The sequence below is a fragment of the Manis pentadactyla genome, chromosome 1 (genome assembly GCF_030020395.1).
Source record: "Manis pentadactyla isolate mManPen7 chromosome 1, mManPen7.hap1, whole genome shotgun sequence".
Classification (NCBI taxonomy): Eukaryota; Metazoa; Chordata; class Mammalia; order Pholidota; family Manidae; genus Manis; species Manis pentadactyla.
Window position 1 is genome coordinate 16,512,850 of NC_080019.1, and position 51,715 is coordinate 16,564,564.

At 41.2% G+C, this 51,715-nt stretch overlaps 1 protein-coding gene across 2 annotated transcripts; it reads right to left on the reverse strand.

Moving 5' to 3' along the window:
- Window positions 1-21,306: 21,306 nt before the first annotated feature.
- Window positions 21,307-46,373, reverse strand: MSMO1 (methylsterol monooxygenase 1). Of its 2 annotated transcripts, none has more exons than XM_036888928.2 (6): window positions 46,297-46,373; window positions 42,783-43,068; window positions 26,195-26,343; window positions 25,129-25,255; window positions 23,749-23,903; window positions 21,307-22,325 (listed from the first exon to the last, which is right to left on the reverse strand). In XM_036888928.2, the coding sequence occupies exons 2-6, from the start codon at window positions 43,035-43,037 to the stop codon at window positions 22,130-22,132; spliced, it is 882 nt and encodes a 293-aa protein (XP_036744823.2). In that variant the 5' UTR covers window positions 43,038-43,068; window positions 46,297-46,373; the 3' UTR covers window positions 21,307-22,129. The 2 variants fall into 2 exon arrangements, with proteins under 2 accessions (XP_036744823.2, XP_036744824.2); XM_036888929.2 differs by having other exon boundaries at window positions 46,244-46,319.
- Window positions 46,374-51,715: the final 5,342 nt, after the last annotated feature.

A 51,715-nucleotide genomic window follows, 5' to 3' on the forward strand; every position in this document is an offset into this window, starting at 1 on the left:
TAAAAGTCAAATTCCATCTCTCATTAGACAAAAGTCACAAAGGATGGTTGGTTTTCTCTTTAGCTCTAAGATGCTGGTCATGTTATAGATTTTTAAATTGTTATAAATTAATAAATCTTATAGATAAATAAGATCTTTAATAATGGGGCAAGTCAAATCACCCAGGAATCTATGATGGCAACTCTAAATATTACACAGATGCACACATCAATATACTAGTCTTTCATTATAATCAATAATTATAACTATTTAGATATTTAATGTTCTTGTCAAGGTCTTGACCCCTGCTCCCCTCACCCCAACAAAAGCCCTGATTTTCTCCCCATCTGCTTCATCTCAGAAATGGCCTAATCATCTGTTTAATATAATTTCATTTATACACCGATTTTCCCCTTTTCTCCATGCCCTTCATCAGCAATCTACTTATTCTACGTTCAACAATAGGTGGAATCCATCCGTCCTTGCCATGGCCACTGCCACAATCCCAGTCTAACCAACTTCCCTTGCATGGGCCATGGCGATCCCCTCCTAACCCATCTCCCTGCTTCTACACCTGTCCACCTAGAATTTGTCATTCACACAGTAGCCCATTTTCAAAATGTAAATCAAATTATCACTCCCCTGCTAAAAACTTGCCGCAGCCTTCCAAGGTACTTGGAGCAAACTCCCAGTCTCCTGCCTGGGGCGTCAGAGCCCCACGGAGCCTGCCTGCTGCCGGCCGCCAGAAGGCACTGTCCAGCGCGCCGCCCGTCCACCTCCTTCATCGCACTCATCACAAAGTGATGCTTCTTCGCTGTGCTGCTGTCTTCTTCCTCTGGAAGGTAAGCATCTAGAGGGAGGTTTCTACATCTAACCCATAAAAGAGATTCAATAATACTTGTTGAAAAACTGAGGCATATGTCCCAACATTTTTAAGTCCAAAAGAACTTTATGAATTTTAAATTTTAATTATTTTAAGGAAATAACCAATCTCTACCTCCAAAAAAAGAATATCATTCCCAATTTAATACCTAAAATATTTGAACTAAGCACTGTATTAATTATTGGCTTTACTCTTCCACCCTCTTCCCACATTTTACAATCAAGAGGACTGAAGTTTAGAGACGTTCAATAATTTGTACAAGTTCGTATAAACAGGAAGTGATGAAGTGAGGTTGGAGGAGAAACAGCATAATTTCCACAGTATATCATATGATTTTCAATTCATTCACTCAACAAACTTTTATTAAAAACCTACTATATGCCACGTACTCTGTAATTACTTGGTGGGATGCGGTCTGTGAGGAATACAAAACTGATTAACCTGTAGTTCCTGCCAAAGAGGACCTCAGAGTTCACTCCCCAGTGCAGAGACACGATTGCCTGGTCCAGGGATAAACATGTTCTCTGGCTAGAACCAATCACCATACACAGGACACATTATTTCAAATGAGATTTAGCAGAATTGAAGTCTGGGAAAAACACATGCTTTGAAGAAATGATTTGCTGAGTATTTTAAACACTTTGAAAATAATATACAATCAATATCCAATAATTAGATTGATTAAGTAATTAATTCACAGTTGAGAACACAGCACACCCAGCTTCTTGGGAACCCACTTGTGGCAGGAAGCCTTACCAAACACACTGAGTCGTTAAGTCTTCCTCAGGTAAAGATTAGGTTCAGCTGCCACATCACTCAGAACCGTTTCAGGAGGATTCTCCCAGGCTTCAGTGTTTGGGAAGTGTTTGTTCTCTTTGGTCCCTTGCTTCAACAAATGAATATTCTGATTCCTTGACTTTGGTTACATTTTACTAAACACGTGTGCAACTGCACAGGGCTCCCCCTTTAGGAGAAGCCCTCAGATCTATTAACTCTTTAAAGAGAAGCCCCAAGTCCCTCAGTCATGCCCCAGAGTGTAGGAATCAGGCTGAGACATTAAAGAGATTAAAGAAGGTGGGAGTTTGCACACCAAGGTAAAGTGAACTAAACAGACATAGGACTCTGAGTTCCTGCTCAAGGTCATAGATAAATTCTTGTCTTGTGTATCCTTGAGATGTTTGATGGGGATTTGGAGCCCCACCGTATGGGCCACCTGCTGACCACAAACAAATACGCAGACCCCAGGCTGGGGGGAGCCAAAGGTTGGTAAAAAGACTCCTGCCACAGCCCCCTGTCACTTCACCACTAACCATCAGGAGATGGACACCAGCTGATCACCAACCAGGCAACCTCCTCCCATTTTTGCCTTAAACCCTGCTTGTGGGCCCAGGCAAGTCCAGGACCTTGGGCATTAGCCAGCGGCTCCCCTTGCCTGGCGCCCTGCAGTAATCCCTCCCTCCTCCGCTACAGCCCATGAGTGTTTGCTTCGCTGCACCGGGGGCCAGCCGACCTCCCGCCGGTTAGGTACCACTTGCAGAAGCCCTGACAGCCCAGCCGCTGCCCCTGCTCTAGTCTAGGTCTTCCTCGGAACCAATCTCTTATCTCGCCGTGTTGCTCAGGCTGCTGCCCTCTGCTGTCTCCTGAACCCCGAGCCCTCCACCCGGGGGTCTGTGGCTCGGGCGCAGTGGCTGGACAGCAGCCGAAGGTGCCCGAAGGGTACCTGGAACTGATGGGATCACGCAGGAGGGGAAAAGCAAGCGGGTCCGTCACAGGTGCTCAGGGAACGAGCCACCTGGCCAGCTTCCCGCCTCTCGCGCGCCTCCGGGCGGGCGGGCCGCCTTCGGAAGGCAGCAGACGTGGATGCAGAGCTGGGCGTCCCTCCCAGCCTCCCATTCTGTCCCGCCTTCTTTGCCGGCTAACTTCTCTCACCACTCAGGTCTCCAGTCAGACGTTACTTCCTACGGAAACCTTCCCGAGAGCCTCCGCCGCTCCGTCATCCCAAAGTGCCCTAGCCTCCTTTCTCAGAGCTTTTCAATGATAACTTCTCAAATCGACTATAATCTACCTTATCAATGTTGTGAGAACAGGAATGTGTCTTTCATGCCCCCTAGTGATCCTAGTGCCTGGCAGAATTTGATACATAATTGAAACAAGTGAATATTTATTGGCTGAATGAATATAAAAATTCTTAAGATCAAGCTGCTTTCTCAGTTGACACATGATATTTGGCCATTTGGGGCCAGCCTCAACATCCAAAACGAACTCCTGGAAATCTGCATTCATTAAGCTGCCAGGGCTTCCATGACTGCAGGAAGGAGCTCATGGTCACGGGTGTCCCAGGCCCCCCAGAGAAGGATGCGGGCAGACCTGAGCAGGAGCCCGTCACCACCGCCCACACCTGCCGGTTCCACTGGAAATGCCCCTGGAAACCAAAGGGACCAGGCTCCGCTGACTTTGTAGCCCTCAGTAGGTGAACTAGTCCAGACTTGTTTTGTCCCAACTATAATAAACTGAATTCAAAATAGCGTAAAATGAGAAGGAAGGAGGGAGGAGGAAGTGGAGGAGGAAACGTTAATTCACCCAAGTAGAGCTGGCCGTTGCAGGACTCCACCAGCGTCAGGAATCTGTCTATCCGACCACCTGCTGGCTTCACCCTCTGTTAGCTTCCTTCTGTCCCATGAGAGGGGCTTCTGCTGGGATTCCTGTGGAGCTCTCAGCGTTCTTGCAATGTCCGTACATAAAATCCCAAACAACGACCGTGGGATCAGCCCGGAAGACTTGGGCCAGTGGCTATTGGCAAGTTAATCACTGGAGACTCCTTAATGCACCTTCTTATGCTACACTTGTGCTTTAAATCATTATCTAAGTAAAGGTCACGATCTTTTGACTTATTTCTAACTTGCTCCTTGTTTCTGGAACAGAACCACTTTCCCTGGGCCATACCTGGGCCATACCTGGGCCAGAATACCTGGGCCATACCTGGGCCATACCTGGGCCATACCAGAACCATACCTGGGCCAGAATTAGTCTTAATCATTGTCAAGTTCTCAGTCTGGAACTCGTAGGGCCATTAACAGTTAAGCTGTTTGGCATGTATATTGCCCATCTTGAAAGGGAATTTCTTAACTGTGAAGTCTCAGGACAGTTGCTGTCTGCTGATTGTCCCCAGGACACTGAGCTAATGTGTTAAGAGACAATCCCTAGTCAATCTTCACAGTCTTGTGTATGAAATTCTAATACGTAATGCAAGCTTAGTGCTGTAACTAAGGGACAGTGGGAGGCTGCTTTGGACTAAATGGTAAAAATAAACAAGTAGAATGAACAAAAAACCATCCACTTTGGTAAACTGAACTGTTTGGGGAAGAGCAACCTGGCCAGCTAGTTCCAGAGTTATTTTGTGTTTTCAGTCTAGCATAGCTCTCCTCACAGTGGGAAAATCACTTTCATTTTTGAGGTGTTTTAAGAGATGCTATAAAATAAAATGATTCATTCAGACTAAAATAAGAGAAATGGATAAAAAGGCTAATAAACATAATTTCAATGTAAAATTTCCAGTTGTACAGAAAACAAAATTTTTAAGTCTTGTTCTTAAAAAATCTAAGTTATAGTGCTGTGAATGAATAGCTATTTTAAGTTTAAAAGTGCACTAGGGATTTATATTGGTTCACTTTAATTTATTGAGTATATCCACCACTTTTTATAGAAAAATATTTGCAAAAGCTGTGCATATCAGTTGGTATGCACATGAGAAAACCATCATTTCCAATGAAAAAGGTAAGTACTGGTTCCAAATTTTGTTTCTTCGACAGTCCTTCTGAAAAATATTAGTCAATTAATCCAGAAAATCAAACTTTAGTTGCCTTCTTTAATTTGAAGCTTTTTGTTGCTGTTATTTCCATTATGTGTTGAGCATTTTGCTGATAATTTTTTATAACTAACTGATCCTTAAAATCTTGCAAAGTAAGCATTAATATTCTCATTTTACAGACAAGGAAACAGAAGTTTGGTTAAGTGATCTGTCCAAGGTCACATGAACAGGCCACATGGGAAACTGATTCTCATCTACTTTGAGGTCTGTGTAGTTCCTGGGCCCTTTCCTGGGGGCCTCATGGCTTCCAGCAAATTACTGCTGCCAGTCACCCCAGGAAGCTACATGGAGCAGTGGATTAACTCTCCATTGTCCCAGACCAAAGGCCTTTCTCATGTCTTCTATTGTACAAAGGATATTCAAGTCTATCTAGGTGGATAATTAAATTATTATTTTTAAGGTCACTGGGAGAGCACTCCTTTTTTTGAAATAAAATGCTTAGCAAGGAGGAAGAGGCAGAAGATGGCGGCGTGAGTAGAGCAGCGGAAATCTCCTCCCAAAACCACATATATCTATGAAAATATAACAAAGACAACCCTTCCTAGAATAAAGACCAGAGGACACAGGACAATATCCAGACCACATCCGCACCTGAGAGAACCCAGCGCCTCGCGAAGGGGGTAAGATACAAGCCCCGGCCCCGCGGGAGCCGAGCGCCCCTCCCCCCAGCTCCCGGCGGGAGAAGAGCAGGCAGAGCGGGAGGGAGACGGAGCCCAGGGCTGCCGAGCACCCAGCCCCAGCCATCCGGGCCAGAGTGCAGGGCGCTCGATACTAGGAAAACAGGGCAGCAAGAACAGTGAGCAGGCACTGGAGGCTGGGCGACAGAGGGCATAAGAAAAGAGCGCGACCATTTTTTTTTGGTTTTTGCTGTTTTGTTGTGGCGAGCGCTTTTTGGAAGTCTTAAAGGGATAGGCACCCCAATACTAAGGAAACAGGGCAGAAAGACCGGTGAGCAGAGGCCTGAGGCTGGCACCGCAGAATAAAGAAAAACGAACGACCACCTTTTTTTTTTTTTTTTTTTTTTAATTAAAAAAATTTTTTTTTCTTTTTTTTTTGGTGGGCGTTGTTTTGTTTTGGCGGGTGCCTTTTGGAAGTCTTAAAGGGGCAGGGCGGGTCACTTAATCCAGAGGTAGGGAATCCGGGATCTCTGGGCACCCTAACCCCTGGGCTGCAGGGAGCAGGGAGGCCCCTTACGGAGATAAATAGCCTCCCAGCCGCTCCTGCTCCAACGCGACTCCACCACTTTGGAGAAGCTGCCCGAGCCAGGCCACGCCCACAGCAACAGCGGAGATTAACTCCATAGCAGCCGGGCAGGAAGCAGAAGCCCTGTCTGCGCGCAGCTGCACAGCACAAGCCACTAGAGGCCGCTGTTCTCCCAGGAGAGGAGGGCCACAAACGAACAAGAAAGGAAGTCCTTCCAGCCGTCACTCGTCCCAGTTCTGCAGACTATTCCTATCACCATGAAAAGGCAAAGCTACAAGCAGACAAAGATCACAGAGACAACACCAGAGAAGGAGACAGACCTAACCAGTCTCCCTGAAAAAGAATTCAAAATAAGAATCATAAACATGCTGACAGAGATGCAGAGAAATACACAAGAGAAATGGGATGAAGTCCGGAAGGAGATCACAGATGCCAGAAAGGAGATCGCAGAAATGAAACAAACTCTGGAAGGGTTTATAAGCAGAATGGATAGAATGCAAGAGACCATTGATGGAATTGAAATCAGAGAACAGGAACGCATAGAAGCTGACATAGAGAGAGACAAAAGGATCTCCAGGAATGAAACAATATTAAGAGAACTGTGTGACCAATCCAAAAGGAAAAATATCCGTATTATAGGGGTCCCAGAAGAAGAAGAGAGAGGAAAAGAGATGGAAAGTATCTTAGAAGAAATAATTGCTGAAAACTTCCCCACACTGGGGGAGGAAGTAATCGAACAGACCACGGAAATACACAGAACCCCCAACAGAAAGGATCCAAGAAGGGCAACACCAAGACACATAATACTTAAAATGGCAAAGATCAAGGACAAGGAAAGAGTGTTAAAGGCAGCTAGAGAGAAAAAGGTCACCTATAAAGGGAAACCCATCAGGCTAACGTCAGATTTCTCAACAGAAACCCTACAGGCCAGAAGAGAATGGCATGATATATTTAATACAATGAAACAGAAGGGCCTTGAACCAAGGATACTGTATCCAGCACGACTATCATTCAAATATGACGGTGGGATTAAACAATTCCCAGACAAACAAAAGCTGAGGGAATTTGCTTTCCACAAACCACCTCTACAGAACATCTTACAGGGACTGCTCTAGATGGGAGCACTCCTAGAAAGAGCACAGCACAAAACACCCAACATATGAAGAATGGAGGAGGAGGAACAAGAAGGGAGAGAAGAAAAGAATCTCCAGACAGTGTATATAACAGCTCAATAAGCGAGCTAAGTTAGGCAGTAAGATACTAAAGAGGCTAACCTTGAACCTTTGGTAACCACGAATTTAAAGCCTGCAATGGCAATAAGTACATATGTTTCAATAGTCACCCTAAATGTTAATGGGTTGAATGCACCAATCAAAAGACACAGAGTAACAGAATGGATAAAAAAGCAAGACCCATCTATATGCTGCTTACAAGAAACTCACCTCAAACCCAAAGACATGTACAGACTAAAAGTCAAGGGATGGAAAAACATATTTCAAGCAAACAACAGTTAGAAGAAAGCAGGGGTTGCAGTACTAATATCAGACAAAACAGACTTCAAAACAAAGAAAGTAACAAGAGATAAAGAAGGACACTACATAATGATAAAGGGCTCAGTCAAACAAGAGGATATAACCATTCTAAATATATATGCACCCAACACAGGAGCACCAGCATATGTGAAACAAATACTAACAGAACTACAGGGGGATATAGACTGCAATGCATTCATTCTAGGAGACTTCAACACACCACTCACCCCAAAGGATAGATCCACTGGGCAGAAAATAAGTAAGGACACGGAAGCACTGAACAACACAGTAGAGCAGATGGACCTAATAGACATCTATAGAACTCTACATCCAAAAGCAGCGGGATATACATTCTCCTCAAGTGCACATGGAACATTCTCCAGAATAGACCACATACTAGGACACAAAAAGAGCCTCAGAAAATTCCAAAAGATTGAAATCCTACCAACCAACTTTTCAGACCACAAAGGCATTAAACTAGAAATAAATTGTACAAAGAAAGCAAAGAGAGAGACGGGCAGAAGATGGCGGCGTGAGTAGAGCAGCGGAAATCTCCTCCCAAAACCACATATATCTATGAAAATATAACAAAGACAACCCTTCCTAGAATAAAGACCAGAGGACACAGGACAATATCCAGACCACATCCGCACCTGAGAGAACCCAGCGCCTCGCGAAGGGGGTAAGATACAAGCCCCGGCCCCGCGGGAGCCGAGCGCCCCTCCCCCCAGCTCCCGGCGGGAGAAGAGCAGGCAGAGCGGGAGGGAGACGGAGCCCAGGGCTGCCGAACACCCAGCCCCAGCCATCCGGGCCAGAGTGCAGGGCGCTCGATACTAGGAAAACAGGGCAGCAAGAACAGTGAGCAGGCACTGGAGGCTGGGCGACTGAGGGCATAAGAAAAGCGCGCGACAATTTTTTTTTTTTTCCTTTTTTGCTGTTTTGTTTTGGCGAGCGCTTTTTGGGAGTTTTAAAGGGATAGGGACCCCAATACTAGGGAAACAGGGCAGAAAGATCGGTGAGCAGAGGCCTGAGGCTGGCACCGGAGAATAAAGAAAAACGAACGACCAACTTTTTTTTTTTTTTTAATTAAAAACTTTTTTTTTTTTTTATTAAAAAAAATTTTTTTTTTCTTTTTTTTTGGTGGGCGTTGTTTTGTTTTAGCGGGTGTTTTTGGAAGTCTTAAAGGGGAAGGGCGGGTCACTTAATCCAGAGGTAGGGAATCCGGGATCTCTGGGCACCCTAATCCCTGGGATGCAGGGAGCAGGGAGGCCCCTTACGGAGATAAATAGCCTCCCAGCAGCTCCTGCTCCAACGCGACTCCACCATTTTGGAGTAGCTGCCCGATCCAGGCCACGCCCACAGCAACAGCGGAGATTAACTCCATAGCAGCCGGGCAGGAAGCAGAAGCCCTGTCTGCGCGCAGCTGCGCAGCACAAGCCACTAGAGGCCGCTGTTCTCCCAGGAGAGGAGGGCCACAAACCAACAAGAAAGGAAGTCCTTCCAGCCGTCACTCGTCCCAGTTCTGCAGACTATTCAGAGAAATACGCAAGAGAAATGGGATGAAGTCCGGAAGGAGATCGCAGATGCCAGAAAGGAGATAGCAGAAATGAAACAAACTCTGGAAGGGTTTATAAGCAGAATGGATAGAATGCAAGAGGCCATTGATGGAATTGAAATCAGAGAACAGTAACGCATAGAAGCTGACAGAGAGAGAGACAAAAGGATCTCCAGGAATGAAACAATATTAAGAGAACTGTGTGACCAATCCAAAAGGAACAATATCCGTATTATAGGGGTCCCAGAAGAAGAAGAGAGAGGAAAAGAGATGGAAAGTAGCTTAGAAGAAATAATTGCTGAAAACTTCCCCACACTGGGGGAGGAAGTAATCGAACAGACCACGGAAATACACAGAACCCCCAACAGAAAGGATCCAAGAAGGGCAACACCAAGACACATAATAATTAAAATGGCAAAGATCAAGGACAAGGAAAGAGTGTTAAAGGCAGCTAGAGAGAAAAAGATCACCTATAAAGGGAAACCCATCAGGCTAACGTCAGATTTCTCAACAGAAACCCTACAGGCCAGAAGAGAATGGCATGATATATTTAATACAATGAAACAGAAGGGCCTTGAACCAAGGATACTGTATCCAGCATGACTATCATTCAAATATGATGGTGGGATTAAACAATTCCCAGACAAACAAAAGCTGAGGGAATTTGCTTTCCACAAACCACCCCTACAGAACATCTTACAGGGACTGCTCTAGACGGGAGCACTCCTAGAAAGAGCACAGCACAAAACACCCAACATATGAAGAATGGAGGAGGAGGAACAAGAAGGGAGAGAAGAAAAGAATCTCCAGATAGTGTATATAACAGCTCAATAAGCGAGCTAAGTTAGGCAGTAAGATACTAAAGAGGCTAACCTTGAACCTTTGGTAACCATGAATTTAAAGCCTGCAATGGCAATAAGTACATATGTTTCAATAGTCACCCTAAATGTTAATGGGTTGAATGCACCAATCAAAAGACACAGAGTAACAGAATGGATAAAAAAGCAAGACCCATCTATATGCTGCTTACAAGAAACTCACCTCAAACCCAAAGACATGTACAGACTAAAAGTCAAGGGATGGAAAAACATATTTCAAGCAAACAACAGTGAGAAGAAAGCAGGGGTTGCAGTACTAATATCAGACAAAATAGACTTCAAAACAAAGAAAGTAACAAGAGATAAAGAAGGACACTACATAATGATAAAGGGCTCAGTCAAACAAGAGGATATAACCATTCTAAATATATATGCACCCAACACAGGAGCACCAGCATATGTGAAACAAATACTAACAGAACTAAAGGGGGATATAGACTGCAATGCATTCATTCTAGGAGACTTCAACACACCACTCACCCCAAAGGATAGATCCACTGGGCAGAAAATAAGTAAGGACACGGAAGCACTGAACAACACAGTAGAGCAGATGGACCTAATAGACATCTATAGAACTCTGCATCCAAAAGCAGCGGGATATACATTCTTCTCAAGTGCACATGGAACATTCTCCAGAATAGACCACATACTAGGCCACAAAAAGAGCCTCAGAAAATTCCAAAAGATTGAAATCCTACCAACCAACTTTTCAGACCACAAAGGCATAAAACTAGAAATAAACTGTACAAAGAAAGCAAAGAGGCTCACAAACACATGGAGGCTTAACAACACGCTCCTAAATAATCAATGGATCAATGACCAAATCAAAATGGAGATAAAGCAATATATGGAAACAAATGACAACAACAACACTAAGCCCCAACTTCTGTGGGACACAGCAAAAGCAGTCTTAAGAGGAAAGTATATAGCAATCCAAGCATATTTAAAAAAGGAAGAGCAATCCCAAATGAATGGTCTAATGTCACAATTATCGAAATTGGAAAAAGAAGAACAGATGAGGCCTAAGGTCAGCAGAAGGAGAGACATAATAAAGATCAGAGAAGAAATAAATAAAATTGAGAAGAATAAAACAATAGCAAAAATCAATGAAACCAAGAGCTGGTTCTTCGAGAAAATAAACAAAATAGATAAGCCTCTAGCCAGACTTATTAAGAAGAAAAGAGAGTCAACACAAATCAACAGTATCAGAAACGAGAAAGGAAAAATCACGACGGACCCCACGGAAATGCAAAGAATTATTGGAGAATACTATGAAAACCTATATGCTAACAAGCTGGGAAACCTAGGAGAAATGGACAACTTCCTAGAAAAATATAACCTTCCAAGATTGACCCAGGAAGAAACAGAAAATCTAAACAGACCAATTACCAGCAACGAAATTGAAGCGGTAATCAAAAAACTACCAAAGAACAAAACCCCCGGGCCAGATGGATTTACCTCGGAATTTTATCACACATACAGGGAAGACATAATACCCATTCTCCTTAAAGTTTTCCAAAAAATAGAGGAGGAGGGGATACTCCCAAACTCATTCTATGAAGCTAACATCACCCTAATACCAAAACAAGGCAAAGACCCCACCAAAAAAGAAATCTACAGACCAATATCCCTGATGAACGTAGATGCAAAAATACTCAACAAAATATTAGCAAACCGAATTCAAAAATACATCAAAAGGATCATACACCATGACCAAGTGGGATTCATCCCAGGGATGCAAGGATGGTACAACATTCGAAAATCCATCAACATCATCCACCACATCAACAAAAAGAAAGACAAAAACCACAGGATCATCTCCATAGATGCTGAAAAAGCATTTGACAAAGTTCAACATCCCTTCATGTTAAAAACTCTCAGCAAAATGGGAATAGAGGGCAAGTACCTCAACATAATAAAGGCCATCTATGATAAACCCACAGCCAACATTATACTGAACAGCGAGAAGCTGAAAGCATTTCCGCTGAGATCGGGAACTAGACAGGGATGCCCACTCTCTCCACTGTTATTTAACATAGTACTGGAGGTCCTAGCCACGGCAATCAGACAAAATAAAGAAATACAAGGAATCCAGACTGGTAAAGAAGAAGTTAAACTGTCACTATTTGCAGATGACATGATACTGTACATAAAAAACCCTAAAGACTCCACCCCAAAACTACTAGAACTGATATCGGAATACAGCAAAGTTGCAGGATACAAAATCAACACACAGAAATCTGTGGCTTTCCTATATACTAACAACGAACCAACAGAAATAGAAATCAGGAAAACAACTCCATTCACAATTGCATCCAAAAAAATAAAATACCTAGGAATAAACCTAACCAAAGAAGTGAAAGACTTATACTCTGAAAACTACAAGTCACTCTTAAGAGAAATTAAAGGGGACACTAACAGATGGAAACTCATCCCATGCTCGTGGCTAGGAAGAATTAATATCGTTAAAATGGCCATCCTGCCCAAAGCAATATACAGATTTGATGCAATCCCTATGAAACTACCAGCAACATTCTTCAATGAACTGGAACAAATAATTCAAAAATTCATATGGAACCACCAAAGACCCCGAATAGCCAAAGCAATCCTGAGAAAGAAGAATAAAGTAGGGGGGATCTCACTCCCCAACTTCAAGCTCTACTATAAAGCCATAGTAATCAAGACAATTTGGTACTGGCACAAGAGCAGAGCCACAGACCAATGGAACAGACTAGAGAATCCAGACATTAACCCAGACATATATGGTCAATTAATATTTGATAAAGGAGCCATGGACATACAATGGCGAAATGACACTCTCTTCAACAGGTGGTGCTGGCAAAACTGGACAGCTACATGTAGGAGAATGAAACTGGACCATTGTCTAACCCCATATACAAAAGTAAACTCAAAATGGATCAAAGACCTGAATGTAAGCCATGAAACCATTAAACTCTTGGAAGAAAACATAGGCGAAAACCTCTTAGACATAAACATGAGTGACCTCTTCTTGAACATATCTCCCCGGGCAAGGAAAACAACAGCAAAAATGAGTAAGTGGGACTATATTAAGCTGAAAAGCTTCTGTACAGCAAAAGACACCATCAATAGAACAAAAAGGATCCCTACAGTATGGGAGAATATATTTGAAAATGACACATCCGATAAAGGCTTGACGTCCAGAATATATAAGGAGCTCACACGCCTCAACAAACAAAAAACAAATAACCCAATTAAAAAATGGGCAGAGGAACTGAACAGACAGTTCTCCAAAAAAGAAATACAGATGGCCAACAGACACATGAAAAGATGCTCCACATCGCTAATTATCAGAGAAATGCAAATTAAAACTACAATGAGGTATCACCTCACACCAGTAAGGATGGCTGCCATCCAAAAGACAAACAACAACAAATGTTGGCGAGGCTGTGGAGAAAGGGGAACCCTCCTACACTGCTGGTGGGAATGTAAGTTAGTTCAACCATTGTGGAAAGCAGTATGGAGGTATATCAAAATGCTCAAAACAGACTTACCATTTGACCCAGGAATTGCACTCCTAGGAATTTACCCTAAGAACGCAGCAATCAAGTTTGAGAAAGACAGATGCACCCCTATGTTTATTGCAGCACTATTTACAATAGCCAAGAATTGGAAGCAACCTAAATGTCCATCAATAGATGAATGGATAAAGAAGAGGTGGTACATATACACAATGGAATACTACTCAGCCATAAGAAAAGGGCAAATCCAATCATTTGCAGCAACATGGATGGAGGTGGAGGGTATTATGCTCAGTGAAACAAGCCAAGCGGAGAAAGAGAAATACCAAATGATTTCACTTATCTGTGGAATATAAGAACAAAGGAAAAACGGAAGGAACAAAACAGCAGCAGAATCACAGAACTCAAGAATGGACTAACAGGTACCAAAGGGAAAGGGACTGGGGAGGATGGGTGGGTAGGGAGGGATAAGGGGGGGAGAAGTAGGGGGGTAAGATTAACATACATGGGGGGGTAGGAGAAAAGGGAGGGCTGTAAAACACAGAGAAGGCAAGTAGTGATTCTACAACATTTTGCTATGCTGATGGACAGTGACTGTAAAGGGGTTTATAGGGGAGACCTGGTATAGGGGAGAGCCTAGTAAACATAATATTCGTCATGTAAGTGTAGATTAGTGATACCAAAAACAAAGCAAAAAAAAAAAAAAAAGGGCAGTTCCTGTGTGGTAACCTCCAATGAGTTCTACACAAGGGTATAAAGGGCATATAAAAGTGTAGGCAAAGGGTCTGTTTGTGTTTATACAGAGGATCAAAGCCTAATTGGGCTACCCTGAAAATGAACTAAGATACGATATGAAAAAGAACTTCCAACATCTGCACTCTCTGGAAGACTCATGCCAGAAGATGATCATCAAAAAACCCCAACAAAGATCCACGCACTGCTACAGCAGTAGATGCACTCATCCCACCAGTTCCTGGACTTGCCATGGGAATGAGGAAGGAGATATCTAAGCTGGCCTGTGCATACAGTAAAACAACAAATTTGACTGGATCTATACTGTTGGAACTCAACCAAGAATTTGGAGAAGTGCAAATTGTAGCGCTCCAAACTCTTACAACTACAGACTATTTACTGTTAAAAGAACATATGGCATGTGAACAGTCCCCAGGAATGGGTTGTTTTAATTTGTCTGATTTCTCTCAGACTGTTCAAGTTCAGTTGGACAATATCCACCATGTCATAGATAAGTTTGCACAAATGCCTAAGGTGCCTTAATGGTTTTCTTGGTTTCACTGGAGATGGCTGGTAATTACAGATATGCTTTGGTTATGTAACTATACTCCTATTATGTTAATGTGTGTGCGCAATTTAAGTAGTAGCTTAAAACCTATATACGCTGCAGTTACTCTACAAGAAGATATGTCAAAGAAATAATCAATCTTCCCATGTTTTCTTTCGCCTGCTACTTCTATAGCTTTTCTTCTTCCTTCCTAATTACAACCCTTAAATAGAATTCGTGCCTCATATCAAATTTACCGAGTATCATAACTCCTCCAAGTGGTAAAGATACCTCAAGACAAATGCTGGGCATAGAAGCCACAGGGCATAAATATGCAAAGAAGTAAAAAGCTAACCTTTTCAAACAATAAGGCTTCCCTCTCACTTACCAACTCTACATTTCCCTGTATGGCCCCGGAAGATGACTGGTTAGCCAGAGACGGGTAAGATTCCTCAAGGGAGGAACAACCTAAGACAGGCACAGTCGCAGGGGGGCCATCAGGTGAGAAATTGGGGATCAACAGAGGTGAGGCTTAGAACCTCACCCCCCCTGTTCTGAGAGAAATCTTCTGCATACGTGGATGTTTTATTGCCCTGGTCTAGCTTGGATTATCACATAGTCTACAGGCACACACCTGATCATCTACATGTGCTCTCTTACAACACTAAACTATGTTTTCTACCTTTATCTTGTATCTACCTACCACTTCAGCATTTTATTAAAAATAGTAATAATAAAGAGAAATGTGGTATCCACATATAAATCAAGTATAAAAACCAAATGAGTATTCATATTTGAACTGTTTAGAGTTCATAACGCATGAGCAAAACCGAAAGTTTCTGTGATGACTCCCCTTGTACTGTTCACTATGTAACTTATTCATTATGTAAGAATTTGTTCTACATGTAAGAACTTGTTTGTTATGCCTCAGAAGATTGGAGACTGACAAAAATTAGGCTTGGGGTGGATTAATGATTGTGCATTGAGCATTGACTCCCCTATACAGAATTTTATTGTCGTTAACAACCATTTGATCAATAAATATGAGAGATGCCCTCACAAAAAAAAAAAAAAAAAAGGACAGACTTCCAATGGTAAAATAAATAAGTAACCGGGATGTAATGTATAGCATAAGGAATATAGTCAACATATTGTAACAGCTTGGTAGGGTGATAGCTGGAGCCTAGAATTATGTATATAAATGTTCTACCACTGTGTTGTACACTTGAAACTAATGTAATGTAATACTGTGCGTCAACTACCCTTCAATAAAAAATAATTATTTTAAAAAAAAAAATGCTTAGCAAGGGCCTGAGCTGGAAGACTCCCACCAGCACCCTCAGACACACCCATGAACACTCAGCACTTCCAGGACACTGAGTCTGCCAAACCCAAAGGCTTTAGCAGCTGAACTCATGATACTTGGACACACAGGTGCTGTGTTTAATCCCTTTTTTACTGGGGAAAGTGAACTCAACATTTTGGGGGTGTGGTATATCTCTGCCTTCCTAATTCTTCTTCATCATCTGCTAGGGAGGCTGTGTCTCTCAGTAGAATGGCAGGAAAAGTGGATTCAACAGAAAGGAAGAAACACCTGTTGCAGCAGATGGCAAGCCTCCCTAGGCCTCACCTTCACTGCTGAACATACCTGGGCTCCAGAGAACCTTGGAACAGGTGGCACCCATGGAGCTCCCCAGTTTTATGCATGTATATACATGTGTATGTATTTAGGATGACTTCAAATGCTATGCTGAGACGATTTTAATTGAATAACTGACATACAATATTGTATTGGTTTCAGATACACTTATATACATTACCAATGCTCATCACTTGATCAATCTAGTTATCATCTGTCACCATACAAAGTTGTTACAATATTACTGACTGTATTCCCTATGCTGTATATTACATCCTGTGTTTTATTTACAACTGGAAGATTGTCACTCTTTATCTCCTTCACTTATTTCACTCCCTGCCCAGCAACCACCGGTGTATTCTCTGTTTATGAATCTGTTTCTGCTTTGTTTTGTTTGTTAATTTGTTTTGTATTTTTAGATTCCACATGTAAGTCAAATCACACAGTATTTGTCTTTCTCTGACTTATTTCACTTAATGTCATTAAGGTCCATCTGTGTTGTGCAAATGGCAAGATTTCAGTATTTTTTATGGCTGAGTAATAGTCCATTGTGTATATGTATCACATCTTTTTATCCACTCATTTATCCATGGACACTTAGTTTGCTTCCATGTCTTGGTTGTTGGAAATAATGCTGCAATGAACATAGAGGTGCAAATATCTTTTCAAATTAGTGTCTTCGTTTTCTTCAGATAAATACTTAGAAGTGGAATTGCTGGGTCATATGGTATTTCTATTTTTAGTTTTAGGAGGAACCTCCATATTGCTTTCCATAGTGGCTGCACCAATTTATATTCCCAACATTGCAGGAGAGATCCCTTTTCTCCACATCATCACCAACACTTGTTATTTCTTGTCTTTTGGATGGTGGCTATTCTAACTGGTGTAAGGTGATATCTCATTATGGTTTTGATTTGCATTTCCCTGATGATTAGTGACATGGAGCATCTTTTCATGTGCCTGTATGTCTTCTTTGGAAAACTGTCTATTCAGGCCATCTGCCCACTTTTTTAATTGGATTTTTTTGTTTTCTTAGTGTTGAGTCATATGAGTTCTTTATATACTTTGGAATATTAGCCCCTTATCAGATATACCATTTACTATTTGTTGTTATTACTTAAGACTTTCTGAATTATTAAAATCACAGCATAATTGAAATCCTATATTAAGATGCTGTTACAATGTTTTCCCCTTTGTTTCATCCACAGACATTTCTTAAACTCTTACCAAATACAAGTCATCACACCAGGTACAGAGGACACAGGGGGAAAATAGAGTGAAGAGAAAAATCTCAGCTCTGCAATCATCTTCACCACCCACGACCGGCATGCCTTTGAGCATATCAATAACCCTCACTGAGCCTGAATCTTCAGGCTGAGATTAACATGAGCAAAGATACAGAACAAGAACACATTGTTTAACATAAGATATCTTCAGCTAAAAAGAGGCAGCCATACAGAATAGTGTGTGCCAAGGAATGCGAGAAGTGTTAATGAACTTGGAGTGAGGGGAGAGGTGAGCTGCCATGTGAAGCAGGAATAAGGTCTTAGTCAGCAGGTGGGGGTCCAGGGGTGAGGCTTAAGCCAGGTCCTTAAAAGAAAGGTAGGTCCAGGCCTATTTAAAGAAGGAAGAACAATCCCAAATGAATACTCTAAAGTCACAATTATTGAAACTAGAAAAAGAAGAACAAATGAGGCCCAAAGTCAGCAGAAGGAGGGACATAATAAAGATCAGAGAAGAAATAAGTAAAATTGAGAAGAATAAAACAATAGGAAAAAAATCAATGAAATCAAGAGCTGGTTCTTTGAGAAAATAAACAAAATAGATAAGCCCCTAGCCAGACTTATTAAGAGAAAAAGAGAATATACACACATAAACAGAATCAGAAATGAGAAAGGAAAAATCACGACGGACCCCACAGAAATACAAAGAATTATTAGAGAATACTATGAGAATCTATATGCTAACAAGCTGGAAAACCCAGAAGAAATGGACAACTTCCTAGAAAAATACAACCTTCCAAGACTGACCAAGGAAGAAACAGAAAATCTTAACAGACCAATTACCAGCAATGAAATTGAATCAGTCATCAAAAAACTACCCAAGAACAAAACACACGGGCCAGATAGATTCACCGCGGAATTTAATCAGACATATAGAGAAGACATAATACCCATTCTCCTTAAAGTTTTCCCAAAAAATAGAAGAGGAGGGAATACTTCCAAACTCATTCTATGAAGCCAGCATCACTCTAATACCAAAACCAGGCAAAGACCCCACCAAAAAAGAAAATTACAGACCAATATCCCTGATGAACATAGATGCAAAAATACTCAACAAAATATTAGCAAACTGAATTCAAAAACACATCAAGATCATACACCATGATCAAGTGGGATTCATCTCAGGGATGCAAGGATGGTACAACATTTGAAAATCCATCAACATCATCCACCACACCAACAAAAAAAATGACAAAAACTACATGATCATCTCCACAGATGCTGAAAAAGCATTCAACAAAATTCAACATCCATCCATGATAAGAACTCTTATAACAAAATGGGTATAGAGGGCAAGTACCTCAACATAATAAAGGACATATATGACAAACCCACAGACAACATCATACTTAACAGCAAGAAGCTGAAAGCTTTTCCTCTGAGATCGGGAACAAGACAGGAATGCCCACTCTCCCCACTGTTATTCAACATAGTACTGGAGGTCCTAGCCACAGCAATCAGACAAAACAAAGAAATACAAGGCAACCAGATTGGTAAAGAAGTCAAACTGTCACTATTTGCAAATGACATAATATTGTACATAAAGCTAAAGACTCCACTCCAAAACTACTAGAACTAAAATTGGAATTCAGCAAAGTTGCAGGATACAAAATTAACACACAGAAATCTGTGGTTTTCCTATACACTAACAATGAACTAATAGAAAGAGAAATCAGGAAAACAATTCCATTCACAATAGCATCAAAAAGAATAAAATACCTAGAAATAAACCTAACCAATGAAGTGAAAGACCTATACCCTGAAAACTACAAGACACTCTTAAGAGAAATTAAAGAGGACACTAACAAGTGGAAACTCATCCCAAGCTCCTGGCTAGGAAGAATTAATATTGTCAAAATGGCCATCCTGCCCAAAGCAATATACAGATTTGATGCAATCCCTATCAAATTACCAACAGCATTTTTCAATGAACTGGAACAAATAGTTCAAAATTCATATGGAAACACCAAAGACCCTGAATAGCCAAAGCAATCCTGAGAAGGAAAAATAAAGTGGGGGGGATCTCACTCCCCAACTTCAAGCTCTACTACAAAACCACAGTAATCAAGATAATTTGGTACTGGCACAAGAACAGAGCCACAGACAAGTGGAACAGAATAGAGACTCCAAACATTAACCCAAACATATATGGTCAATTAATATTCGATAAAGGAGCCATGGACATACAATGGGGAAATGACAGTCTCTTCAACAGAGGGTGCTGGCAAAACTGGACAGCTACATGTAACAGAATGAAACTGGATCACTGTCTAACCCCATACACGAGTAAATTCGAAATGGATCAAAGACCTGAATGTACATCATGAATCCAGACAGAAGTAACAGCTAACGTTCAGTGCATATAGCAACACTCACTTCACATGGATTATCTCCTTAATCCTCACAAAGCTCCCTGTGAACTGTTATTATCCTCATTTCTTTGATGGGGAAATAGGTTTAGAGGAAGAGGGGAAAGGCTTTCCAGGAAGTGAGCCAGTTACCGGAGCAGAGGGTTGAGACTGCTGCCATGGCACCCACAGCCGTCTCTTCTTTTAAACAGGTCATTTTAAACGTCTGGCCAGTAAATTATATTACAATCTATTTGTACTAAGGAGTCTTACTACTTTCTGCAAGGAGAACATTTTTTCTGTGTTAGAACATTTTCCCAACGATCTCTCTTAAAAGTCTGTATGTAGTGATAAGGGGATATTTTGGGAAGCATTCTGAGACTTTATAGAAGATACAAGTCTCCAATGTAGTGAACACAGTAGCTGCAAGCAAGACTTGACATCAAAAGACCAGCCCTGTGATTTCAAGTAATTAACCCCTCAAACAATCCCCTCAGACAGCCTTTACTCAAGACTTAAATGAGATCATGCATTAAAAGCCTGGAGCGTATTCAGGGTACACAGTAAGTGCTCAGTAGTTAGCTGGCAAGTGAACTAGAAGGCACCAAATTGGCACCACTTCCAACAGTAGGTCTCACCTCCCTAAGCACTGAAAGGGAGTCAGTTTTATTGCTGATGGAGGTGTCTGTGCATCCCATGAATATTAGGGTGAAAGGCAGAGAATGAAGAATTCCATAGCTATCTTAAGTAATCAGCACAAATACAGCCCCAAAGTCACTATTTCAGAACTAAAGCTAACATAGTTATTATACCCACACCCATAGGTGGGGAGAAGTGGGAAGGGGGGAAGAAAAGGGTCCTGTGAGCCAAGTGCAAGTTAGGAATATGGTCTTGCCAAATATTCTCCATTTTAACTTTCTGAATCCTTACTGGAACCCATTTACCATGTTATGTTTTCCAAAAAAAAAGGAAAAACTACCAGAAATTGGCTCCTTATAATAAAAAATAACAATTTGGTACTACTATATGCTAACTATCAACTCCTGACTTGAATTAGAATCTAGATACCTAAGATTACTAAGCCCTAAAAAGTTTAGCTCTATTCTTGCATCTGTACAGAAAACATTTTCTAAGCAAAGAGCTGCTTCAAAATCCTCTACTTTATTAGGTCAAAGGAACCTCCCACAAAGATAGCCTGATAAATACATGTTGAAACTACAATTTAGCAAATGAAGCATTTAGATAGCTTCAGCTAAAAAAATATAATTATTCCTTTTATTACAAAACTTAATAAAATTTCTGCTTTTCCTAACATAAATAAAAGGTGACAGCTGCCATTCAAAATTAGAAACCAGATAATCACAAGAAATCACATTTATTTCAATAGCTCAAAGTGCAAATACAGCAAGTCAGTTCACAAAGTTTCAAGATACAGCTTTAAGTATAATGAAAACTTGATTTACAAAAAGGGATGGGTAAATAGCAGAAAAAACCCTCAATTTTTAAAAAAAATTCAACGAACCTCAAAACCTTTAGACTAAAATATGCCACTTAAATTCAGAAATGCCTAATTATAAATGCCAGTAGTACCTTGCAGTCGGAAAGGACTTCCCCAAGAAGAGAACCACCCCCGATTTGAGCGCTCAAGAGACAGCAGATGCTCTTGGTGATGCTATTCCTTGTTTGGCTGCTCCCATCACACTGCATTTATTAGCTGATGGGGCTCAACTGGTGATATTTTTCATTTTTAGGCAAATTCTAAAGCACATCTAAACTTCAATCTGAGGCCAACAACCTAAGAATTTTTGAAATAGTCACTATATATCTAAGAGACTTAAAGACCAATTTCACTCAACCGCAGGCCTATGGTATTACTGAGGAAAGACAGATTAATACTTCCGCCATTATTTAAAACCTTTTTGTAGAGGTTAGAGACATGGCCTTTTTAAAACTTCCTCATGAAATTTGTATTTAAGTATATATTTACTTATTTCTACATGTAGAGAACTTGTACATAAAGTAGAAAAAGTTCCTACTAGGAAGATAATTAAAGGTTGTTAATGTTCTTTTTAATCACTTAGCAGCCAAGACACATATTTATTTCTGCTCTGCAGAAGCAATGTTAGCTACTAGCTTCAATTCAGGAAATTGTGTTATCTTCAGGAATGTTTATATGAGATATTTATTCAGTCTTTTTCTCGATCTTCTTCATTTTTTCATTATAGGCAATAAATTGAGAGTCTGTTCCAAAAATTCTATCCCACCATGTAAATGTTGAAGCATAGTTTCCGATGAAGTTCATGTGGTGGAAATCATGATGCCGGGAGCCGGCGTAGAAAGGGATGAGATTCAAAGGGTTGAGAGGAATATCATAACCACTGAAATGAGAACAGCCAGTCATTAAGGAAATAAATACACTTCAAATAACTGATATTTTCACTGATAGTAATATGCTCATTAGCTAATTCAAGTAACACTCCACCTTACCTAAGTCACTTTATTTCTGATGTGTTTACAAAAGACAAAAACTCACAGAAAATGGTGCATATTCTAGAATGCACTTTAAGGAAATTTTTATAAAAATTTGAAAGATCCATGGAAATTAGTATTATACATCAGGGAAGAATTTTAGTAATGAACCTTTAGATATAGATTTTCAAAAATTATTTTTCTCTTCTTTTCTATTTTAGAGGAGCTTTCTAACCAGTTTGCAATACCCATAATACTACATGTCCTTTAGGAAAAGTAATATGAAAATATCAAGCATTAATAAGGTTAAACCTGAGAATCACTATGTAGCAACTTCTTTTACAGTAACCTCCTTTACTTCTAACTACAAATCTAAAACCTGATATCCACACTTACACCAAACCAAATCACTCTAATGTCTCACCTGAAAGGAGGGAGGAAAGGATAAGGAGACATCATTTACAACTTATCTATAGAAAAATGTTCTCTGCCTAGAACATAAGCATTAACTTTGCTACTGCAGTGTCTTAAAAATAATTATTGGAATTTGATATTCTGCTTTCATGGGTATAGTAGTTAAGTCCCAAATCAAAATGTAATAAATAAATAAATATATATATATATATGATAATTTTAAAATAATGAAATATTAGTATATTAAGCATTTTATAATTTAAAAGTCATTAAATAGAATATTTAACCATAAAATGCCTTCCAATCAACAGAAAGCAAGCATGAGAAATATATATATATATTACAAGCAGTTTTGGGCAAGGACCAGAAATACTTATTCAGTAAAAGCTAAATGTTTCAGTACTTTTTCAACTAAGTGTTAATTAAGTCTAGGTTCATTACAGAAGGATAAAATAATTGCTGGTCCTGAACTGCTGGTATTCAATCAAATTTTTAGCACACAAAAATATTTTCATTTGAACAATATTGCAGGAAGACGTAAGTGAGGCATGAAACTCAAACACCATAAAGAAAATGACTGATAGATTTTACTACAAGAAAATTAAAAACTTCAGTACTGAGAATAGGGGCCCTTTGGGAGGCAGTGCTGCAGTACTTATGAACATATGATTTCATTTGACCGAATAATACATGAATATATTCTCACTGTAAAAATGACAATAGCTGTTGACAAGGATGTTAATATAAAAAACCTATTATTTGAACTTTTATCCGATGATTATGCTCTCATTTTAAAAAAAATAATAACATTAACAAGGCTATTAGTCTCTGAGAAATAAAGATAATCCTGTGACCATGAAGATAAAGGTATTTTATGATTTTATGACACCTTATACCTGAAAAGAAACCATAGCTCACCTATGGACATCAATAGTTTCTATCAAACGAACGGTCACCCATGCCCAAAGAAGAATTACATGATTGCATAACACCACAATTCCAATGAAAAATCCAGTTCCAAGAATTAGGGTTTCCAGGGGATGTGAGTATTCAGCTTCCATTCCAAATGGAGCCTAAAAGAGATAAGAACTCCTTAGCATATTGTGATGGTTTAGTTTATGAGTCGGCTTGGCTAGGCTATGGTGTTCAACTGTTTGGTCAAACACTAGTCTGGATGCTGCTGTAAGTGAATGTTTTATATGAGACTATCATTTAAATCAATAGACTTTGAGTAAAGGAGACCTTTCATAATGCAGGTAGGGTTCATCCAATCAGTTGAAGGTCTTAAAAACAAAAACTCAGGTTCCCTGAAGAAAATGGAATTCTCAAGACCACAACACAGACATCTTGCCTGGGCCTCCAGACCTTTTGCCCTGTTGCCAAGACTGCATGAGCTCTTGCCTGAATTCCATATGATCTGCCCTACAGATTCCAGATCTGCCACTTCCCAACCCCCAAAGTTGCATGAGCCAATTACTTAAAATAAATGTGTGTGTGTGTGTGTGTCCTACTGAATCTGTTTCTCTGGAGAACCCTAACACACATATTCTAATTTATATATGTATATAGTTTTATAAAACGATTAACTGTTTCAATATATAGTAGTATATCTAGCCACACATATATAACACTAATTCTCAAAAAAATATTTTTGTTCCTATCAAACATCAAAAGATCTAGCAATGTCCTGAATAAAACCTTAATAACTGTCTTTGATGGTTTAAGATAAAGGCATTAAATAAGTAACTTGAACCCTAATTTTGGTTTATGCATCTGAATTTGCTCTGTCAAGAAATGGATGCTTGATTTAGCATAGGATGCAATCAGGATCAATGAAGAACAAACTGACCTAACAAGTTTGGCAGAGCTGTACTCAAGCAGTTCTGATAAAAATCACTGTTTTTCTGGGAGTCAGCAATGCAGTGGAAATGTGTTGAAACTAAGTGGTTATTATTTTTGAAGTTTAAAGGTCTGCTGTTTTAGAGTTGAATTTAAATGACACTAACATCACTATGGCATCTATCAAACTGCCACATATCGAACTGTGTCAGAATAGTGTTATAGGCCCCAAAATGAGAATCTGAACTATTTCTTGACTTTTCTTTCAGTCTCAAGTATCCATGACATTAAGATACTAAAGAAACTTTTTAGAACTTTCTCTGGTGTGTGTGTGTGTGTGTGTGTGTGTGTGTGTGTGTGTTAACAATCATGCCAAAGGTATTTTTGAAAGCTCCAGAGATCTAAAAAAAAATTTGCCTCTAATGGAAAAAAAAAGTTTTAAATATAATTCTGACATACCTGAAACTCATGATGAACTTTATGGATATATTTATATATTCTTTTGTGGTGTAAGAGCCTATGCAAGAAATAGTGCCAGGAATCCTCGATCACTGCACAGCCAAAGCATCTGGCCAAGAGCGTATACCTTTAAGATGAAAATACTACACTCAGTATAAAATAACTTTTACTTGAACAATCTAGACTTCTACCTGGGGTCACTTCCTGAGACACTACCTAAAACCAAATAGCCACTCACTAGCTTGATCTAGCTGGATATACTGATCAGCAAATTCTTAAAACTGCCAGATGCAAGAGAGCTATCTACAATGATGCCACTCAAAGAAGGTTTAAACATATAAGCCACTAAAGCAATTTGAATTCTTTTTTTAAAAACTCACAGGTATAAACTCAGAGTTATGAAACAAACTTCAAAACTGCTAGGAAAAGAGTAATATTGATGAACGACTTTGCTAAGATTAAACAATAGCAAAACCATCAGTTTTCCACCAAAGAGAAAGGACATAATGCAGTAGAGAAAAAATATTTTATATAAAATGAACACACACAGAAACTCTTCTTTATGTTGACTACACATTATATAGGAAAAGTATGTGTTTATACATTGGCATATCTGTATCAGGTTATGTCAGGAATAGATAGTTATGTCAAATAATACAAATATTATTTGAACACAAATATTTCTGCTCTGTTAATAGACATCTGTGTCTAGATGGAAATGATTTTTATAAACTATTCACAAGCTATTCTCTCATTTACTCTGTTCATTTTAGACTTCACATATACTTTCTCTACTTAGTATGAGCATGTGTGTCTGTACACATTCGTATCAAGGATACTATAGAAACACCAATACAAGGAGCTCACCTCCCAATAAAATGGCCCATGAAAATATAGAAAGAGATAAAAATGTGGACATTTCAAGTTTCTAGTATGGGTCACTTTTCCATATTATTTACATCCAAAGTTTAGAACAAATAAACATTAACCAAACAAAAAAAGAAGACAAACATTAAGGATATTTTAATAAACCATGACTGAGTATAAAAATCAAATCTTTACATACCATCTTGGCATTCTTTCCCAATCATAAGGAATACTGAAATACTCTGTAAAATAGTAAATTCCACAAATCAAAGGAAACTGGATGCAAAAGTGATTAAAGAGAAGTACTTTAAAACATTTCCATTGGTTTTCCCATGTTTCCGGTATATCCTATGGAGAAAAATCACAATACTGTCAATGGTTTGACCTAAAAACTAGAAGTGAACTCAATTTTTTTCTCAAATGTTTATATAAGACCTTCATTCTGTTACATGATTAATTCTATGGTATGTGAATTCCATGTTACCAGCTAGTATGTTACATTAACTAAGGGCCAGGACATCCTCTTCTTCTAAATGCTTGACAACTATCAGTACACTTTAAATAGGTGAAGAAATGGCTAACAGGCAAACCCAAGCATAATAGTTCTCAAACAAACCAAAGAAGCACTCTAGAATGAGTAATTCTCCAGTCTTTGCTGCACACAGAACATTCACTTCTTTAAACCGGAATTTCAAAGAAGCGTGTAACACTAAGAATACAGTTGGGTTCTCCCAACAGCTGCAGCAGCCGTGCATGCAGCATTGGAAGTCTTTATTATATAGGTAAGTCAATGCTTCCAGCCATGCAGTGGGAGTCACTCCTAGAAATGAGTGCATTTTTGTTCATATAGGATGACGGTATTCTTCACAGATGTCCAGTGGTTCCTCAAGAATCGAGCGCTACTCCCCACAGATGATGAAGTTTACAGATTAAAGTCAAATGAGAAAAGTGAGATTAATGTAGTGACATGTTCATAAGACTTCTTCAGGATGTTGACTTGCTTAGTAAGCCAGATGAAAAAAAATGAAATGTATTCAATTGAAAAGGCTGCACTTAGATAAGAAAAAGTGCTTTTGGTTTTACAGAAGATGGTGATAATAAACAGCAGTTACTGCTTTGTTTTAAATGTCCTAACTTAAAACTTCACAATTCTGCCAGTGAAGCTTTTTTAACTGAACTGTAATACCCCAGGCATGGAAAACACTGGTCCCCAGCAGAAGCCCAAAAGGTCAACCACCTGGCCCAGGGTCATACAAGCAGTGATGAGCAGAAGTTGGACTAACCAAAACCTAGGTCTCCAGTCCCATTCTTGAAATTCTTTAAGTGTTCTTCCCTGATAAAAAAAAAGTGATCAGTCTACAGAGCCAGGGTCCAATCTCAGAGTTTCCACAAACCAGTTAATTACCTCTGTGATGCTCATACTGTTTCCTCAATAAAATGAAAGGCTTAGACAAGACAATTTATAACTTTTTGTATGTGAACTTGAACATTATCTGACCCCCAACTCCTCCTCTGTGACTGGGAATAAAAGAAATGGAAGATTCCGATGGGGCCACAAAGGCATTATTTCCCACAGAAACTTGCTTACAGACTTTTAATATCGTGGCTAGAATCTGACACCCATATAGCTGTAGCAGTAGCACAAAAACTAATCAACCACAACTAATAAAATCATGCTATACTGTTTAATGTGTATACAAATTAGTTTAAAAATAGTTAATCACAAACTCATACCTGGTGGAATAGCAGAGTTTACTATAATCTATATATAACTGCACCTTAATAGGAAAGGACATCACTATAAAATAATTTTTTTAGTATATACATCCTTGAGAAAAATTTCTAGAGAATTATGAGAACATATGACATTTTATAAAGATACTCGAGAAAAAAAGATGGTGGCATGAGAAGGTGGAAATCTCCCAAAACCACATATATTATGCAAATACAACTATTCCTAAAAGAGTGACCAGAAATAAGATTACACCAGCCGGTCTACATCTGAAAGAGAACATCTCATGGAAAAGGGCAAAGTAAAAAAGCCAAAACCCAGCGGGACCCTAGCACTCCCCCCACCCCAGCTCATGGGCGGGTGGAAGAGAATCAGAGCGTGGAGGAAGCCGAAGCCCAGGACTGCTAAATACCCAGTCCTAGAAATCTACTCCGGGAGCACAAACCCACATTGCATGGTACTCTGCAGGTTAGAGGGCATGAAAGCCAAAGTCAGAGACTGAGACTGTCAACAGGTTGCACAACCAGCTGCTTTGGGACAAAAGAAAGGTGGGCACTTTGAAAGACTTCCCAATAGTGAGAAGGCTGTTAAAGGGGCAAGGGTTTAGGAGATGGAACAGGTGGACAAAATCGTCCTGGCACACTCAGCCCAGCAGGTTGGGAATGTTCAGGAGCTTCAGGTGTTCCATTCCCCTGGCTGGCAATGCAGTCTAAGGCCCCTCACCGAGATAAGCAGCCTGCCACTTCTTCCTCCCCACAGGCACCTGTGCACAAACCTGCTGTCCCCACCATTGCTCCAAACCATCTGGAGAGCAGCCCCACCTACAGCAACTACACAGCTTAATGCAGAGGCTTCTCCCTGAGCAGACTCACCAGCCCTGACAGCGGAGGCAGGCACTGCAGCCGAGAAGCAGTTAAGGGCTTTGTCCTCCTAGCAGGCCCCAGTGCCCCTCGCCTGCAACCACCACCATCACTACAGGCAACTGAGGGCAGCCCTGCTCAAGGCAGCTTAGGGGATTAACCCAGAGGCCATTCCCTGAGCATGGCTCACTGGACCAGACAGCAGAGATAGACATTGCAGCCGAGAAAGAGGAAAGGGCTTGCTCTTTAGGGTAGGCACTGGCACCACTCGCCTGCGACCAGAGTCATCACTCCAGGATTATGAAATGGCAAAAGAACCTTGTTCAATCCAAAATCCCTCAAACACCAGAAAGAGAGTTCCATGACTGAAATCACCAATCTTCCTAAAAAAGAACTCAAAATAAAAGTCATAAGCATGCTAATGGAGATACAGAAAAATATCCAATAGCTAAGGGATGAATTCACGAGGGACACAGACACCTTAAATATACAGTAGCTGAAATGAAACACAATGGAGGGATTTAAAAGCAGATTAGACAAGGTAGAGGAGACAGTAAATGGAATAGAAATTAGAGAACAGGAATAAAAAGGTTAGGCAGAGAGAGAAAAATGGACCTCTAGAAATGTAAGAATATTAAGAGAACTGTGTGAACAATCCAAATGGAACAATATTCATATTATAGGGGTACCAGAAGAAGAAGAAGAGAGAAAAAGGGAATGTGTCTTTGAAGAAATAATTGCTGAAAACTTTCCCCAATCTGGCCATGGAAGTGTACAGATCTCCCAACACAAGGGATTCTAGAAAGACAACACCAAGACATATAATAATTAAAATGGCAAAGATGAAGGACACTGACAGAGTATTAAAAGCAGCCAGAGAGAGAAAAAAGATAACATACAAAGGAAAACCCATCAGGCTATCATCAGATTTCTCAGCAGAAACCTAGGGAGTGGCATGATATATTCAGGGCCTGAAACCAAGAATACGCTACCCAGCAAGATTATCATTTAAATTTGAAGGAGGGATTAAACAATTCTCAGATAAGCAAAAGTTGAGGGAATTTTCCTCAGACAAACTATCTTTACAGTGTATTTAAAGGTACTGATTTAGATGGAAGTCCTCCTAAGGCTAAATAGCTGTCACCAAAGAAAATAAAACCACAGTAAAGGTAGTAAATCAATTAAATACTAACCAAATACAAAACTAAATCAGCTACCCAAAAAGTCAGGGAAGGGATACACAAAGAGCACAGACTATGACAACTAACATGTAAAGAGTGGAAGAGGAAGAAAAAGAAGGGAAAAAAAAAAAAAGAATATACAGATTGTTATAATAGTGTAATAAGTGAGCTAAGTTAGACTGTTAGATAGTAAAGAAGCTGCCCTTGAACCTTCGGTAACCATGAATCCAAAGCCCGCAATGGCAATACGTACCTATCTATTAATAATCATCACCCTAAATGTAAATGGACTGAATGCACCAATCAAAAGACAGAGTTACAGAATGGATAAAAAAGCAAGACCCATCTACATGCTGCCTATAAGAGACTCACTTCAAACCCAAAGACATACATGGACTAAAAGTGAAGGAATGGAAAAAGATATTTCATGCAACTAATAGGGAGAAAAAAGCAGGAGTTGCAATATTGTATCAGATAAAATGGACTTTAAAACAAAGAAATTAACAAGAGACAAAGAAGGGTATTATGTAATGATAAAGGGGTCACTCCAACAAGAGGATACAACCATTATAAGTATCTATGAACACAACATAGGACCACCCAAACATGTACAAACACTAACAGAATTAAAGGGGGAAATAGAATGCAGTGAATTCATTTTAGGAGGCTTCAACACACCACTCACTCCAAAGGACTAATCAACCAGATAGCAAATAAGGAGACAGAGGCACTGAACAACACATTAGAACAGATGGACCTAACAGAAATTTACAGAACACTTCAACCAAAAGCAACAGGATACACATTCTTCTCGAGTGCACATGGAACATTTTCCAGAATGGTCACATACTAGGCCACAAAAAGAGCCTCAGCAAATTCAAAAAGACTGAAATTGTACTTCTCAGATCACAAAGGTATAAAACTACAAATAAATTGTACAAAGAAAAAAAGGCTCACAAACACGTGGAGGCTTAACAACATGCTCCTAAATAATTGGGATCAATGACCAAATTAAAACAAAGATCAAGGAATATATGGAGACTAATGACAAAAACAGCAAAACACCCCAATTTCTGTGGGACGTAGCAAAGGCAGTTCTAAGAGGAAAGTATATAGCAACTCAGGCCTATTTGAAGAAGGAAGAACAATCCCAAATGAACAGACTAAATTCACAATTATTGAAAAAAGAACCAAGAAGCCCCAAAGTCAGTAGAAGGAGGGACATAATAAAGATCAGAGAATAAATAAATAAAATTGAGAAGAATAAAACAAAAGAAAGAATCATCAATGAAAGCAGGAGCTGGTTCTTTGAGAAAATAAACAAAATAGATAAACCCCTAGCCAGACTTATCAAGAAAAAAACAGTCTACACACATAAACAGAATCAGAAATAAGAAAGGAAAAATCACTATGGACACAATTGAAATATAAAGAATTATAAGAGAATACTATGAAAAATTATATGCTAACAAACTGGATAACCTAGAAGAAATGGGCAACTTTCTAGAAAAATACAACCTTCCAAGACTGACCCAGGAAGAAACAGAAAATCTGAACACACCAATTGCCAGAAATGAAATTGAATCAATAATCAAAAACTACCCAAGAACTTTTAAAACCCCTGTACCAGATGGCTTCACTGCTGAATTTCATCAAACATTTAGAGAAGACCTAATACCCATTCTTCTTAAAGTTTTCCAGAAAATAGAAGAGGAGGGAATACTTCCAAACTCATTCTATGAAGCCAGCATCACTCTAATATCAAAACAAGGAAAAGACACCACAAAAAAGAAAACTACAGACCAATATCCCTGATGAACACAGATGCAAAAATACTCAAAATATTAGCAAAACAAATTCAAAAATACATCAAGAAGATCATACACCATGATCAAGTGGGATTCATCTCAGGGATGCAAGGATGGTACAACATTTGAAAATCCATCAACATCATCCACCACACCAACAAAAAGAATGACAAAAACTACATGATCACCTCCAAAGATGCTGAAAAAGCATTCGACAAAATTCAACATCCATTCATGATAAAAACTCTCAAAAAATGGGTATAGAGGGCAAGTACCTCAACATAATAAAGGCCATAAATGACAAACCCACAGCCAACATCATACTTAACAGTGAAAAGCTGATAGTTTTTTCTCTAAGACTGGGAACAAGACAAGGAAACCCACTCTCCCCAGTTTTATTCAGTAGAGTACTGGAGGTCCTAGCCATGGCAGTAAAACAAAACAAAGAAATACAAGGAATCCAGATTGGTAAGGAAGAAGTTAAACTGTCACTGTTTGCAGATGATATGATATTGTACATAAAAATCCCTAAAGAATCCACTCCAAAACCACTAGAACTAATATCTGAATTCAGCAAAGTTGTAGGATACAAAATTAACACACAGAAATCTGTTGGTTTCCTATACACTAACAATGAACAAGCAGAGAGAGAAATTAGGAGGACAATTCCATTCACAATTGCATCAAAAAGAATAAAATACCTAGAAATAAACCTAACCAAGGAGGTAAAAGACCTATACCCAGAAAACCACACTCTTAAGATAAATTAGAGAGGACACTAATAAATGGAAATACATTTCATGCTCTTGGGTAGGAAGAATTAATATTGTCAAAATGGCCATCCTGCCTAAAGCAATCTACAGATTCAAAGCTATCCTTATCAAAATACCAACAGCATTCTTCAATGAACTAGAACAAATAGTTTAAAAATTCATATGGAACCACAAAAGACCCCGAATAGCCAAAGCAATGCTGAGAAGGAAGAATAAAACAGGGAAGATTACTCTCCCCAACTTCAAGCTCTACTACAAAGTCACAGTAATCAAAGACAATTTGGTACTGGCACAAAAACAGACCCATATATCAATGGAACAGAATAGAGAGCCCTGATATAAACCCAAATATATACAGCCAATTCATATATGATAAAGGAGCCATGGACATACAACAGGGAAATGACAGCCTCTTCAACAGCTGGTGTTGGCAAAACTGGACAGCTACATGTAAGAGAAAGAAACTGGATTACTATGTAATTCTGTACAAAAAGTAAACTCAAAATAGATCAAATATCTGAATGTAAGTCATGAACACATAAAACTCTTAGAAGAAAACATAGGCAAAACTCTCTTGAATATAAACATGAACAACTTTTTCATGAACATATCTCCTTGAGCAAGGGAAACAAAAGCAAAAATGAACAAGTGGGACTACATCAAACTAAAAAGCTTCTATACAGCAAAGTACATCATCAGTAGAACAAAAAGACATCCTACCGTATGAGAGAATATATTTGTAAATGATATATCTGATAAGGAGCTGACTTCTAAAATATATAAAGAGCTCACATGCCTCAACAAACAAAAAGCAAATAATCCAATTTAAAAAGGGGCAGAGGATCTGAACAGACACTTCTCCAAAGAAAAAATTCAGATGGCCAACAGACACATGAAAAGATGCTCCACATTGCTAATCATCAGAGAAATGCAAATTAAAACTACAATGAGATATCACCTCACACCAGTAAGGATTGCCATCATTGAAAAGACAAACAACAAATGTTGGCGAGGTTGTAGAGAAAGGGGAACCCTCCTACACTGCTCGTGGGAATGTAAACTACTTCAACCATTGTGGAAAGCAGTATGGAGGTTCCTCAGAATGTGTCCTTAATGTAGGGTAACAGTACACTCTCCTTCGGGCAACATCCCTTTTCAATTTCCTCCTTGGGCGTAGAGTCTTCCTAGTCACTTGACCCAGCAGCCCAGTGCCTCAGAGAGGGTAAGGTTAGTACCTCCTTAAATAAAGTCAGACTCACTGGGAGGGGCAAGAAAACTCCCAGGCTGCTGAGAACACAAGCACAGTGGGTACAAATTAACCTCCACAGATCACCTCTCTCAAGATTCGACTTTCTACCAAGACTATGTGCCTTTGAGTTTTAGCTGGGCATGCATTTATAGAAGGGTAAACAACAAGTATTAGAAACAATCATGGATTACCAAGTGCTGGTAAGTCATCTCTTAAGAAGCCAGTCCTGCCTCCTGCATGGGAAACCATCTACCTCATCAGTGTCCACGTTAGTAGAGGTCACTGTTTTCCCTATGTTCAGAACTGAGATGAGGCACTATGTCTATCTCAACACTTTGTCATGCATAGCAGGTCTCAAGAAATTAGTGCTCTGAAACTAATATATAGAAGCTAGGAGCATTATCACTTCCTTTCTGGGATGACATGAATGTGCAGAACTACCACCATATATTTAGAGAAAAAGCAAAACTTTCCTGATCAAGGTCTTAGGATATTAACATACACAAATCCCCCTAATTTTCCTTTCCAACTGGTTTAAAGACTAAAATTTATAAACCCAAATTTGACTAATATCACATGTACCTTAAAGCAAAATTTAGCAAATAGTTCTTAAAATACCACCAAGAATAACCTAGAGCTATGCTGTCCAGTATGATAGCAACTAGCAATATGTCACTATTGAACACCTTAAATATAGCTTGTCTAAATTGAGATGGGCTAAAATTACTGTAAAATATACACCAGATTTCAAGGACTTACTATGAGGGTAAGAACATAAAATATCTCATAAAATACTCTTCAATTCTGATTGCTTGTCAAAAGAAAAATAGTTTAGATTGTGTTAAATAAAATACATTAAAATTAATTTCCGGAGGGAGCCAAGATGGCAGCGTGAGTAAAGCAGCGGAAATCTCCTCCGAAAACCACATATATCTATGAAAATATAACAAAGACAACTCTTCCTAGAATAGAGACCAGAGGACACAGGACAACATCCAGACCACATCCGCACCTGAGAGAACCCAGCGCCTCATAAAGGGGGTAAGATACAAGCCCCGGCCCCGCGGGAGCCGAGCACCCCTCAACCCAGCTCCCGGTGGGAGAAGAATAGGCAGAGCGGGAGGGAGACGGAGCCCAGGACTGCCGAACACCCAGCCCCCGCCATCCGGGCCAGAGTGCAGGGCGCTTGATACTAGGAAAACAGGGCAGCAAGAACAGTGAGCGGGCACTGGAGGCCTGGCGCCGGAGGACATAAGAAAACTGAGCGGCCATTTTGTTTTGTTTTGTTTTTCTGTTTTGTTTTGGCGAGCGCTTCTTGGAAGTCTTAAAGGGATAGGGACCCCAATACTAGGGAAACAGGGCAGCAAGAACAGTGAGCAGATGCCTGAGGACGGCGCTGGAGAATAAAGAAAAACGAGTGGCCTTTTTTTTTATTTTAATTATTTTTTTATTAAAAAAATTTTTTTTTCTTCTTGTTGTGGTCGTTGTTTTGTTTTGGTGGCTGCTTTTTGGAAGTCTTAAAGAGGCAGGGCAGGACACTTAATCCAGAGGTAGGGAATCCGGGGATCTCTGGGCACCCTAACCCCTGGGATGCAGGGAGCATGGAGGCCCCTTACGGAGATAAATAGCCTCCCAGCCGCTCCCCCTCCAACGCGACACCACCACTTTGGAGCAGAGGCCTAAGCCAGGCCACGCCCACAGCAACAGCGGAGATTAACTCCATAGCAGCCGGGCAGGAAGCAGAAGCCCTGTCTGCGCGCAGATGCCCAGCACAAGCCACTAGAGGTCGCTGTTCTCCCAGGAGAGGAAGGCCACAAACCAACAAGAAGGGAAGTTCTTCCAGCCGTCACTCGTCCCAGCTCTGCAAACTATTCCTATCACCATGAAAAGGCAAAGCTACAGGCAGACAAAGATCACAGAGACAACACCAGAGAAGGAGACAGACCTAACCAGTCTTCCTGACAAAGAATTCAAAATAACAATCATAAACATGCTGACACAGATGCAGAGAAATACGCAAGAGAAATGGGATGAAGTCTGGAGGGAGATCACAGATGCCAGAAAGGAGATTACAGAAATGGAAACCAACTCTGGAAGGGTTTATAAGCAGAATGGATAAGATGCAAGAGGCCATTGATGGAATTGAAACCAGAGAACAGGAACGCATAGAAGCTGACATAGAGAGAGATAAAAGGATCTCCAGGAATTAAACAATATTAAGAGAACTGTGTGACCAATCCAAAAGGAACAATATCCGTATTATAGGGGTCCCAGAAGAAGAAGAGAGAGGAAAAGGGATGGAAAGTATCTTGGAAGAAATAATTGCTGAAAACTTCCCCAAACTGGGGGAGGAAATAATCGAACAGACCACGGAAATACACAGAACCCCCAACAGAAAGGATCCAAGGAGGATAACACCAAGACACATAATAATTAAAATGGCAAAGATCAAGGACAAGGAAAGAGTGTTAAAGGCAGCTAGAGAGAAAAAGGTCACCTACAAAGGAAAACCCATCAGGCTAACATCAGACTTCTTGACGGAAACCCTACAGGCCAGAAGAGAATGGCATGATATATTTAATGCCATGAAACAGAAGGGCCTTGAACCAAGGATACTGTATACAGCACGACTATGATTCAAATATGATGGTGGGATTAAACAATTCCCAGACAAACAAAAGCTGAGGGAATTTGCTTTCCACAAACCATCTCTTCAGGACATCTTACAGGGACTGCTCTAGATGGGAGCACTCCTAGAAAGAGCACAGCACAAAACACCCAACATATGAAGAATCGAGGAGGAGGAATAAGAAGGGAGAGAAGAAAAGAATCTCCAGACAGTGTATATAACAGCTTAATAAGCGAGCTAAGTTAGGCAGTAAGATACTAAAGAGGCTAACCTTGAACCTTTGGTAACCACGAATTTAAAGCCTGCAATGGCAATAAGTACATATCTTTCAATAGTCACCCTAAATGTTAATGGGCTGAATGCACCAATCAAAAGACACAGAGTAACAGAATGGATAAAAAAGCAAGACCCATCTATATGCTGCTTACAAGAAACTCACCTCAAACCCAAAGACATGTACAGACTAAAAGTCAAGGGATGGAAAAACATATTTCAGGTAAACAACAGCGAGAAGAAAGCAGGGGTTGCAGTACTAATATCAGATAAAATAGACTTCAAAACAAAGAAAGTAACAAGAGATAAAGAAGGACACTACATAATGATAAAGGGCTCAGTCCAACAAGAGGATATAACCATTCTAAATATATATGCACTCAACACAGGAGCCCCAGCATATGTGAAACAAATACTAACAGAAATAAAGGGGGAAATAGACTACAATGCATTCATTCTAGGAGACTTCAACACACCACTCACCCCAAAGGATAGATCTTCCAGGCAGAAAATAAGTAAGAACACGGAAGCACTGAACAACACAGTAGAGCAGATGGACCTAATCGACATCTATAGAACTTTACATCCAAAAGCAACAGGATATACATTCTTCTCAAGTGCACATGGAACATTCTCCAGAATAGACCACATACTAGGCCACAAAAAGAGTCTCAGAAAATTCCAAAAGATTGAAATCCTACCAACCAACTTTTCAGACCACAAAGGCATAAAACTAGAAATAAACTGTACAAAGAAAGCAAAGAGGCTCACAAACACATGGAGGCTTAACAACACGCTCCTAAATAATCAATGGATCAATGACCAAATCAAAATGGAGATCCAGCAATATATGGAAACAAATGACAACAACAACACTAAGCCCCAACTTCTGTGGGACACAGCAAAAGCAGTCTTCAGAGGAAAGTATACAGCAATCCAAGCATATTTAAAAAAGGAAGAACAATCCCAAATGAATGGTCTAATGTCACAATTATTGAAATTGGAAAAAGAAGAACAAATGAGGCCTAAGGTCAGCAGAAGGAGGGACATAATAAAGATCAGAGAAGAAATAAACACAATTGAGAATAAAACAATAGCAAAAATCAAAGAAACCAAGAGCTGGTTCTTCAAGAAAATAAACAAAATAGGTAAGCCTCTAGCCAGACTTATTAAGAGGAAAAGAGAGTCAACACAAATCAACAGTATCAGAAACGAGAAAGGAAAAATCACGACGGACCCCACAGAAATACAAACAACTATTAGAGCATACTATGAAAACCTATATGCTAACAAGCTGGGAAACCTAGCAGAAATGAACAACTTCCGAGAAAAATACAACCTTCCAAGACTGACCCAGAAAGAAACAGAAAATCTAAACAGACTAATTACCAGCAACAAAATTGAAGCGGTAATCAAAAAACTATGAAAGAACAAAACCCCCGGGCCAGAAGAATTTACCTCGGAATTTTATCAGACATACAGGGAAGACATAATGCCCATTCTCCTTAAAGTTTTCCAAAAAATAGAGGAGATGGGGATACTCCCAAACTCATTCTATGAAGCTAACATCACCCTAATACCAAAACAAGGCAAAGACCCCACCAAAAAAGAAAACTACAGACCAATATCCCTGATGAACGTAGATGCAAAAATACTCAACAAAATATTAGCAAACCGAATTCAAAAATACATCAAAAGGATCATACAACATGACCAAGTGGGATTCATCCCAGGGATGCAAGGATGGTACAACATTCGAAAGTCCATCAACATCATCCACCACATCAACAAAAAGAAAGACAAAAACCACAAGATCATCTCCATAGATGCTGAAAAAGCATTTGACAAAGTTCAACATCCATTCATGATAAAAACTCTCAGCAAAATGGGAATAGAGGGCAAGTACCTCAACATAATAAAGGCCATCTATGATAAACCCACAGCAAACATTATACTGAACAGCGAGAAGCTGAAAGCATTTCCTCTGAGATCGGGAAGTAGACAGGGATACCCACTCTCTCCCCTGTTATTTAACATAGTACTGGAGGTCCTAGCCATGGCAATCAGACAAAACAAAGAAATACAAGGAATCCAGACTGGTAAAGAAGAAGTTAAACTGTCACTATTTGCAGATGACATGATACTGTACATAAAAAACCCTAAAGACTCCACGCCAAAACTACTAGAACTGATATCGGAATACAGCAAAGTTGCAGGATACAAAATCAACACACAGAAATCTGTGGCTTTCCTATATACTAACAATGAACCAACAGAAAGAGAAATCAGGAAAACAACTCCATTCACAATTGCATCAAAAAAAATAAAATACCTAGGAATAAACCTAACCAAAGAAGAGAAAGACTTATACTCTGAAAACTACAAGTCACTCTTAAGAGAAATTAAAGGGGACACTAATAGATGGAAACTCATCCCATGCTCGTGGCTAGGAAGAATTAATATCGGCAAAATGGCCATCCTGCCCAAAGCAATATACAGATTTGATGCAATCCCTATGAAACTACCAGCAACATTCTTCAATGAACTGGAACAAATAATTCAAAAATTCATATGGAAACACCAAATACCCCGAATAGCCAAAGCAATCCTGAGAAAGAAGAATAAAGTAGGGGGGATCTCACTCCCCAACTTCAAGCTCTACTATAAAGCCATAGTAATCAAGACAATTTGGTACTGGCACAAGAGCAGAGCCACAGACCAATGGAACAGACTAGAGAATCCAGACATTAACCCAGACATATATGGTCAATTAATATTTGATAAAGGAGCCATGGACATACAATGGGGAAATGACAGTCTCTTCAACAGAGGGTGCTGGCAAAACTGGACAGCTACATGTAGGAGAATGAAACTGGACCATTGTCTAACCCCATATACAAAAGTAAACTCAAAATGGATCAAAGACGTGAATGTAAGTCATGAAACCATTAAACTCTTGGAAGAAAACATAGGCAAAAACCTCTTAGACATAAACATGAGTGACCTCTTCTTGAACATATCTCCCCGGGCAAGGAAAACAACAGCAAAAATGAGTAAGTGGGACTATATTAATCTGTAAAGCTTCTGTACAGCAAAAGATACCATCAATAGAACAAGAAGGATCCCTACAGTATGGGAGAATATATTTGAAAATGACACATCCGATAAAGGCTTGACGTCCAGAATATATAAGGAGCTCACACGCCTCAACAAAGAAAAAACAAATAACCCAATTAAAAAATGGGCAGAGGAACTGAACAGACAGTTCTCCAAAAAAGAAATACAGATGGCCAACAGACACATGAAAAGATGCTCCACATCGCTAATTATCAGAGAAATGCAAATTAAAACTACAATGAGGTATCACCTCACACCAGTAAGGATGGCTGCCATCCAAAAGACAAACAACAACAAATGCTGGCGAGGCTGTGGAGAAAGGGGAACCCTCCTACACTGCTGGTGGGAATGTAAGTTAGTTCAACCATTGTGGAAATCAGTATGGAGGTACATCAAAATGCTCAAAACAGACATACCATTTGACCCAGGAATTGCACTCCTAGGAATTTACCCTCAGAATGCAGCAATCAAGTATGAGAAAGATCAGTGCACCCCTATGTTTATCACAGCACTATTTACAATAGCCAAGAATTGGAAGCAACCTAAATGTCCATCGATAGATGAATGGATAAAGATGTGGTACATATACACAATGGAATACTACTCAGCCATAAGAAAAGGGCAAATCCAATCATTTGCAGCAACATGGACGGAGCTGGAGGGTATTAGGCTCAGTGAAACAAGCCAAGCGGAGAAAGAGAAATACCAAATGATTTCACTTCTCTGTGGAATATAAGAACAAAGGAAAAACTGAAGGAACAAAACAGCACCAGAATCACAGAACTCAAGAATGGACTAACAGGTACCAAAGGGAAAGGGACTGGGGAGGACGGGTGGGTAGGGAGGGATAAGGGGGTGGGAGAAGTAGGGGGGTATTAAGACTAACATGCATGGGGGGTTAGGAGAAAAGGGAGGGCTGTACAACACAGAGAAGGCAAGTAGTGATTCTACAACATTTTGCTATGCTGATGGACAGTGACTGTAAAGGGGTTTATAGGGGTGACCTGGTATAGGGGAGAGCCTAGTAAACATAATATTCATCATGTAAGTGTAGATTAGTGATACCAAAAACAAAACAAAACAAAACAAAACAAAACAAAAAAAGGGCAGTTCCTGTGTGGTAACCTCCAATGAGTTCTACACAAGGGTATAAAGGGCATATAAAAGTGTAGGCAAAGGGTCTGTTTGCGTTTATACAAAAAATCAAAGCCTAATTGGGCTACCCCGAAAATGAACTAAGATACGATATGAAAGAGAACTTCCAACGTCAGCACTCTCTGGAAGACTCATGCCAGAAGATGATCATCAAAAAACCCCAACAAAGATCCACGCACTGCTACAGCTGTAGATGCACTCATCCCACCAGTTCCTGGACTTGCCATGGGAATGAGGAAGGAGATATCTAAGCTGGCCTGTGCATACAGTAAAACAACAAATTTGACTGGATCTATACTGTTGGAACTCAACCAAGAATTTGGAGAAGTGCAAATTGTAGCGCTCCAAAATCTTACAACTACAGACTATTTACTGTTAAAAGAACATATGGCATGTGAACAGTCCCCAGGAATGGGTTGTTTTAATTTGTCTGATTTCTCTCAGACTGTTCAAGTTCATTTGGACAATATCCACCATATCATAGATAAGTTTTCACAAATGCCTAAGGTGCCTAACTGGTTTTCTTGGTTTCACTGGAGATGGCTGGTAATTACAGATATGCTTTGGTTATGTAACTATACTCCTATTATGTTAATGTGTGTGCGCAATTTAAGTAGTAGCTTAAAACCTATATATGCTGAAGTTACTCTACAAGAAGATATGTCAAAGAAATAATCAATCTTCCCATGTTTTCTTCCGCCTGCTACTTCTATAGCTTTTCTTCTTCCTTCCTAATTACAACCCTTAAATAGAATTCGTGCCTCATATCAAATTTACCGAGTATCATAATTCTTCCAAGTGGTAAAGATACCTCAAGACAAATGCTGGGCATAGAAGCCACAGGGCATAAATATGCAAAGAAGTAAAAAGCTAACCTTTTCAAACAATAAGGCTTCCCTCTCACTTACCAACTTCACATTTCCCTGTATGGCCCCGGAAGATGACTGGTTAGCCAGAGACGGGTAAGATTCCTCAAGGGAGGAACAACCTAAGACAGGCACAGTCGCAGGGGGGCCATCAGGTGAGAAACTGGGGATCAACAGAGGTGAGGCTTAGAACCTCACCCCCCCTGTTCTGAGAGAAATCTTTCTGCATACGTGGATGTTTTATTGCCCTTGTCTAGCTTGGATTAACACACAGTCTACAGGCACACACCTGATCATCTACATTTGCTCTCTTACAACACTAAACTATGTTTTCTACCTTTATCTTGTATCTACCTACCACTTCAGCATTTTATTAAAAATAATAATAATAAAGAGAGAAATGTGGTATCCACATATAAATCAAGGATAAAAATCAAATGAGTATTCATATTTGAACTGACTGTTTATAGTTCATAATGCATGAGCAAAACCAAAAGTTTCTGTGATGACTGCCCTTGTACTGTTCACCATGTAACTTATTCACTATGTAAGAATTTGTTCTCCATGTAAGAACTTGTTTGTTATGCTTCAGAAGATTGGAGACTGACGAAAATTAGGCTTGGGGTGGATTAATGATTGTGCATTGAGCATTGACTCCCCTATACAGAGTTTTATTGTTGTTAACAACCATTTGATCAATAAATATGAGAGATGCCCTCACAAAAAAAATAAATAAAAATAATGTACACACTTCCAATTGTAAAATAAATAAGTAACCAGGATGTAATGTATAGTATAAGGAATATAGTCAAAATATTGTAACAACTTGGTATGGTGATAGCTGGTACCTAGAATTATCATGTATATAAATGTTGAATCACTGTGTTGTACACCTGAAACTAATGTAATGTAATACTGTGTGTCAACTACCCTTCAATAAAAAATAATTATCTATAAAGAAAAAAGATTAATTTCCCTATTTGTTTGCTTTATGTATTCTACTAGAAAATTCAAAGTGATGTGACTTCATTATATTTCTATTGAACAGCTGTAATCAAGAGTCTTTCAAAACAAAGTTGTATTTGCTTTTAAAATTTTCAACAATACTAATGACAATATTCCATCGCAAGCCCATCATACTCACCTTTTGAATTTTGTATTTATTCATGTAAGGTACAAATTGAAACAAAAATCCGGGTAAACAGAGCAAGAAATAAAGGGTCTCATGAACTATCAAGGATCCCCATGTTGCAATCTGGAACTTTGTGTAATTATTCAACATATAGTTCCAAGCATTTCTAAATGGTTCTTGCAGAGGATTCTCAGGTAAAAATGAGTCTACATACTCCACAGCCAAGGATGCTGAACTGAACATGCTGGTACTTTCATTTGTTGCCATTTTTCAAATCTCTGCAGACAGCCTTACAATTCTGTAAAAAATAAATACATACATAAATAGATAAATAAACAAGGCAAACAATGAAATTCCAAGAAAAGAGTTTTTCAAATTCATCTTCTGATCATTTTAACACCAATTACTAAAGGAGAATCAATTTCTCAGGCCCTAAACACACGACTGAAAAAAAAAAAAACAAGTCTATTGGATGTCACCACCACCCCTACTTGTAAATACTGATTTTAAAGCTACATTTTTAACTTTCAACAGCAGGATCTAAAAGAACAGTGGATAAAGAATTTCAAAGTATCTTTAAAGAGATCTTTTAGTGTGTTTTCCATGGAAAACCTTCAAGGGCAATAATGAAGTTTAAAAATGTCACTTAAAACAAAAAAACCTATAGGGGAAAAGTCTGCCAAATATGAGTACATAAAAATGAAATACTTCTGACTGGGAAATAAATAAACAATTATAAATACATCAAAGACCAAATGACAAACTGAAAAATGTACTTCCAACACTTATGACAAAGGGCTACAAAATATGCTTTAGAAAAAGGCTAAAAACCCAATAGAAAAATGACAAAGGCCATTCACAGGTGGTTCACAGAAAAACAAATGTAAATACTCACTAAACAAATGAGCAGTTCAATTTGACTCAAATGAGAAAATACACTCTAAAATCAAATTCTAAAAGTTTCATATTGCTCAGGACCCTGTATTGGCGAGGGTAACAATTTGGGGAACAAGCATCCTTATACACTGTTGATAGGGAAGATTAGTATATTTCTGAGGAAAATTTCACAATAATCATCACAATTCAAAATGAATACTCTCTGACCTAGCAGTCTTTTCACTCACGTATACAAAGACAGGCACAGTAAGACTGAGGAAAACACTGCTTATAATAGCAAAAACAAAGAGAAAAAAGAAAAACAAAAAAAAGAAGTCTATCAATAGGAAATTAGTTAAATAAATTCCAAGTCCCCCCATAGACAATTTTGCAGCTGTTTAAAAGAATGAGGGAGATGCACACGTCCACAGAAAAGGTGTCTAAATCATGTCAAATGAAATCAGGTTGCAGTATGAATGCTTAGCAAGAGCCCCGCTTGTGATAATGTAAAGTACGTTCATCCAAGCGCTTTTGTGCTTAAGTACGTACACAAGGAACACTGCAGTGTAGCGACCTGTAGGAAAAGAGGTAAAGACCCAGCAGGGTTTGGGTGCGCACCACCTGCACACACTAGGGGGTTATGGAGAGGAGAATTTTACTTTCCAGTTTGCAACTTCTTTTAACTTTTAAATTGTAATGATTTTCATGAGTATGCTTTACTTATGTAATAAATATACTTTAATAAGTCACTAAACCAAAAAACAGAAAGACTTATGCAGAACGTTACTTTCGTAAAAACATTCACTGCTGTTCCTAATTTACGAATTATGATGTACACTCTAAAAGCAAATTGTTTAAAGCCTCAAAAGCTCTCGTAATAGTGCTTAAAATGCTCCACTCCCGCCGCCCCAGCCCCTAACTGACAGCCCCAGTCTGCAGAGGATACTGGGAGCTTAGCCAACCCTCCTGTCTCTGAGCTCACACCGCGGCTTTGTCCTTCTGCCCCCTCGTTCTGGAATGCTTAGCTCCAGAGACTGCAGCACGCAGCTAGGGCAGCCTCTGTGCTCCTCTTACCTCGCCAAGAGCTTGCCCACCACTCACCCTTTTCATCCTCCCCCTCCTCATGGAGTCCATCCCCTCAAGTTTAAAGAATACCCAAGTCTTCCTTTCTTAAGAAGTTTTCCTAACCTCTACTGCCTCTCCCCAAGCCACACTGTCCTATTTCTCTTTCTTTTAACTTTTTTTTCTCAAGGGAGAGACCAAAATAACGCCTCCCACTGCTTCACTCAACTTGCAGCAATCCACCTCCCCACCCACCAAGATGCCTTCAATATCCAAAATCACAAAATAAACATTTCAATCCTCATCTTTCACGAGGTTATTACCAAGTTTCACAATGCTGAATCACCACCGCTTACTAGCTGTGTGACCTTCAGCAAGATCAACTGCCTCTCTGAGCTTCAGTATTATCTACAAAGTGTAAACAATAGTAACTAGACGGTAGGAATCTTTTCACACTGTAAACATATATCAACTTACCACACTGTACACTTAAATACCTTAAAATTTTGTCTATTATAAGGGAGGAAGTATTTATTATCCCCATTAGGTAAATGAGAAATCAATGAAGCAACTTTCTTAACCCAAGTTACAAAAATGCTAAGTGGGGGAGCCAATGGTCATCCATTTATGCTATAGTAAATAATGGCGAATAAGAAAGCACACAGTAATATCATAGGAAGAGGGTCAATGCCTACAGGTCAGCAAGGTCTCCTGAAAGAGTGTTCTAGGCAGGTTGTCTGCATTTTCATTTCCCATTTACTCTCCAGCAATTCAGTCTGCTTTCCAGTCTCTTCACTGCCCTTAACTTGGCTTACAAATAAATCACCAAGGATCTTCTAGCTGCCAAATCCTATAAACATTCTTTGTGGTTTGTTTTACTAGACCAATCTGGGAGACTTGTCATGTCTCTCCTTGAAATACTTTCCTCCCTTGATCTTGTGATTTCATGTAGTCCTTGATTTAATTAGATCCAAAGACTCAACCAGGAGATCAGGAAGGACGCCGCGCTCTCCGATTTAGAATGTCTCTGGTGCAGCTTTTGGGAAGGAAGACCTTGTCCTCCCTGTGCCGTTGTGTAAAACTTCGATGCTGTCACCGCTGCTCGCTGTCTCCTCCTACATGCGGCCTCGGACACTGCCAAACCCTTACAGGGCAAGAGCACGCCCGGTCTATCTCGACCGCGGGAGAAGTTCGCTCTCGCCTGTCCCCACCGCAAAGCAGGCCCGGAGGCCGCGCCCCCCGCCCCCGCCCTGCGCGCCCTTCACCTGCGTCCTCTCTCCCGGCCCCCTCACCTGCGCCCCCTCTCCCGGGACCCTCACCTGTGCCCCCTCCCCCGGCCTCCTCACCTGCGCCTCCTCCCCCGGCCTCCTCACCTGCGCCTCCTCCCCCGGCCTCCTCACTTGCGCCCCCTCTCCCGGGTCCCTCACCTGTGCCCCTTTCCCCGGCCCCCTCTCCCGGCCCTCTCACCTGCACCCCCTCTCCCGGGCCCTCACCGGCGCCCCCTCACCTGCGCGCCCCTCTCCCGGCCCCCTCACCTGAGCCCCCTCTCCCGGACCCTCGCCCGCGTGCACCGCTCACGGCCCCTCACCTGCCAGAGCCCCGGTGACTGCCAGCCTCTGACACCCACTCGTCTGCGAGCTGCGGCCGCGAAACGGTCTCTCAGCTCGGGGGTGGAGCCAGGGGGCGAGGAGCTATGAATGCCGTTATTGGCTAGGAGAGCGCCCGCCCCGCCTCCGCGGCACTATGATTGGTCCTGACCGTTGCCAGCATCCTGTGACTCAAGCCAACGAGTGCCTGGCGGTCCCAGCCATTGGCTACGCGGATGGAGTGAGTATAGTAAGACCCAGGCTCCCAGCCAGTAGCCGGAGCCGCAGGGGGGCAAAGAGGCGCCCGCGCGCGGCGGCGTGAGGGGGCGGAGCCAGGTGGTGCGCGCCGCCGGACGGTTGCCGTGGTGGCGCAACCCGGACCGTTCTCTGGCCTGGTGGGCGCGAAGTTAACCCTGGGCGGTGTGGCGGTGCCTAGACCGGATGGCAGGAGCCCCGACGCGGGGAGGCCCGCTGCCTGCGAACAGCACGCGTCCCTTGGAGACCGCATTAGGTGACCCAGCACCATTGACAGACTCGCGCCCCTGGAAAGAGATCTATGTGAGAAGGACGGGCGTTCAGGCGGGCGCATCCTGCCGCCTTCTAGGCAGCTGCTGAGCACCACATTTTGCAGATAAGGAAACCCGGGGCAGAAACGTTTAGGAGAGGGTTCTACGTGGCAAGTGGCCCCTGGGACTTAAGGCAGTGACGCCTGTGGGACAGGACTTCCTCGAAGTGTCTGGGTCGAGGTCTGAACCCCATGAGGGGCAGCAGGGCTTGTCCTGGCCCCTGAAAAGCGACCTCCACCATCTGCTGATCTTAGGCTCATGTACAGGCGCTAACTGTGAGGCAGAAAGACAGATATAAGTGGGTGGAGAGAGAATAAGACCAGTGGGACCCACTAAAAGGGACTCAAAGAGTTAACTAGATAAAACCGAGAGCCCCAAAGGACTCAGAGAATTAGTTAATTAGTTGAAGTTTCAAAGGCCAGGAGTCACTTGAAATGTCCACATATTCCCCAGATAAAGCAAAGTGTTAGAGAGCAGCCCGTGTCTTCATTGTACCAATTAGATCATGCCATTGTAAAATCTACCTAGCCTGTGCAAAAGTCCCAGCTTATTCTTTAACTGAATCTAAATGCTGTTCTTCCTCTTCCCAGCCTCAAGTAACTGTGTACCCAGGACAGGAGATAGACCTCCAAAGTGTAAATAAACCTATGTGGATAAAGAATGCTGATGAGACAGGGACCATGGACTTAGACAGAGGAGGGTGAGGACCTCTAGAAAAAGCAAGGCAGGATATTTACAGTCAAAGCAATGTAACTACATTCAAGGAAACCCCCTACCAAAACTCTGCATTAAACATTAAGCTCTAGAGTAGCACATGTTTTTATTATGCTAATCATTTATAATCATGTGTAAGATTCACCTTACCATGCTAAAGGCCCAGGCCTATGTGCTGTCTTTCCTCCTTCAGATCTGATGAAGTAATGTTGCAAACTAAGCAACTAATTTAACATGCAAACCCAGCTGTAAACACCATAATAAAAAGCAAGAAAAATTCCACCTTAAAAATAAAATTGCATTTTAATACCCAAAAAGAAATAAGATTCTTAAACTTACTCTTTAGCAAACAACCTCAGCCCACCTTAAGAGCTGAGCAAGCAGCCTTAATATACTCCTAGACCAAGACGCCAGTATCCCAAAGAGAAATCAGAAGAGTAAATTTCTTGTTAAGTTAAATTTTAATATTCAGAAACCACTTAACAAGTCCACACCCCTAAGCCTTTTATCCAGTTCCCAAAGTCCTCAACTACCTATAAAACCCCTAGACGATGCACCACTGCAAGCTCTCGTCCCCTCCTAGTGTGAGCCAGAGCTCTATCTGTCTTCTCACTGTCTCTCTCAATAAAAGTCTCCCTAACTCTCCTACCTTGACTGTTTGCCAAGTTTATTCTTCAGCTCCGCAAACAAGAACCCCAGCATCACTGAGATCTGGACCAATACAGTCACCTAAATAACCTTATTCTTAAGACAAAACTTCAAGGGAGTTATGAATCATCTGTATACATCATGCCTTATGCTAACCCTTATCCAAAAAGCCCTATAAAACCCCAGATCCTAAACCCTTGAGCACACCTTCTCTCTGAGGTTACCCACACTCCCCTTTCTTCAAGTGTGTCTCTCTCTGTTCTACTCTAGATAAGTAGGGAGAGGCTGCTGGGAGCTGTGATCTAGGGCTTTCAAGTTTGCATCGCCTGGGTGACCCAGACAGGACTGCAGCTGTACCATCATGCTCTTTAGGAGCCTGCCTGAAAATCTCCTTTCTTTGCCTTTGGGAAGTTTTCAGAACATCATCTCACTCCATCCAGTGCTCTGTGGCTTCCCCCCGCAAATCCAAATAGGGTGGTTCTGGCTTAGTTCCCATGCATGAAGATTCAGGCGGACACTGTATGCCACTGGCTTCAGAAGTTGGCAAGATTCGCCCCATGCTGAGCAGGAGTTCAGTGAGCTTCCCTTTCCTCCCTCTCTTGTTCCTTGCTCTCTGCTGCCTGCAAGGCAGCTGCCATTCATTCACTGTTACTCTCACTTTAATGGATTCCTTCCTCACCTTCCACTTTGACTTCCCTGTGTCTCTGAACCAAATTTCTTCCCAACATAAAGGGTCCCATAAACCATCCAGACTGACAGATGCCACAGCCCCGTCTCCAGGATGCAACCTTGGGCAGCCCTGGGAACGGGAGATCAGCAGACTCACCTTCCAAGGGCGGAGGACTGGGAGGAGCCTCTGCCACTGGAACCAGCTCATGAGTGGGCCATTGGTCATGTCCTCCTGATGGCCTTGCCTGGGATCACCCCTGCCTGCAGTTCCTACAGTCTCACATGCCCCCCTTTTGTAATGTGCCCTGGGTCAGAAAGGGGACTGGCAGCAATACAGGCACATGCAAGAGAAAACACAGATTAGGAGGAGGATGCCCAAACCAGTGACAGTCTGTTAAGTACTCCTGAGTGATCATCAGCTCTTTCCCCTGTGACTCATTCCCTCCTGAGGGGCTTCTCCTGGACGTGCACTATGCACCTGCAGGAGCTGCCGCTCTGTGGGGTTTGTCAGATTTCTATCTCCTTTGGAGCTGGGACAAAAGCCCAGGGGTAATCTCTCCTTCTGTTGACTCTGCCACAGTCCCTAACCCCTCCTGTCCAGACAGAAACCCGTAACTCAAATGGTAGTCCTGCTTAGGAGATGCCCTTTAACCTGTTTCACTAGTATTTGGCCTCTCAAAGGTGGCCTGCTGCTCTGCTGCCTAGTCCCACTTGTGCCCTTTCTTTTCTAGATGGTACAAAAGATGGAGGTATTATGCCAGGTGGAGAATAAAAGTCCTCCAAGCCCCAATCCCCACAGGGATTGTACCTCTTTCCCATACTTGGAGGTTGGATAAGATTGCACCTTATCAATCATAGCTTCTGGCATCACACATCTTATCCAACCAAACAACTCCCAAAACCTTAGGGCAATGCCTGGGCCTTGAATTTTTTGTGGGTTCATCACACATCCTCTCCCTCGTAGATGCTCCAGCAGAGCCTGCAGGGGCTCCTGCTGAGGCATCTTCATATCTTAACATATGCTGTTGCTGCAATGGGCCCCTCTTACTAACATGGGAGGAGGAGCTGGGGCAGGTCCTGGGCCACCCCCCGTGACACACAGTGGGGTATGTAGGTGCACTTGGGGAAGCACTTGAAAGTCCCATTATTGCCACTCATACGTGAAGGGACAGTGATCATGTGACTCAGTGTCCTCACTGGGAAAGGTATTGCTGAATCCAACAAGGGGGCTGCGCTCTTAGGACCGTGGCCGAGGGAGCTAAGATGGGGGCCCTGTTGGCCCAGCCATGTGGGTGGGTGGCACTCCCTAGTTCAGTTCTTTGTGGACCACCCTCGTTCACCATAAGCCACCTGGCTTTTTACTGGCCACTCTGGCTGTTGAAAGCACTGTGGGTAGGCATAACAACTCAGCTCGGCTCTTGGACAGTTTCTATGTCCTTTTGCTCCCATGTGATTTATCCTGTCTGATGGTTGCCACTCAGGTGGTGGCAGGCCTGCCAGATCACGGTTGGCATTTCCCCCAGCACTGCCTGCTATGCTGGAGGCAAAATTCATGGGTGTAGGTTAGCAGGGTCTGACCTTGGAGGCTGTCGATGTCCAGGATCTTCTCTGGTATTGGAGAGAAAAAGCTCATACTCTCATGGACGGGGTGGGCGCGCCCAATTTGCAGTGTCCAAGGACCTTCCTGACCATAACTGTGTGGCATCTATAACCACTGAGGGGCTCAGAAAAGACCAGAGGGTGACTCCATATCAGGGCACATTCAGCTTCAGGAGCCACCAGAGCCACCAGCTTCTGTTTCTTTCTGGGGAACCAGGCAACGATGAGTTCAATGTGAGGCCTCTGACCACCTACACAGACCTTCACCTGGAGGCAGCCTGACCTGTGTCCTATACCTGGGGCATGGGAGGCACTCACCTCAAACAGGACTGTGTCCCTGAGGCCTCTGCTGGGGCAGGAGAGCACCAGGGAGAGTAGGGGCAGTGGGGCAAGTCTCAACTGTCACTCAGGTTTTAAGGTTTCCCACACAGCACTGCGTTGTCAGTCTACCTGTTCAGGCAGGGTCTCTGTGGCAGTGAGGTTAAACCACATCTGCTTCTGGGTTATTTCTACAGGACCCTTTTTGCTGATTGGGAGAGCTTTTGGGTGTCTGGGCCCCTTCTCTGTCTCCAGTCTTCCACAGCTGGAATTCATTCCCAGGATTTGTCAATTTCCCCCAGATCAGTAGTGGATTGACCAACATAAAAAACATCCTGCCCCATAACTGGGCTCAGTGCCAATGTTAAGCGTCCAGTTCCAGGTTCTGGAGAAGACTGGAGAAGCTTGGTTTTCATTTCCCCAACAAATGTGACCTCATCAGGGCCTGTCAAGACCTGTCTCAATCCCAACACCCTGAGAACTGGGACCTCCTCTATAGATTTCCAGGGAGGTTCCCTCCTGGCCCAGGACCCCTGTGGGCTGGAATAATCCATCTGTAAGGGGGCATGTCCCCAGAGCCCCCAGGAGGGCAGAGCAGTACCACAGCTGACCCACAGCCCCCTGGCCACGCCTGACACTCTCCCGCCTTTCCCTGGAACTGGCAGCTGTGCAGTGAGTGCAGAAGTGTTCTCTGTCATCCAGGCAGTCCTGCCCTGGGGCTGCCCACTTGCATGCCTGGCTGCTGAGCTTTGCTGGCCTTGGGATGGGGTTAAGGCAGCCCAGACACACTGGTGAGGTCCCGCAGCACCCCCACTTGCCCTGTCTTCCCCAGGGACTCTGCACAATTCCTCAAATGGGCATGTTCAAACGGCCCCATTTTAGGGACATCAGGTGGTCATGCAGCAGT

What these genes read in the sequence shown, in the direction of transcription:
- MSMO1 (XM_036888928.2), bottom strand. Translation starts at nt 43,037, where the DNA reads ATGGCAACAAATGAAAGTACCAGCATGTTCAGTTCAGCATCCTTGGCT. An exon ending in AAGTTCATCATGAGTTTCAG is followed by an intron (nt 23,904 to 25,128) that starts GTATGTCAGAAT and finishes TATCTCTTTTAG; the next exon opens with GCTCCATTTGGAATGGAAGC. An exon ending in GAAACTATTGATGTCCATAG is followed by an intron (nt 22,326 to 23,748) that starts GTGAGCTATGGT and finishes TTCTCATTTCAG; the next exon opens with TGGTTATGATATTCCTCTCA.